The 72,089-nt window shown below is 44.2% G+C and overlaps 2 long non-coding RNA genes across 3 annotated transcripts; one reads left to right on the top strand and one right to left on the bottom strand.

The window, feature by feature from the left end:
- Positions 1 to 23,805: 23,805 nt before the first annotated feature.
- On the bottom strand, positions 23,806 to 48,380 carry LOC307211993. Its single transcript, XR_013836699.1, has 2 exons — positions 48,267 to 48,380; positions 23,806 to 23,981 (listed from the first exon to the last, which is right to left on the bottom strand). It is a non-coding gene; the product is annotated as an uncharacterized lncRNA (long non-coding RNA).
- A 1,597-nt stretch (positions 48,381 to 49,977) lies between these two features.
- LOC307212023 lies at positions 49,978 to 55,484 on the top strand. 2 transcript variants are annotated; one of them, XR_013836735.1, is made up of 3 exons: positions 49,978 to 50,021; positions 52,461 to 52,590; positions 55,263 to 55,484. It is a non-coding gene; the product is annotated as an uncharacterized lncRNA (long non-coding RNA). The 2 variants fall into 2 exon arrangements; XR_013836736.1 differs by lacking the exon at positions 49,978 to 50,021 and adding an exon at positions 50,784 to 51,208.
- The last annotated feature ends 16,605 nt before the right edge of the window (positions 55,485 to 72,089 follow it).

The following is a 72,089-nucleotide window of genomic DNA, read 5'->3' as shown; positions in this document are numbered from 1 at the left end:
CTTTTTCAATTTTAAACTCTTCTGTAACCACATTGTTAACTATCAATTTAGCCTTTTGTTCTGAATATATTGCATCAATCCCATTCTCAAAACCCTGTCCCACTCCCATTTCTTTTAAATTTCCCTTCATAAATTTCCAAGAGATATTATCAAAGGCCTTCTCCGCATCTATAAAGATTAACACTGCTTTTGTATTTATGTCTGTTTGCAAAAGTTCCAAAATGTCAATAATGTTCCTTGTATTCGCAAACATGTGTCTACCTGGGAGAAAGCCTGCCTGATCTTTATGGATTACTTCATTTAGAACTTTTTTAAGTCTACTTGCCAAAACTTCTGCAAATATTTTGTAATCCACATTTAAAAGGGAGATGGGACGATAGTTCTTGAGTTGTGTCTTTTCGGTTTCCGATTTTGGTATCAATGTGATGAAAGCTTCCTTCCACGATTCCGGCGCCCTCTTCCCCTCCATAATTTCATTGCTGACCTCCATCAGTGGTTGTATCAAATAGTCCTTTAATGTCTTGTAGTACTTGGAGGTCAGCCCATCTGGCCCTGGAGATTTGCCCAATTGCATGTTCTGAATGGCTTGTTCAATCTCTTGTCGTGTTATTTTGCTGTTCAGGATTGATCTGTTTTCTTGTGACAATTTTGTTAATCCATTTTCTTCCAAAAATTGTTTAATCTCAGCCTCGTCTTGCGGCCCTTGAGTATATAATTTTTTAAAATATTTCTGGAAGCACTTTCTAATCTCCGCGGGGTTCTGAATGTTTCTTCCTTCAATCATCCTGCTCCCTTTTAAGGTGGAACGGAAATATCCCAACAGTGGCCATGAGCTTCGTTTTTTTGATGTTGAGCTTCAGACCATATTTTGCGCTCTCCTCTTTCACCCTCATTAAAAGCTTATTTAATTCCTCCTCACTTTCTGCCATCAAGGTTGTGTCATCTGCATATCTGAGGTTGTTGATATTTCTTCCGGCAATCTTAATTCCGGTTTGGGATTCATCCAGCCCAGCCTTTCGCATGATGAATTCTGCATATAAGTTAAATAAGCAGGGAGACAATATACAGCCTTGTCGTACTCCTTTCCCAATTTTGAACCAATCAGTTGTTCCATATCGAGTTCTAGCTGTAGCTTCTTGTCCCACATAGAGATTTCTCAGGAGACAGATGAGGTGACCAGGCACTCCCATTTCTTTAAGAACTTGCCATAGTTTGCTGTGGTCAACACTGTCAAAGGCTTTTGCATAGTCAATGAAGCAGAAGTAGATGTCTTTCTGGAACTTCTAGCTTTCTCCATAATCCAGCGCATGTTTGCAATTTGGTCTCTGGTTCCTCTGCCCCTTTGAAATCCAGCTTGAACTTCTGGGAGTTCTCGGTCCTGCCTGCCTTGTAGAATTTTAAGCATAACCTTGCTAGCGTGTGAAATGAGTGCAATTGTGCGGTAATTGGAGCATTCTTTGGCACTTCCCTTCTTTGGGATTGGGATGTAGACTGATCTTCTCCAATCCTGTGGCCACTGCTGAGTTTTCCAAATTTGCTGGCATATTGAGTGTAGCACTTTAACAGCATCATCTTTTAAAATTTTAAATAGTTCAGCTGGAATACCATCACTTCCCCTGGCCTTGTTATTAGCAGTGCCTTCTAAGGCCCATTTGACTTCACTCTCCAGGATATCTGGCTCAAGGTCAGCAACCACACTATCTGGGGTATACAAGACATCCATTTCTTTCTGCTTTAGTTCCTCTGTGTATTCTTGCCACCTCTTCTTGATGTCTTCTGCTTCTGGACCTGGAGCAGGAACCGTCAAGCCACTCCAGTATCCCTGCCAAGAATACTCCATGGACAAAGACAACAGAATATTAAAATGCAATAACCTATTAAACATTAAAAACTTCCCTAATCAAGGCTGCCTTCAGATGTCTTCTAAAGGTTTGGTAGTTGTTTTTCTCTTTGACATCTGGTGGGATGGCGTTCCACAGGGCAGGTGCCACAACCGAGAAGGCCCTCTGCCTGTTTCCCTGTAACTTGGCTTCTCGCAATGAGGGAACCACGAGAAGGCCCTCAGCACTGGACCTCAGTGTCCGGGCAGAACGATGGGGGTGGAGATGCTCCTTTAGGTATATTGGACCAAGGCTGTTTAGGGCGTTAAAGGTCAACACCAACACTTTGAATTGTGCTTGGAAATGTACTGGGAGCCAGTGTAGGTCTTTCAAGACCGGTGTTAAATGGTTTCGGCAGCCGCTTCCAGTCACCAGTCTAGCTGCCGCATTCTGGATTAGTTTTAGTTTCAAGATCACCTTCAAAGGTAGCCCCACACAGAACGCATTGCAGTAGTCCAAGCAAGAGATAAGTAGAGCATGCACCACTCTGGTGAGACAGTCTATGGCCAGCTAGGGTCTCAGGCTGCGTACCAGATGGAGCTGGTAAACAGCTGCCCTGGACACAGAATTGACCTGCTTCTCCATGGACAGCTGTGAGTCCAGAATGACTCCCAGGCTGCACACCTGGTCCTTCAGGGGCACGGTTACCCCATTCAGGACCAGCAAGTCATCCAAACCTGCCCGCCTCCTGTCCCCCCAAAACAGTACTTCTGTCTTGTCAGGATTCAACCTCAATCTGTTAGCCGCCATCCATCCTCCAACTGGCTCCAGACACTCACACAGGACCTTCACCACCTTCACTGGTCTGATTTGAAAGAGAGCTAGAGCTGGGTATCATCCACATACTGATGAACACCCAGCCGAAACAACCCTGATGATCTCTCCCAGCTGCTGCATGTAGATGTTGAAAACATCTGCCCTCAGATCTGTGTACCAGACCCGGAGGCAGGGATAGTCCTCAAAGAATGACTAAACCTGCCTCTTCGGTAATGACGTAGTCTGGTCTTAGCATAACTTCTCCTCCTACCCCTAATCACTGAGATCGGTTCTCCCAGTGCATCCTCCCCCCATGGAACCTGCCCCAGCCATTTTGTTGGATGGTCTGCCCCCGCCACTTAATGGATCCAGATGGTTTCCAGAGATTGGCAGGGAATGCTTTATCTCATGTTGATGGCCTTTCAGCTGATTCCCTGGTGGCCCACTGGAATGTGGCGTTAACCAGGGCTATTAACTCATTCTGAAGCTCATTCTAACATGGGTTAGAGCTCAATGTCGAGCCTACCAAGTGGTGGTAGAGATGGCAAAGAGGACTTTCTTTACCGCCTCTCTTTTATCTGCAGAAAACAGCAGCAGGAGACTCTTTCAGGTGGTTTGCAATTCAGTGGAACAACCTGCTACATCAGGGCCCAGTACGGGCCACATGATCTCCTGCAATGATTTTGCAGTTTTTTGCAGATAAAGTCACTCAGATTCAGGAAGAGGTAGACTCCACCGTGGGAGCAGGGCCAGGGCGGGAGAGTGCTAGAGTCCTGTCTAGTCAAGTTGCGGGGGATCAATTCCAATCTGTTACCTCTGAGGATGTGGACAGGCTGGACTTCCAGGTTAGCGCCATCGGTAATGGCGGAATCCTTCTGACTAGGAGGGATTTGCTTCGGGGGAATCGGGTCTCACCGCTACGGCGAAAGGGGAGACCCTTCAAAAATCACAGGCAGGTGAAGCCTGTGAGCGTGGGATTCGGCAGGCACCCTTTGCGCCCCCCCCCAATTTGTGGGGAATCCCGATTACGGGTTCCAGAGCGAAGTGGGGTGAGCGGCGCGGTGCTGTGAATCGACTGCTTCTTCCTTGGAGCAAAGCCGCACAGCCGTTACCGGAGAGCGCTGACTTCTTCTTGTGACTATTCGACCCTAAAAGCAACTACCCGTGAGTAGGGGAAAATTGGAAGTACAAAAGAGACTCAATTTGATACCGAAGCGGGGAAGGTTTAAACAGGAAGTCCACCTTCCGCTTTTGTAAATAGATCAAAGCAAAGAGAATACAAGCTAAAGTCTAGGAAAATTGACTTGAAAGGACTAAATTCCTAACACCAAAAGTATCGACCCCCCCCCCCCCCCCGGAAGCAGAGGAAGAAGGAGGAAGGTTTTGGACTGTATATACCTGCAAGAGAGAGGGAAAGAAGTTAAAATCCACCACACAAAACTTGGGAACGGGCTGCCAATAGACAAAGACTGCCGTGCTTTGAACTGCGTATTAACTGTGAACAGACGACTTGCTGACAGCTAGTTCAGCAAGAGTGATACATTGTGGTCGGTTTTCCTCTTCTGCTCTTAAAAAGGAGGGAAAGTAACTGGAAAGTAACAAAAATTGGAACTGTTTATTTTTCTTATTGTTGGAGTTTAAAAGGTTTCTTTTTGGACTATTGCAACTGTTCCCCCCTAGAGGAAGACTCTGAAACTGTCAAATTGTTACTAGGGGAATTTTCCACTTGCAAAGACAAACTGTGTAGCTGGGATTGACCTTGGCTCTTCTATTGTTTAAGTGTTATGGCAGATGGGAAAGAAAAAGTAGATTTGTCACTCCCAGACAAAACAACAAGGTCTGGGAAGAATTGGGTGCGAAGACCATCAGCTGTTGGTCTTTCTACTTCATCTGCGACTGTACCATCACAATCTAAGCCTAGTGGAATGTCATCAGAAGATGTTTTAGCGATTGCACTGGCTAAGATTAATGAATCTTTGGAGCAACTTAATAAGAGGGTTGAAGAGACAAATAAGAGGGTCGAAGAGACAAAGACGACAGTGGATGAGACAAAAGTGAAAGTAGATGCAGCAACCACTAAAATTGACTTAAATACTGAAAGCCTAAATAGTTTGGGACAAAAGGTGAACACTAATACAGAATCTATTCAGAAATTGTTGCAGGAATCTACTTTGACCCGACAGACCGCAGATGAAGCCAAGGAAAAAGCTGCTGCTGTGGAATTCAAGATAACACAACTGGAAACAGAGAAAGTCCCAGATTTACAGAGGCAAATTGAGGACCATAAATTGACGCTTTATATGATTGAACTCAAGGAAAAACAGATGAACCTAAGGATTAGAGCGGTACCTGAATTGGAGAAGGGCAGTTTGATAGATTTCTTGACACAGGAATTTGCAGAGTCCTGGAAGTTGGATTTGAAACAAGAAGAATTTAAAATCGTGAGGGCCTTCAGACTTGGAAGAGGAGGAAAGAAGATTAAAATAAGGGATTGTTTGATTACCCTCCGATCCAAAGAAGAGAGAGACAAAATTCTGGGTTTGCACTTCCAGAATCCTTTGACAATTCTGCAGTCAAGAGTGGAATTTTTTTACCGAAACACCTTTTGGATCTTAGGTCCAATTTTGGAGATTTGGTTGCCCTGATGAGAAGGAATAAAATCATCTTTAGGTGGGAATTCCCCCAAGGCCTATCCTTTAGTTTTAAAGGAAGAAAGATAAAAATAAGATCAGTTGAGGAAAAGGACAAGTTTTTGGGAGATCACGGAGAAGATCTGCAGAAAGAACTTGGAAAAGAGCCAGGAGCTTTGGACAGAAGTTCACCAAAAAGAGGGAAACCAACACCACTGACAGAACTAGAACAAGCACTGGGTGCTGTTGGAAGAGAAACAGAGTAATTACATTATGGCACTGCAAGTATTAAGCTGGAATGTTAATGGATTCAACTCCCCGGAAAAGAGATGGAGAGTCTTTCATTTATTAAAAAAAGAACAATTGGACTTGATTTGTTTACAAGAAACGCATGTGATAAGGCTACACAGGAAGATTTTGAGCAATAAAAGATTAGGACATGAATTTATTTCATCAGATAAAGTAAAGAAAACAGGAGTAGTACTCTATGCAAAGGAGAGCCTATCACCGAAATTTTTATTTAAAGATGATCAAGGAAGATTTGTTGCAATTGAAATTCAATCACAAGGAGAGAAATTTTTGATACTAGGTATTTATGCACCAAATGAGGGGAAATCGGAATTTTTCAAGAAGCTACACGAGACTTTGATGGACTATTTGGACTTAATATGATTTTGATGGGAGATATGAATGGAGTAGTGTCTACTAATATGGATAAGGCACAGAGACAGGTAGTTACAAAAGATGGCAGACTACCAAAAACACTCTTTGACATGACTGACAATATGGACTTGGTTGACATTTGGAGAACTAAGAACCCCATGGGAAGAGAAGGAACTTTCTTCTCTGAGGCTAAAATGTCATGGACAAGAATTGACCAAATTTGGGTAACTAGGGGGCTGGCCCCGAAGATTAGAAAAGTGGAAATTTGTCCTAAAACCTGCTCCGACCATAATGCGGTGAAGATGGAAATGAAACTAACGCCAATTGGTTCCTTTAGATGGAGGATGAATGACACTTTGCTTAGGAATGAAGAAGTGACTAAAAAGGCCCCAAAAAACTTGAGAGACTATTTTGAGATAAATATGAATACAACTGTTGAAAAAAGAGTAATCTGGGACGCAAGTAAAGCAGTCATGAGAGGGTTTTTGATACAACAGAATGCAATTAAGAAGAGAATTCAAAATGAAAAAAAGGATAAAATTTTGGAGAAAATAAAGGAAGGAGAAAAGAGACTGAGAGCAAAACCAAAATCACAGGAGATCCTGAAAGAAATAAAGTTATATCAAGTACAATATACGAAATTGATGAACCAGGAAATAGAATGGAAGATCAAATAGATGAGACAAAAGACATTTGAATCGGCATACAAATGTGGGAAATTCCTGACTTGGCAAATGAAAAAAAGACAAAAGCTTAATACTATTACCAATTTGGAAGTGGAGGGAAAGAATATACAGAACCCAGTGGAGATCAGGAAGTGCTTTCGGAGGTATTTTAAACATCTATATACACAGGAGACTCAGAAAGAAATGGACATTGATCGATTTTTGAAAACAAATGGATTACAAAAAATCTCTCAAGAAAATAAGCTAATGTTGAATTATAAAATAACAGACCAGGAGGTAGAAGGAGCCATTCAGAACATGCAATTGGGCAAATCCCCAGGGCCGGATGGTTTGACTTCAAGATATTATAGATCTTTGAAAGAATGGCTAGTACAGCCTCTAAAGGATGTTTGCAATGAAATACTGGAAGGGAAAAAGGCACCAGAGTCGTGGAAGGAAGCATATATTACACTTATACAGAAAACAGAGTCTGAAAAGACACAGCTTAAGAACTACCGCCCCATATCTTTGCTCAATGGGGATTACAAAATTTTTGCTGATATTATGGCTAAAAGACTAAAAAAGGTATTAGTAGAAGAAATTCATAAAGATCAAGCGGGCTTTCTCCCAGGGAGACACTTGTCTGATAATACAAGGAATATAATTAACATTTTAGAAAAATTACAAGTGAATATTAACACCAAAGCAGTTTTGATATTTGTGGACGCGTAGAAAGCCTCTGATAATATTTCTTGGAGTTTCATGAAGAAAAATTTACAGGGAATGGGGGTAGGCCAAGGTTTTGAAAACGGTATAGGTGCAATTTATTCAGAACAAAAAGCTAAATTAATTGTGAATAATGTAGTTACAGAAGAGTTTAAGATTGAGAAAGGAACATGACAAGGTTGCACAATCTCTCCATTGCTTTTTATTTCGGTCCTGGAGGTTTTGCTTAATATGATTAGAAAGGACCAATTGGTTAAAGGTATACAAGTCGGAGCTAAACAGTACAAATTGAAAGCATTTGCCGATGACCTGGTATTGACATTACAGGAGCCAGAATCTAGTACTAAAAGAGTATTGGAACTGATTCAAGAATTTGGTCAGGTAGCGGGATTTAAGTTAAATAAGATGAAAACTAAGGTTCTAGAGAAAAATCTAACAGTGATTGAGAGAGGTTTCAGAAGGAGACAGGATTAACATTGGTTAAGAAAGTGAAATATCTAGGGGTTAATATGACTGCCAAGAATGTGAATTTATTTAAAGATAACTATGAAAAATGTTGGATGGAAGTGAAAAGGGACTTAGAAATATGGTCAAATTTGAAGTTATCATTGCTAGGCCGAATTGCTGTGATAAAAATGAATGTATTGCCAAGGATGCTGTTTTTGTTCCAAACTTTGCAAATTTTGGATAAAATGGATTGTTTCAAGAAGTGGCAGAAAGTGGCAGAAAGAAGTGACAGGGCAAGAAGCCCCAAATAAAATTTAAGATATTAACCAATGCCAAAGAAAGAGGTGGAGTTTGGAACTGACAGGGTTAAAACTCTGTGGTGTCCTGTATCTGGGAGGAGTTTGACGCAGAGAAGTGCATCACAGTCTGTGTGCAGACTTGCTTTTGCTTCTGTCTGAGACACAGCTCAGCTCCGAGGCTGCAGGCTGTGTGTGTGCTTTTGGAGCACGATGCCGGAAAGCTCCGATGGAATGAGACTGATTTATTGCTTGTAAATAAACGCTTCTAGAGATAAGAACCGAACTGTCTTTGGACTTGATTTATCCCTTATCTCACACGGACGGCAGGACCGCTGCTGCAACTCTGTTTTCCTGCCCAGATCAGCCTCCAGCAGAGCCGGCAGGGAAGCGCTGACTGGACGCAGGATTTGTTTACACGAAAAGGTTATGGAAGTTCCGCGTTTCCTGACAAGTGTGAAAAGGGAAGAAGGCTGCCAGCTTTGAGCTGCTTTGAGCTCCTGCCAGGAAGGGCAGTGGGAGACGATGCTGGAGAGCAGAGCCAAAAGCCAAGGAAGACGGCTGCTTCGGACGTCCAGCCTGCTGGCAAATGTGTGAGTACGCTTCAAGCCCCGGTGGGTGGAAGATGGCTGCTGCCCAGGCACAGCAGGGCCATGAGAGCTACAATATCCCCGGTGAAAGACTGAAGGGGGCCAGCGTTGATGCTTGGCTGTTGCCAAAGCTCCAAGGGAAGAAGCCCTGGGTCACGTGGCAGGCACTGAAGACGGCATGTCAGGCCGCAGTGGGAGCCAGACCAGAGGGGGCTAAGAGATGCCCAGAAAGAGCACCAAGCCCAGAGGGAGTTGGGACAGTTCCTGGAAGCTGTTTCTATGCTTCAACACATCTGTGTGATGGACTGTGTGCTGGAAAGAGGCTGGGAGCTGGGAAGAGGAAGGCAGTAGCAGTTTGTTCCTCAGGCAGCTGGGCACCCAGGAGTGGGGGTGCAGGCCGTGCAAGCCGATCCAAGAGCTCTAAGAAAGCAAAAGTCTCGAAGAGTTGTTTGTGCTCTGAGGTGAAGTCCAACAGCGAAGGGCATTGTCCGCTAGAGGTGCAGGATGCTGGCAAGGAGAGCGGCCGGCGTGGAATGTCAACAAAGCAGTTTCCCAAGGCCAGTTCTCAGGAGAGGCGTGAGAAAGCAGCAGGCCAGGAGAAAAACAAAGACAAGGCGTCTTATCACCTCACAGCTGCGATGGTGTCTCTGAGAAAAGGCAAAAGCCTTAGTCGGGGGAGGCTGTGGCCATGGCAACTGGTGGGGGTTGCCATGGCAACTTTGGAAAACATGGCAAAGTTGCCATGGCAACTTTGGAAAACAGCCAGAGAAACGCTTTATCTCTCGTTGTGGATTCCGGAGCTTCTCATTGTCTCGTAAATTCTCGAGAGCTCCTGAGGGACTGCAAGACAGTTAAAACTGGACGCTATGTCACATTAGCAGATGGGTCTCAGAGACCATTGACTGAATCTGGGTTTTTATATTGTTCTTTTATAGATCATGCTGTGCAAGCTTTTGTAGTCCCAGAGCTTGCGCATTCTCTTCTAAGCGTGTCAGCGCTTACTGCTGCTGGCTTCGATGTTCTGTTTTCTAACAATTTGTGTTCCTTCTACAGGGATGGAAATAAGATCTACAGTGTTGAGAAAAAAGACAGGCTCTTTCTGGTGCAGATGCCTATTGAAAATGGGGCTGGTGGAAAAATGGGACTGGTGGAAAATGGGGCTAGTGGAGAGTCCATTAAAGATGCCCAAGTGCAGTGTGCAAATGTCCCACCACACGATGATTGTGTGCACTTGTGGCACAGGAGGTTTGGGCACATTGGGTGGTCATATGTGAGGAAGGCCACTGACAACACAATTGGGTGTAGGTTCAAGGCATGTGACAGATACCTAGATTGTCAAGCCTGTAAGCAATCGAAGGTCGCAACATGCACATACCCCAGGTTAGAGAGGAGAACCAGCAAACCCTTTGAACTTGTGCATGCGGATTTATCAGGTCCCATGCCAACACCTTCTTTAGCTGGGTCTAAGTGGGTTCTGGTTCTGATTGACGATTTTTCGAGACATTCTTGGGTTTTCTCGCTTAAATATAAGTCAGAAGCAGCTGCACTGATCAGGGATTGGATCACAGCGGTAGAGCTCCGGTTCTCTACCAGGGTAATTTCCTTTCAATCTGATCGTGGGGGGGGGAGTTCACAGGTTCTGCGCTGCAATCGTTTTTCAGGCAGAAGGGTATCAATCATCGATTGTCTGCCCCCTACTCTCCGCAACAGAACGGGGTTGCAGAGAGAAAATTTCGCATGCTACAGGAAGCAGCAAACGCTATGTTGGCAGACTCAGGTTTGCCACAGCGCTTTTGGGCTGAGAGTTATAAGACAGCATGTTTTCTGCAGAACAGGATGTACAATTCCAGTGTAGGCAACACACCGTTTTTCTTACTGCATCAGAAGAAACCGAAAGTCCACTACTTTCGCATTTTTGGCTCTGAGGCTTGGGTCCTCATTCCAAAGGCCATGCGCAGAAAGGGTGAGCCAAGATCTAGGAAGATGATCTTCGTAGGCTATGAGCCGGGTTCAAAGGTGTGGCGTTTCGCATACCCTACTGGCAACCAGTCTAAGCTGCTTATTAGCGGCAGTGCTGAGTTTTGCGAGCAGAGTGGGTGGAAACGTCTTCACGGGAACCCAGATGTTCTATCAGACTCAGATGAGGAAGAGGAGGAGGAGGAGGCTGAACCTGTTGCTGAGGTGCACAGTCCCCAGCCACAGAGTCCAGAGCCGGGGTCTCCAAGGGAGAGGCTCCGTATCTCTCTAAAAGGGAGTCCCAGGACCCCTCCACAGGTCTCTGTCAAGTCTGAGCTAAGGAGTCAACCATCCTCACCAGTAGAACCAGCTGTACGCCCGAAACGGCACAGCAGGTCAGAGGGGGGTGTTTCAGAAACAGGTGATGGTGTAGCTGACCCAGGTGAATCAGGCGCAGTTCCAGAATTCACACTGAGGAGGTCAGCAAGATCAACCAAGGGAAAGCCACCTGAAAGGTATGAAGCCACAAGTGTCTGGGTTGGTGTGGCTAGATGTGAACCTGAATCCTTTGAGGATGTTCAGAAGTTGCCTCAGGAAGAAGCTAGCAAATGGCGTGAGGCGATGCAGAAGGAGATGAACTCAATGGAGTCTCTTGGTGTGTTGTCACTCACTCAGCTGCCGGCTAACAAGCAAGCCGTGAGCTGCAGATGGGTTTACCGCTTGAAACCCACAGAAGCAGGAGAACCACAGTATAAAGCGAGGTCAGTGGCCCGAGGATTCACACAGAGAAAGGGTGTCCACTTCACAGAGGTATATTCGCCAACCTCGAGAGTGGAGACTTTGAGAACGCTTTTGGCGATAGCAGCACAGAGAGGTTGGTTGGTGAACCATTTTGATGTAGATGTCGCCTACCTGAACTCAGATCTCAAGGAGGAGTTGTACATGCTTCCTCCTCCAGGGTTTGAAGTCAGTGAGCCAGGTGTCGTGTGGCGGTTGCACAAATCCATCTATGGATTACGCCAATCTGCCAGAAATTGGAATATGTGCCTACATGAAGCCTTAGAAGAGCTAGGTTTTAAGAGATCTCTTGCAGACAGTTGTCTTTACATTAGAGATTCAGGCTTGAAACAGCAAGTGGTACAGGTGTTCATAGATGACATTTTGATCATGGCACAGACAGGTAAACAGGTAGAGAAGTTTGCTAGAGAGCTTGGAAAGTGGTTCAAGCTAAAGCAGCTTGGAGATGTCAAGTCCTATCTAGGCGTAGAGATCACAAGAGCAAGTGATGGAAGCTTCTTGCTTCGCCAGAAAGGTAAGATTGAACAGTTGCTTGAGAAGTTCAGGATGTCTGGTTGTGCAGGTGCCAGATCACCCATGGAGGCTGGATACGTGAAGGAGTGTCAGCAAGTAGAACGTGTGGTGTTCGAAAATACTGAACTCTTTCAGTCAGCTCTGGGTAGTCTATTGTATCTGTCACAGTGGAGCAGACCAGATATAGCGTTTGCTGTCAATCTGCTCAGTAGAGAGGCTTCAAGTCCTAGTATGCAAGCCTGGAATGGCATCAAGAGAGTTCTGAGGTATCTGCAAGATACCAAAGACTTTTGTCTGAGGTTACCAGCACAAGAAGTCAAATTGACTTTCTTTGTGGACTCAGATTGGGCTAATCTTGAGGATCGCAAGTCAGTATCAGGCCTAGTGGTGAAGTTTGGGGATTCAGTAGTTGGGTGGAGATCCCGGAAGCAAAGTCTCATAGCGCTTTCATCTACTGAAGCTGAGTTCAGTGCGCTATCAGAGGTTTGTAGAGAGCTGGAGTTCTATGTGTGTTTGGTCGAAGAAAGCTGTGGAGAGAATTGTCTGCCCGTTGTGGTGCATGAAGACAATCAACCGTGTCTCAAATTGGCTGAGACAGGGCAGTTCAAGGCAAGGACCAAACATTTGGACATACGTTTCCGGAATGTATGTCAGAGCGTTCATGAGGGGCTAGTTGCTCTGAAATACTGTCCCTCAACCAAGAACCTCGCTGATGGTTTCACAAAACAATTAACCTTCCAGAAGCACGAGGAGTTCTGTGAGGGTCTGTGTATGGGGAAAGCATTGTTGGCTATTGTCCCCAGATGCAGGACAAGAGGGGGTGTGGAGTTTGGAACTGACATGGTTAAAACTCTGTGGTGTCCTGTATCTGGGAGGAGTTTGATGCAGAGAAGTGTGTCACAGTCTGTGTGCAGACTTGCTTTCGCTTCTGTCTGAGACACAGCTCAGCTCCGAGGCTGCAGGCTGTGTGTGTGCTTTTGGAGCACGATGCCGGAAAGCTCCGATGGAATGAGACTGATTTACTGCTTGTAAATAAACACTTCTAGAGATAAGAACTGAACTGTCTTTGGACTTGATTTATCCCTTATCTCACACGGACGGCAGGACCGCTGCTGCAACTCTGTTTTCCTGCCCAGGTCAGCCTCCAGCAGAGCCGGCAGGGAAGCGCTGACTGGACGCAGGATTTGTTTACACGAAAAGATTTCCCCTGCCAGACCTTAAGCTTTATTATGAATCAGCTGCATTTTGTTGGCTGAGAGAATGGCTGCTTCTTGAAAACACTGACATTTTGGATTTAGAAAGTTTTAATAATGTATTTGGGCGGCATGCAAATTTGTGGTATGATAAGGCCAAAACACATAAAGCGTTTAAAAACCATAATGTCAGGAAAGCACTGTTTAATGTCTGGATAAGATAGAAGGACTTGCTTGAAAACAAAACTCCAAGGTGGCTGTCACCAATGGAAGCAAAGGCTCTGAAAAAGCTCAATATGGAGGCCAAATGGCCGAAATATTGGGAAATTTTGGGACAAGAAGGAGATAGATTAAAACTGCAGAGTTTTGAAAAACTAAAAAACAAAGTGCGAGACAGGCTTCATTATTATCAAATAATGGAGGCTTACAAATTGGACAAGAAAATTGGCTTCCAGGTGGAAAAATGAAAATTGGAAACAGAACTGTTAGATCCTAAAACTAAGAATTTGTCAAGAATGTATAACTTGCTGTTGAAATGGAACACCGAGGATGAAACGGTGAAATCAGCTATGATTAAATGGGCACAAGATGTTGGACATAATATTATGATGGCTGACTGGGAACAGTTATGGACCACAGGTATGAGGTTCATGGCATGTAATGCCTTAAGAGAGACTATAATGAAAATGGTATACAGGTGGTATATGACACCAGTCAAGCTTGCAAAAATTTATCATTTGCCCGATAATAAATGTTGGAAATGTAAAGAGTCTGAAGGTACATTCTTTCACCTTTGGTGGACATGCCCAAGGATTAAGACTTTCTGGGAGATGATCTATAATGAAATGAAAAAGGTATTTAAATATACCTTTCAGAAGAAACCAGAGGCCTTTCTTCTGGGCATGGTCGGCCAATTGGTGCCAAAGAAGGACAGAATTTTTTTTATGTATGCAACAACAGCAGCAAGAATACTCATCGCGAAGTATTGGAAGACACAAGATTTACCCACCCGGGAAGAATGGCAGATGAAAGTGATGGACTATATGGAACTGGCGGAAATGACTGGCAGAATCTGAGACCAAGGTGAAGAGTTGGTGGAAGAAGAATGGGAAAAAATTAAAGTTTATTTACAGAAACATTGTAAAATTAAGGAATGTTAGAAGGATGTTGGAATGAAGTAGTGTGGTTTTAGCAGAAATGATATAAAGGATTAGGTAAAAATTGATTTTTTTAATTGGTGAAAGACGAGAATGTAAAATTACAGTATATTAAGATAAATTATTAGGATAAAAACAAAACTAGAAAGGATTTGCTGAAATATCTAATTGAACTAGAATACAAAAAAGGGAGGTGTGAGGAGGTCAAGGAAATAAGCAAAGGAAAGAAAGTTATGTAAAGGTTTGAGCTGGTTTTTTTTAATTGTTTGTATTTTTTCTGTCTTTTTTTCATTTTTCATTTTTTTGTTTTTTCTATTTTCTCTTTGTAATTTTTAAAATTTGAATAAATATTATTTTTTAAAAAATGAGGATGTGGACAGGCTGCCTGGATGAGTGAAACCAACCACCTGTCTCATTGATCCTTGCCCATCCTGGCTTATAAAAGCTAGCCGGGAAGGGCTGGGCGATGGACTTCGTGGGGTGGTGAATGCTTCTCTCTGTGAGGGAACCTTCCCAGACTGGCTGAAAGAGGCAGTTAGGAAATGACTTCTTAAAAAACCATCTTTAGATGCTGCCAATATGGCCAACTATCACTCAGTCTGAAATCTTCCATTCTTGGGCAAGGTGGTTGAGAGAGTGGTTGCTAAACAACTCCAGGCATGCCATTTGGATCCCTTCCAGTCAGGATTCAGGCCTCATCATGGGACTGAAACTGCCTTGGTCACACTGGTCTATGATCTCCGGCGGGCTAGGGACAAAGGTGAGAGCTGTTTCCTAGTTCTCCTGGATCTCTCAGTGGCTTTTGACACCATCAACCATAACATCCTTCTGGACCGTCTAGAGGGGCTGGGAGCTGGGGGCACTGTTTAATGATTAATGACTTCAATGTCTGTACAATAATGCGCAAAGCATGGGTAATAAACAAGATGAGCTTGAGCTCTTGGTACAGCAAACTAAATATGACATAATAGGCATCACTGAAACCTGGTGGGATAAGTCCCACGACTGGAATGTAATAATGGAGGGATACAATCTATTTCTCTGAAACAGACCAGACAAGAAAGGAGGAGGAGTGGCGAAGTCCCGGCAGACTGGAGGAGGGCAAATGTTGTCCCTATTTTCAAAAAGGGGAAAAGAGAGGACCCAAATAATTACTGCCCAGTCTGACATCAATACCAGGGAAGATTCTGGAGCAGATCATTAAGCAAACAGTCTGTGAGCACCTAGAAAGGAATACTGTGATCACCAATAGTCAGCATGGATTTCTGAAAAATAAGTCATGTCAGACTAACCTGATCTCATTTTTTGACAGAATTACAAGCCTGGTAGATGAAGGGAACGCAGTGGATGTAGTCTACCTTGATTTCAGCAAGGCATTTGACAAGGTGCCCCATGATATTCTTGTAAAGAAGCTGGTAAAATGCGGACTTGACTATGCTACCACTCAGTGGATTTGTAACTGGCTGACTGACCAAACCCAAAGGGTGCTCATCAATGGTTCCTCTTCATCCTGGAGAAGAGTGACTAGTGGGGTGCCACAGGGTTCTGTCTTGGGCCCGGTCTTATTCAACATTTTTATCAACGACTTGGATGATGGACTCAAGGGCATCCTGATCAAATTTGCAGATGACACCAAACTGGGAGGGGTGGCTAACAACCCAGAGGACAGGATCACACTTCAAAATGACCTTGACAGATTAGAGAACTGGGCCAAAACAAACAAGATGAATTTTAACAGGGAGAAATGTAAAGTATTGCACTTGGGCAAAAAAAAATGAGAGGCACAAGTACAAGATGGGTGACACCTGGCTTGAGAGCAGTACATGTGAAAAGGATCTAGGAGTCTTGGTTGACCACAAACTTGACATGAGCCAACAGTGTGACATGGCAGCTAAAAAAGCCAATGCAATTCTGGGCTGCATCAATAGGAGTATAGCATCTAGATCAAGGGAAGTAATAGTGCCGCTGTATTCTGCTCTGGTCAGACCTCACCTGGAGTACTGTGTCCAGTTCTGGGCACCACACAGTTGAAGAAGGACACTGACAAACTGGAACGTGTCCAGAGGAGGGCAACCAAAATGGTCAAAGGCCTGGAAACGATGCCTTATGAGGAACGGCTAAGGGAGCTGGGCATGTTTAGCCTGGAGAAGAGGAGATTAAGGGGTGATATGATAGCCATGTTCAAATATATAAAAGGATGTCACATAGAGGAGGGAGAAAGGTTGTTTTCTGCTGCTCCAGAGAAGCGGACACGGAGCAATGGTTCCAAACTACAAGAAAAAAGATTCCACCTAAACATTAGGAGGAACTTCCTGACAGTGAGAGCTGTTCGACAGTGGAATTTGCTGCCAAGGAGTGTGGTGGAGTCTCCTTCTTTGGAGGTCTTTAAGCAGAGGCTTGACAACCATATGTCAGGAGTGCTCTGATGGTGTTTCCTGCTTGGCAGGGGGTTGGACTCGATGGCCCTTGTGGTCTCTTCCAACTCTATGATTCTATGATTCTATGATTCTATGAATGTTTGCGATCTGTAATTGGGATCTTACTTCTGTGGAAACTGCTATGACTACCAGATTTCAGCAATATCTTCCCACAAGCATGTGATTTTGGCAAAATTCTCTTCCATGTCAGCCTAAGTCAAAAGGTCCCAAATGAATTAAAATGATGGGAAGCATGGCTGCAGACAAGATTTATTTTAGGGGGGGCCATTTCTTCCTCTTCTGAATGAACTTTCCTTTTACTTGTGGACTATGGTATTTGTTCTTCCTCTACACAGGATTTGGCCTGTCACAAACTGATTGTATCTGCCTCCCGTTCGTTTGTCCTGCTGTCTTCACTGACATTGGGATCAGTCCACCACTGTATAATTGTTGCAGAAGGGAACTTCAGCTTAGCAAATGAGATTCAAACAAATGTCCAGAGGAAAGTATCATTTCTCCTCCCCACGCCCTGCCCCTCTTGTAGCATTTTTTGGATCAATCATTTTGAGGAGCTTCTGATCTGAGTAGCTTTAGGCTACCACCCTAAATGGACATCCCTTCTCGGATTTAGGCAAAGGGAGCCAGTGAACTGAGAAAATAGTTTCATTATGTAAAACTTGGAAAACTAACATGAGCAACAGGTTTCTTTACAAGTTGATGATCATTTATTTGATTCCAGTTTAACCTCCTTTAATATAGCATTTGTCTACTATATCCATTTGAGTTTTCCATTAAAACTTTATTATTTCATCCATTATGTAAAAACTGCATCGATGCAAACTCATCTCTTCTCCCTCCCTCTTCCTTCCCTTCTGTGTATTAGAGCCATTCTGTTACTTCAGAAACAGAATTAACCAAAACAAAACTCATTATAGTCATTATGTAGGTTGATTATACAGCCTGCAAGATTTACAGTTGTCTTAATTGGGTTTTTCATTAATTAAACAACCACTGGTAGTACAACGTATCTCTAATGCAACCTTTTTATTGCACAGAATGTCATTTTGATAGAGCAGCGAGTACCAGCTACCTGTTCCATTAGTTACACAAGGCATCAATTACTTAAGTGGTCCCTGAATACATCGTCCTTTGATTGCAAGCTTAATTGGTTGTGCAGCCAGTTGTTCTCATACCTTGTCAATTGCAAAAGACATCTATGGCAGAATCAGCCTAGGTGGGTACATTCCGTACTGCCCCAAATGGCCGTGATCCTTTCCAAAATCAGTGCTGATGATGCTGGTGCTTCTCCACCACTTCTCCGCCACTGATTCTATGATTCTATGATTCTTCCTCCTGGGCAGTGTTCAGAAAGTGGTGGGGGGGATGAGTGTTCAGACCCCTGAGCTCTCACTTGTGGGGTGTCTCAGGGTTCCGTCCTCTCCCCCATGCTTTTCAACATCTACATGCAGCCGCTGGGAGAGATCATCAGGGGGTTTGGGCTGGGTGTTCATCAGTATGCAGATGATACCCAGCTCTAGCTCTCTTTCAAATCAGAACCAGTGAAGGCAGTGAAGGTCCTGTGTGAGTGTCTGGAGGCGGTTGGAGGATGGATGGCAGCTAACAGATTGAGGTTGAATCCTGACAAGACAGAAGTACTGTTTTTGGGGGACAGGAGGCGAGCAGGTGTGGATGACTCCCTGGTCCTGAATGGGGTAACCGTGCCCCTGAAGGACCAGGTGTGCAGCCTGGGAGTCATTCTGGACTCACATTTGTCCATGGAGGAGCAGGTCAATTCTGTGTCCAGGGCAGCTGTATATCAGCTCCATCTGGTACGCAGGCTGAGACCATAGCTGGCCATAGACTGTCTCTCCAGAGTGGTGCATGCTCTAGTTATCTCTTGCTTGGACTACTACAATGCGCTCTATGTGGGGCTACCTTTGAAGGTGATCTGGGAACTACAACTAATCCAGAATGCGGCAGCTAGACTGGTGAATGGGAGCGGCCGCCGAAACCACATAACACCGGTCTTGAAAGACCTACACTGGCTCCCAGTACGTTTCCAAACACAATTCATACTGTTGCTGCTGACCTTTAAAGCCCTAAATGGCCTCAGTGAAGTATACCCAAAGGAGCGTCTCCACCCCATCGTTCTGCCTGGACACTGAGGTCCAGTGCCGAGGGCCTTCTGGCAGTTCCCTCGCTATGAGAAGCCAAGTTACAAGAAACCAGGCAGAGGTCCTTCTCGGTAGTGGCACCTGCACTGTGGAACGCCCTCCCACCAGATGTCAAAGAGAAAAACAACTACCAGACTTTTAGAAGACATCTGAAGGCAGCCTTGTTTAGGGAAGTTTTTAATGTTTAATAGGTTGTTGTAGTTTAATATTCTGTTGGAAGCCACCCAGAGTAGCTGTGGAAACCCAGTCAGATGGGTGGGGTATAAATAATAAATTATTGTTATTGTTTTATTGTTATTGTTATTATTGTTATTCTAAAGCAGCAATGCAGCAGCAAGCAAAGGCTATAGCAGCCAAGTCAGCTGCTTGTGGCTGGAAAGCCAAACAGGAGGTGTGTGACTGTTGCCATGGAAACAAAGGGGCAGTCCATTCTGTACTGAGCACCGGATGTTAGCTCAGTGTGTGTCATATGACCTGTACAGGATGTACATGGGTGGAGTTTGGTGTCTCTCTCTGTTTGTTGAACAGAGCAGACATGTTTTCTCTATGTGACTGCTGAAGACAGGAATAAAACATGTAGATACATTTCTGTCCGTGTCTGATTCCCCTCCCTGGGGATATGCTGGAGAGCAGGGAGGAGGGGGAGAGCAGTTGGTGTGTTTTTCTCACAGCCTGAGGAAAATCGCCGGAACGGACCTCGTGTGTTTTTCCTACCGGGAGTCGCCGGAGGGAGGTCGAAAGAATTCAGCCGGTGCCTGGAGAGATAGGCACATACCTCTGACCGGCCCTGAATTCTGACATTGGTAGCAGAGGACGGTTGCTACGATCCATGGGAGTCTGCATCAAGGAGTAGCATAGCTACTGTTTTCATCCCTCTCCATGGAAGCCTGAGATGGAAGCTGATTCTCTGCAGCTAGAAGCTGACCAGAGGAAGCTGAAAGCCAAGCTACGGAGCCCAGGTATGAGATTTTCGGGCTTAAGAGTGTGAATGCAGATTGATTAATTCTCTGCTTCATGGGAGCAACGTTTGGGAAAAACAGCTCCGAGAGAGAAGAGTCTGCATTCCAAACATTCCTGTGGTTTTTCCTGTCCAAGGAAAGGAATGTGGTTGCTTAGCAACGCAGGCCAGTTTCAAGATAAGGGCTGGATGTCAGGCTGTGCTCGGAGAAGCAAAAACAGCTTGTGTTTTGACTAGGAACTGTGAAAGGGACTTTCCAAGCGGCTAGTGTTATTGCTGCCAGGTGCACAGAGTGTAAACAAGCCAGCTATTGGATTTTAGAGGCTTGTGTTTGAGAGTCAATGCAAGGACTCAAAATGGATGCCAAGAAGGGAGTCCTGCCTTCTCCAACCCTTTTGACCAGTGACAATTATGCATCTTGGTCTATTAAGATGAAGGCCTTGCTGCAGAATCAGAGACTGTTTGGGGTGATTGAGAACCCCATCCCTGCAGCACCAACGCCTGTTTGGGAGTCACAGGATATGAAGGCCAGAACCGCTATAATTCTGTGCGTGTCAGACTCTCAGCTTGTTCATATACAAGATTTACAGCACGCGAAAGATGTTTGGGACACGCTGAGAAGGACACATCAGAGAGATGCAGGTTCTTCAGCATTGCTGTATTTTGAGAAGCTGACTAACCTGAGGCTTGCGCCTGATGGAGATGTTCAAGCGCACCTGACGGAAATGAAATTTCTGCGTCAGCAGATGGTGGAACGCAATTTCCGTCTGCAGGAGGAAGTGTTTTGCTTCATGGTGATCAACAGCCTGAATCGGACTTACAAAACGGTTGCCAGTCAGCTGGGGTCTCTCCCAGCGCAAGATCTAACGTCGGACAGGGTCTTTGCCGTGGTCCTGAACGAACATGACAGGCTTGCCGCCCTGGAAGTCAAGGACAGGGGGAGGGAAGAACGGAGTTCTAACACCCCCACTGCTGTAGCTACTGGAGGAGACGCTGTAGCTATGAACGTTGTCCGATGCCACAATTGTGGACAGACTGGGCATCTTCAGCGGTACTGCAAGGAGCCACGTCAGAACAAAGGAGCCAAGGGAAGCTCCACGAAGTCTGAGGCGTCAGGCAGAAGTCATGCCAAGTCACAGGCGAAGCCTGCAAAGGCTTTGATGTCCCTAAAAGCCACACCACAAGTGGGGAATTCCTTCGTTTTAGACACGGGAGCGACGGTTCACATGACCCATCGCAGGGATTTGTTTTCGTCGTTTAAGAAGCAAAGCTTCGTTGTACAACAAGCCAACGGTCGAGAGCTGGAAGCCACCGGAATTGGGACTGTGTATCTTAAAAGTCTGAACTTGACTATAAACGATGTTTATTTGGTTCCAGAGTTGAAGTACAATCTGCTCAGCGTTTCGCAGATTGCCAAGAAGGGACTAAAACTGTCCTATGATGATCAACACTGCGAGATCTACAAAGATGGAGAGTTGTATCTTTCTGCCGAAGAGAAAGATGGACTGTATTTGTTGACTTTTGATCAAAGTGATTACATGGAATGTAATTCTTGTGATTCTAACATGATTTCTTTTGCAGGTGTAGCTGAAAAGAACGCCAAGCAGGTCACCTCGAGGGTTGACAAGGCATTTCAGCGGGTGTATGCTGATGTGATTGGTCCTTTAGCACCATCTAGAGGCAATGCAAAGTATTACCTAATATGTGTTGATTCTTTTACAGGTTTTGTCTGGATTTATCTTTTGGAGAGACCGAAAGAAGCCTTAGAAAGGTTTAAAGAGTTTTGTGACAAGGTTAAAAATATGCATGATGCTGACATAGATTGTCTTTGCACAGATGAGAAGCCAATTTTTCTTTTACAGGATTTCCAGAGGTTCCTGAAGAAGAAAGGGATAAGACACAAAATTGCAGCTTCCGAAGAAGCTTGGAACAGATGTGTTTGTGTTAGGGTGAACAAAGAATTGCAAAAGGGAATGGAAGCGCAATTGCTTAGTTCACATCTGCCACATGAGTACTGGGCTGAGTCGCTAATGTCGTATTGTTACACGTGGTTGAGAAAGTTTTCAAAAGAGTTGGGATGTTCTCCTTTTGAGAAACTGTTCCACAGAAAACCTTCTGTTGCCCATTTCAAGGTTTTTGGGTCTCATGTGAGGACAGAAGCTCCGGGTGGAGTAAAGAATGCCAGAGGCATTTTTGTGGGTTATGAAAAGGGTCTCTACAGAGTAATTTTGTCTGAATCTGGTAAGGTGATTCTCACAAAATTTCTAGAGAGTGCTCCTGAACAGGAGCGAGTGATTGTTCACACGTTTCCCACAGGTGATGATGATGATTCTGATGATGATGATGAGTTTGATCTTATTGAGTTCAGTAGTACTGATGATGACAGCGATAGCTCAGACAGCTCAGTTGTCACAGTCATTGAGAGGAAATCTCACACGATGACTAGACCCTCAGAAGAGGAGGATGAACCACTGATTAAGCTTAGTACTGGTTCTCCAAAGAGTCCAAAGGCTGAACCAGAAAGCAGAGAAGAGCAGCACCTCTTACGTAGGTCTGAGAGAGCAACGAAGGGTGTACCACCCAAGAGGTATTCAAAAGAGTTTGCCAACCAAGCTATTGCATGTGTTGCTGTTGTAAACGACCAAGGTCAAATTGAAGCTGTGTCTGAGTCAGAGACAAAGGCACAACAGAGAGTTGCTAACCAAGGTAATGCAGAAGCACTCATTCCTTGGAAGTCACACAACCAGAGAGGTACATTGGTAAAACCAGTGGCGGGTAGTTCCAAGGGTGGAACTGAAACAACAGGGGAGTGTTATAAGTATAACAACTGTTTGTTTTCTTCTCTGGATGACGCTTTGCTCGCAGCACGCATTGATACTTTAGGGGGAGTATGTTATTCTAAAGCAGCAATGCAGCAGCAAGCAAAGGCTATAGCAGCCAAGTCAGCTGCTTGTGGCTGGAAAGCCAAACAGGAGGTGTGTGACTGTTGCCATGGAAACAAAGGGGCAGTCCATTCTGTACTGAGCACCGGATGTTAGCTCAGTGTGTGTCATATGACCTGTACAGGATGTACATGGGTGGAGTTTGGTGTCTCTCTCTGTTTGTTGAACAGAGCAGACATGTTTTCTCTATGTGACTGCTGAAGACAGGAATAAAACATGTAGATACATTTCTGTCCGTGTCTGATTCCCCTCCCTGGGGATATGCTGGAGAGCAGGGAGGAGGGGGAGAGCAGTTGGTGTGTTTTTCTCACAGCCTGAGGAAAATCGCCGGAACGGACCTCGTGTGTTTTTCCTACCGGGAGTCGCCGGAGGGAGGTCGAAAGAATTCAGCCGGTGCCTGGAGAGATAGGCACATACCTCTGACCGGCCCTGAATTCTGACAATTATTTGTATTCTCTTATCTCACCAGACTGGATGCCATGTGATGCTAGGATGAAGAATTCTTCTTGGTAGGCACATGTGCATGCAATTACGCGTAATAATAATAATAATAATAATAAGTGGGCTTGGTGGAGCTAGTTTCTGTAAAAGCCTGGACTACTTCCCATCCTGTAATCCAGTAGCTGGAGGGGCCTAGAATCTATAAGAAGAAGCTTCCAGATCTGGTCTTGTCAGTTCAATAATCCCAAAATTCAGACACCTGTGGGTTTTGAAGGATGACTATATTTCAATTGGAATACTTTTTAAAAGAGTGCCACTCAGGTTGGTTACCATTTAAATGGAAGCAGAACTGAACTTCTTCTCCCTCTCATTCCACCCCCCATATTTTGTCACTCTTCATTTTCCACATTGTGGCCCAGTTCTCCTCACTAGACTGTTTTGGGGGATCCTCACCCCCTTTTAGTCTTCCTTTCTAATGACGTTTTGGGCCTCTCCACAAACCATGCCTGCTGACACCTCCTTCTCATGGACGTAAGGTGCCATTTTGGGTTCTTACTAGCAATAACACTCATGCTTAGAAATGAAAAACAGAGGAGAAAAGGCTTTATGGATATGCTTTTATTGCAAGGCACAAGCTCATGTGAGCCTTGAAACTGTTGCTTTTTTCAATCTGGATGCTTTGGAGAAGAAGTCCCTAGCAGGGGATCAAGCGGGATCCAGCGGCTCTCAAAGAGAGGGAGCATCTTCCACTTTTCAAAGGCATCTATCACTCCTCCTGTCTAAAACATAGAAACCAGCAACAAAAAGACAACAGTTAACACAGTTTCATAGCAAAGTGACCATATTTGAGACATCAAAACACAAAGCAAGGCATGTTGGACCACAAGAAACATTTCATGATAATAAACCATTGGGTAGGGATAGGTCTGTTTCAGTTTTTCATTTCCAGAAACTATGAATTACATAGATTCACCTTTCAGTGAAAATTAAATGCAGTCTCTGAGACACCCCTACCCCTGGGGGACTTTCTTTTTTAGGTACAATTAAATATGTCACAGAATAGTGAGTGAGCTTGCAAGGTCTCCAATATTCTCCTGCAGACTGGATGTTATGCACAGCAGGGATTTGTTGTCTTTGTGGCCCCGAGGAAGAGTTCTGGGGAAACAGGAAGCTTGCACCCCATTTTGTGAGAGTGTTTTGAGAAACACGGGAGGTACTGGCACCCTGGGGTTCATTCAGTCCAGTTGCTAATTTCTTTGTATGCACCCACAACAAAAGTCTACTTCCTGAGGTTCTTTCTTTAAAAGATAAAATAAGAATGAAGCTGCTTGGAATTGAAAGTGGGAGATTTGCCTGGAATGTATGGGATGTGAAACTGAGGTAATCTTAAATGGTGGAGGGAAGGACACCACACAGAGTAAGTGCCCAGCATCTGTTAAAGCTGCAGAATAGACATCCCTTAGGCACTGAGATAAACAATGGATGAAGCTGCACAACAAATTAAATGTGCCCATACGGTGTGGTTTAGGGATTTGGCAAAGGAGGTCTGGCATAAGCTCACAGGGCAAAGGGGCCAAAGACAGCTGGGCCAGCCATGAGGCAGGTGAGGACCCTGCTTCTGGTGGCAGAAGCCCCTCAGACAACAAACCCATTGGTGCCCCTCCTACCCCGCTGGTTCTGCCTGTGGGGAAAGAACTCAGCACCATCTTGCTTAAAATGGGCAACAATGGTAGTGCCGCTTCTGTGCCTGCAACCAGCAGGGTATGGTGTGTGTCTGGGGCAGATCAGGCCATGGCAGGAGGAGCAGGTAGATGGGCTTAGGAGCCGTGCCGGCAGAATGGCCAAGCAGCAATTAGCATTTTGCATCAAGCAGCAAAATGGGATGTGCCACGCTTGGCTGATTCTGGCATAGGTATTTTTATTTTTATTTTTGCAATGGAGCAATTGTGCTTGCAGGCAAAGAATGATCAGTTTAGGGGACTCTGCACTGGGTACTTAAAATGATCAATCCAGAGGGTTATGGGAGAGGGGCGGGAGGTGTAATTCTCATTTGGCAAGAAGAAATTACCTTCTGCAACACGGAAAACTAGGAAAACATTCTCCAATCTTTTCATGATTATCAGGACAACTCATAGGGTGGCAAACACCACCTTTGGTGTTAAGGCATTGCCTAGCATTGTTAATTTTCTTGGCCTGTGCAGATCCTGTGCAAAGAGAGAAACAAACATATGTGGGGAGAAGGAAGTTAATTCACAACTGGATGAAAGAGAGAAACAACTCCACAGCCCTTTGAACAAGAGAGGCTCTGTGACACTCTGGGTGCTGTGGCATCCCAACTCCTACCCCCCACCCCACCCCCTGCCAGTGGCCACTGGTGTTTACCACCCTTGCTATATTCACAAGAAGAAATGGTCAATCTGCTTATCCAGATATTTGCTCATGAGTGGAGGGTGTCAGTCTACGAAACACGACAGCAAGAAGTGAGGCACACATGGCTTATACGTTATAGAGAAACTAAAGCCTGTAACTGAAGCCATCAGAGCCCCAAGAACTACCCAGAATAAAAGGCTCTATATTACATCAAGAAAACTTCCCCACTAATTAGACACGACATATGCCAAATTTAGTGAAAGACTCGTGGAAGAGAGAAATCAAAATTTTATTTTGTAAAACATATTCCATAAATTTGCATAGAATTCCATAAAATCTAACCAAACTGAGAAAAGAAGAGGCTACTTTTATTTTTCCTTACCAGTTTTACATGCGATGCCATTATCCATATATTAAAAAAAAAGGTAAAGGACTCTTTTGACAGTTAAGTCCAGTTGCAGACAACTCTGGGAGCCGGCGTTTGACCACAGACAGCTTCCAGGTCATGTGGTCAGCATGACTAAGCTGCTCCTGGCAAACCAGAGCAGCACACAGAAACGCGGTTTACCTTCCCACCAGAGCGGTACCTATTTATCTACTTGCACTTTGATGTGTTTTCGAATTGCTAGGTTGGCAGGAGCAGGGACCGAGCAATGGGAGCTCACCCTGTCACGGGGACTCAAACCACCGACTTTCTGATCACCAAGCCCAAGAAGCTCAGTGGTTTAAACCACAGGGCCACTCACGTCCCCTTTTCCTTATATTACTCTGCCATAATGAAGTCAACATGTGAACATCAAAGCACAGCCGTCCTCTGAAAGGCAGCTCTCCCACCAAGTAATGTGTTTAAAAAATGTACCTGAAAAAGTGTATTTTCATGACAATAGCATGAAAATATAGGTTATAAAAGGGGAAATTGCATAGCAATTATGGGCATAATGGGGAAAATTCAGCAACACAGTGCATATATCCCCTAATAGATGCACCTTTGTAGGCAATTTTGTCTGATATATACATTTTTATATAAAAATTTACCACTAAAGAAATGTCTCTAGCAAGAAAAGTTAGCTTCCTTTGCAAGGCCACAGAACAGCAACTGTACTCCTCTCCCTCTTCAACCCCACAATCGGCTGGCAGGTGTCCCTCTTCCTCTCCATCCCTTACCTGGGCAAGCCAGGAGCAGCAAACAGAGAACTGCCAAGCAGAGGTGAAGGATCTTCATGGCTCAGGATGAATTGTGGTGGCAAAGCCAGGCAAAGCCAGCTTTTAAGCCAAATGGAGCCCCAAAAGCTTGCCAAGAGAGGGCTGGGCTTCCCATAATTGTAATTCCTTTGGGACGTTGTGACTTAGGCTGACGTGGAAGAGAACGTTGCCAAAATCACGTGCCTCTGGAATGGCATTCCTGCATTCTGTCAGTCATAGCACTTTCCACAGAAGTAAGATCACAAACTTTCAGATGGGCTGTATTCATGTTTCAGAGGGAGATAGCTTGAATCAAATGAAAAATTTATGATGAGGATTCAATGCCCCACATAGGCAGTGCTAGGGGGATCTATCCCTCAGGGAAATGACTCACCCCTCACCTGTCCCCACCGCACTGCTAGACCTTTGTGGTTACCTGAAAGAAGGGCACTTTTCACATGCTCACTTCCCACAGTGATTATTCTTAGTAGTTGTCAGTGCTCCCCCATCCTCCCCGCTAAAAATATGCTTAGGGTTACTCTCATTTTCCTTCTCATAGTGAAATACTGCTCCTCAATCTGGCCAAACTTAGATTCACAAAATGTTTAGGGGTATGCGGACCCCTGCATCCCCCCAGGAAATAGCACTGGTAGTAGTAATAGCTTCAAACATTTTTTCCAAAAGAAAGAAAGAAAGAAAGAAAATTCAAGTCCACTGATTGAAGAGGTTGAGTGGGACGTGCAGGGCAAGGAGATTTCAAAGGTGAAATGATGGACTCTTTGCTTACTTGAAGGAAGGGCAATCTTCACATGCTCTCCTGTCCTTTTTCTCATTCTTGCAATCATCATAATCATCCTATTTCTCAAAAAACCTTTTTCTAACTAGACTCAAAGCCACTTACAAAAATATTTTCAAACATTTGGGGCTCTTCTTCTCTGCTTGCTACACCTGCCATGTCCACTCTGCACCCCATAATAATTGGCCAACCTGTCCTTTCCTTTCTCCTTTCCACCCAAGAAGATGACTAAACCTCCTTTCCCCCTTCCCAACCCTGTTTCTGAAGCCGCTTCACTCTTCCGTCCTGTGCTCCATGGAGTCGCTGTCAATGTGGCTCAAGATCAGGGGTGATGGGATCCCCAGAACAGAAACATCCAAAGGCCAATGAGTTAACCTTCTCTGCTTTGACGTTTCATTTGAGCTTTCATGCTCAGGCCTGGTGCTTTCATGTGGGACTGAACGTGGGACACTTTGCATGGACCTAATACTCAGCTAAGGGACACAGTTGGCACTGTGGTCTAAAACACTGAGCCTTGGGCTTGCCGATCAAAACGTTGGTGGTTCAAATTCCCGTGACGGGGTGAGCTCCCGTTGTTCAGTCTCAGCTCCTGGCAACCTAGCAGTTCGAAAGCACTTCCGGGTTAGCGCCATCGGCTGTGGGAGTCATAAAGCCAAGGCAGAGGCTTGTAAATACCGCAGGGTGCCCCCTGACCTCGGCTGACCAGCACTCTGTGCCTTACAATGTATTAGGATGTATTGACCTTAAATGGAGTTGTGTTTCCTCTGGGCAGTGATGACCCTATATGGTGATGGGTGTAATAAAAGTCTTGACCGGATGAGGTAACGTGAGACATTGGCAAATGGCCTTGCGGCTGAGGAGAACAAAGGAGAATAAATCGGGAGAGGGCAGAGAAAGGAGCTGCTCTTACCACCATGAAAATATAGCTGACTCTTTGTGTCTTTTTTCTATGCTAAACACCATCTCATGACGGCAGGACTCCGTCAGGTGGTGCCCCATGTGACGCTAACTTAAAAGAAGAGGCAAACTTAAAAGAAAAGAGGCTGACTAAAGAAAACAGCGTGAGGCTGACTTCAAAGGATACCCTGTGAGGCTTCTTGATCCAAATTACGGATATCATCGACCCCGGCAAGGGTTTCAAAGCGCTATTCATCTTAGGATCCCCGGTGAGTCGATCCCTTTTATATTGATTTTAGAAAAATGGGCAGCTCTTTGTCTATTCCCCAAAAGAAATTTTTAAAAGACTTAAAATTTCTCCTCTCCTCCAACAAATTGGAAGTTCCTGAGGGTGATTTGATACAGCTTATTCAGGCCATCGATGAACATTGCCCCTGGTTTCCTGAGGATGGAACTTGGGAATTAAAACATTGGGATAAGATTGGGGCACATTTTCATGGACACCCCAGCTTTGGTGTTCGGATTCTAAATGCATGGTACAAGGTTCGTTATGCCATGGGCACTTTATCACCAAAAAATATCTCCATGGCTGTATTGCCAACATCACCCCCGGCTTCTTTAGTCCAGCCTGCTGTGATGCCGCCTGTTCCAGCACTCGCCTTGCCCGCACCCCCAGACCCCAAGCCTCCGGACAGTTCCTCACCAGAGGACTCAATCCTGCAAAAATACTGTGGTCTGGCTGGCAATGATCCTACTCTCTCACCAACAGAACCAGCCACCCCTTTTCAACGTGCAGTCCTTGCCTGTTCCTTAATTCAGGATACTCTGGCATTTCCCATTATAGTGCCACCTGCTGGTGCCCCAGCAGGAACTCAAGCCCAGCACCAACCTTTTGACTTTAAAATCTTGAAAGAGCTGCAATTGCCAGTAAGGACAAATGGACTCCAAGCCCCATACACGCAGGCTCTTTTGGAAGCCACATTAGCCCAGCTTTTGGTTCCAGATGACATAAAGCTTTTGGCACGTACAGTTTTACCCCCATCAGCAGGTGTATTGTTTGCCCACGAATGGGAAACTGCCTGTCATGCATATGCTCCGGCTTTATTACAACAAATCAGGGGAAATAATCCAAATATTACCCTCGCAGACATCCTAGACGCCATGATGGGGCGTGGTCCCTTTACTCAGGCTTCAGTGCAAGCCACACTGCTGCAAATCCTATTGAGGGATACTGCCCTTGCTGCTAAACAAGCAATGAGAAAAGTCAAGGAACAAATACAGCCAATGGGAACTTTACAACCTGGCGTACCAAATCCAAATATGCTCCCACGAGAATTTCAGTTGGCGGTGATTGATTTAAAGGACTGTTTCTTTTCTATCCCACTGGCCCCAGCAGACAGGGAACGGTTTGCTTTTACACTGCCAGTATATAACAATTCACAGCCCACCCAGCGATATCAGTGGGTTGTCCTGCCTCAGGGCATGTGGAACTCCCCTACACTTTGTCAACATTTTGTGGGTGAAGCATTGAAACCTTTCCGCATGCGCCACCTAGAGGACAAGCCTTTGTGGGTTCCAGGTCGATGCGTGCAGCCATGGCGAGTCCCTTCAATTGCGGAAGTGCCTTCCCCACCATCTGCCTCGCCATCCTTTGTTGCACCGTTATACAAGGAAGAGAAGCAGACGACCTAGTCCAGTTGAAACCACCATATTTCACCTTATCAGCTGGCAAGCCGCTGTCGTCAGAATCCTACTCTGGCTGGCAGCATCCACGGCTCAGCCACTCTCGAACTAGAAGAACTGCGTTGTTGAATAAGACTTTTAGGGGAGAAAATTATCATAAGATATGGAGGGATAATGTTTTTGTATGATTATGTTTACCAGTTTATTGCATGCTTCTAGATGCTGGCTGTGTATGCATATGCCCCCTTTTGCCTGTCATTCAGGCATAATGCTTCATGGTGTGCCTATTAATGGATCCTTTCAATTTACAAATGTTATATCACCTAACCAAACTTTTTGGCCTCCAGTACAATTGACCCTCCATGAGCCTGCCCCCATTTGTTTTCAAATTAAAGAGGGGAAAGAATCATGGGGCATATATCCAAACTGTCAATATACATTGAATTTCACTTTAATAGCTCTTGTTCTCTTACAGGAACATACAGTGACCAATCTCAGTGCTATAGGAAAAATACCAGTGCATGGCTAAAAACTAGGAAAGAAACCTACCATGCAAATTGGAGTCTGAATTCTTCTATCCCTGGCTTAGCAAATGCCACAGATGAGCAATTTTATATCAGTTCTTTATTTACTGCAGCCTTTACTTGGTCCCAACAGAGTAGTAATATCAGCTATTTACTCCAAAGAGAGTTATGGTTGCTTTGTGGCAGATCCATGGGCATGGTTATATTCTTGGCTTCCGGATGGAAGTTGGCTTCGACATTTATTGATTTTAGTGATCCTTATAGTAGTTATTTGCGTTATTTTGTGTTGCTGTATACAATGTATTCCTTCTTTAATCTCTGTATGTAATGTATGGTTCTCCCGTCAACGGCCTGCTTCCGGCCTTACAAGAGTTGCCTATCGCACTCGATATCACCGTATTGGTAATGAAATATATGCCTCTGATTAATAAAATAAAGAAAGAGGGCATGTGGGAGTCATAAAGCCAAGGCAGAGGCTTGTAAATACCACAGGGTGCCCCTGACCTCGGCTGACCAGCACTCTGTGCCTTACAATGTATTAGGATGTATTGACCTTAAATGGAGTTGTGTTTCCTCTGGGCAGTGATGACCCTATATGGTGATGGGTGTAATAAAAGCCTTGACCAGATGAGGTAACGTGAGACATTGGCAAACGGCCATGCGGCTGAGGAGAACAAAGGAGAATAAATCGGGAGAGGGCAGAGAAAGGAGCTGCTCTTACCACCATGAAAATATAGCTGACTCTTTGTGTCTTTTTTCTATGCTAAACACCATCTCATGATGGCAGGACTCCGTCAATCGGCAATGGCGGAATTCCTCTGACCGGGAGGAATTTGCCCTGTGGAAATTCGGGTCTGGCCGTCACGGCGAAGGCAGAGACCCTTCAAAAATCACAGGCGGGTGAAGCCTGTGAATGTGGGATTCGGTGGGCACCTTTAGTGCCCCCCCACTCAGTTTTGGGGATCCAGAGCGAGGTGGGGTGAGCGGCGCGGTGCTTCAAATCGACTGCTTTTTCCATGGAGCGAAGCCGCACGGCCGTTGCCGGAGAGCGCTGACTTTTTCCTGTGGACAATTTGATCCAAAAGTAACTACCCGTGAGTAAAGTAGTAAAGAAGAATTGGACCTTTAAAAAGTTTTAATTTGGTACCGAATTTGGAAGTGGAAGGAAAGAATATACTGAATCCAGTGGAGATTAGAAAGTGCTTCCAGAGGTACTTTAAACAATTATACACACAGGAGAAGCAGAAAGAAATGGACATTGATCAATTTTTGAAAATAAATGGATTACAGAAAATCTCTCAGGAAAACAAGTTAATGCTGAATTATAAAATAACGGAGCAGGAAGTGGAAGGGGCCATACAGAATATGCAATTGGGTAAATCTCCAGGACCAGATGGTTTGACTTCAAGATACTGCAGATCCCTGAAAGAATGGTTAATACAACCATTGAAGGAAGTCTGTAATGAAATTTTGGAAGGGAAAAAGTCACCTGAGTCGTGGAAAGAAGCTTACATTACACTTATACCGAAAACAGAGATTGAAAAGACACAACTTAAGAACTACTGCCCCATATCACTGCTAATGTGGATTACAAAATTTTTGCAGATATTTTGGCTAAGAGATTAAAAAAGGTGCTTGTAGAAGAAATCCACAAAGATCAAGCGGGCTTTCTCCCGGGCAGACATCTGTCTGACAATACGAGGAACATAATTAATATTTTAGAAAAATTACAAGTGAATATTAATACCAACACAGTTTTGATATTTGTGGGTGTGGAGAAAGCCTTTGATAATATTTCCTGGAGTTTTATGAAGAAGAACTTACAGGGAATGGTGGTAGGTCAAGGTTTTCAAAATGGTATAGGTGCAATTTACTCAGAACAAAAGGCAAAATTAATTGTGAACAATGTAGTGACAGAAGAATTTAAGATTGAGAAAGGAACACAGCAAGGTTGCCCAATCTCTCCATTACTTTTTATATCGGTCCTGGAGGTTTTGCTAAATATGATTGAAAGGACCAATTGGTTAAAGGTATACAAGTGGGAGCTAAACAGTACAAACTGAAAGCTTTTGCTGACGATTTGGTATTGACTTTACAGGAGCCAGAATCTAGTACTAAAAGGGTATTGGAATTGATGCAAGAATTTGGTCAGGTAGCAGGTTTTAAGTTGAAGAAGACGAAAACTAAGGTCTTAGAGAAAAATCTAACTGTGATTGAGAGAGATAAGTTTCAGAAGGAGACAGGATTAACATTGGTTAAGAAGGTGAAATACCTAGGGATAAATATGACCGCCAAGAATGTGAATTTATTTAAGGACAATTATGAAAAATGTTGGATTGAAGTGAAAAAGGATCTAGAAATATGGTCAAATTTGAAGCTATCATTGTTAGGCCAAATTGCAGTGATAAAAATGAATGTATTGCCAAGGATGCTGTTTTTGTTTCAAACATTGCAAATTCTAGATAAAATGGACTGTTTCAAGAGGTGGCAGAGAGATATTTCTAGATTTGTCTGGCAGGGCAGGAAGCCTCGAATAAAATTTAAGATATTAACTGATGCTAAAGAAAGAGGTGGATTTGCCCTGCCAGACCTTAAACTTTATTATGAATCAGCTGCATTTTGCTGGCTGAAGGAATGGCTGCTTCTTGAAAACACTGATGTGCTGGATTTGGAAGGTTTTAACAATGTATTTGGTTGGCATGCATATTTGTGGTATGATAAGGTTAAAGCACATAAAGCGTTTAAAAACCATATTGTTAGAAAAGCACTGTTTAATGTTTGGATGAGATACAAGGATTTGTTAGAAAATAAAACCCCAAGATGGTTGTCACCAATGGAAGCGAAGGCTCAGAAAAAACTCAATATGGAAGCCAAATGGCCGAAATATTGGGAAATTTTGGAACAAGATGGAGACAGAATAAAATTGCAGAGTTTTGAAAAATTAAAAAATAAAGTGTGAGACTGGCTCCATTACTACCAAGTAATGGAGGCATATAATATGGATAAAAAACTTGGCTTCCAGGTGTAAAAATCAAAATTGGAAATAGAATTGTTAGATCCCAAAACTAAGAATTTGTCAAGAATGTATAACTTGCTGTTGAAATGGAACACTCAGGAGGAAACGGTGAAATCAGCTATGATTAAATGGGCACAAGATGTTGGACATAACATTATGATGGCTGACTGGGAACAGTTATGGACCACAGGTATGAAGTTCACGGCATTCAATGTCCTAAGAGAGAATTTAATGAAAATGATTTATAGGTGGTACATGACACCAGTCAAGCTTGCAAAAATTTACCATTTGCCCGAAAATAAATGTTGGAAATGTAATGAAACTGAAGGTACATTCTTTCACCTTTGGTGGACATGCCCAGGGATTAAGACATTCTGGGAGATGATCTATAATGAAATGAAAAAGGTATTTAAATATACCTTCTTAAAGAAACCAGAGGCCTTTCTTTTGGGCATGGTCAGCCAAGTGGTGCCAAAGAAGGACAGAACTTTCTTTATGTATGCAACAACAGCAGCAAGAATACTTATCACAAAGTATTGGAAGACACAAGATTTACCCACCCGGGAAGAGTGGCAGTTGAAGTTGATGGACTACATGGAACTGGCGGGAATGACTGGCAGAATCCGAGAGCAGGGAGAAGAGTCGGTGGAAGAAGATTGGAAGAAATTTAAAGACTATCTACAGAAACATTGTAAAATTAAGGAATGTTAGAAAGATGTTGGAATGAAGCTACATGGTTTTAGCAGAAATGCTATAAAGAATTAAGTGCAATAAATTGTAAAGGGATTAAAGGGAAAATAAGGTTAGAACCTGTTAAGATAAATTATAGGACAAAGAATTGAGGAAGATGGAAAGGATTTGCTGAAACAATTAATTGAAGTGGGATACAAAAAAGGGAGGTGCGAGGAAGTCACTGAAACAAGTTAAGGAAAGATAATCATATTGAAAGTATTGAATGTGTTTTTAATTGTTTTTCTTTTTGATTTGTTATATCTATGTAGTGTTTTTGTTTTTGTGCTGTATTGTATTGTATTGTTGTGTTTGACTTTTCTCTTTTTTTTCTCTTTGTAATTTCCAAATTCTTAATAAATATCATTTTTTAAAAAAATGAAAGCACGTCAAAGTGCAAGTAGATGAATAGGTACCACTCTGGTGGGAAGGTAAATGGTGTTTCTGTGCACTGCTCTGGTTTCGCCAGAAGCAGCTTAGTCATGCTGGCCACATGACCCGGAAAAACTGTCTGCGGACAAACGTCGGCTCCCTCGACCAGTATAGTGAGATGACCGCCGCAATCCCAGAGTCGTTCGCAACTGGACTTAACTGTCAGGGTCCCTTTAGGTTTACCTTTTAATTCTCAGCTATTCAAACAAGATGGAGGGGAGAAAATCACAGTGAGCAAATGCCCAGCAGCTATTGAAGTTTTAGGATGGACAGTTATGGTGATCCCTTTCCACTGAGATAAACAATAGATGAAACTGCATATTAAAGTAAACAATCAAATACCATGTGATTGAAGGATTCGACCAAGAGGAATTGGCAAAACCTCCCAGAGCAAAGCAATCAAAGACAGGGCTGATCCCAGAGCCTTGAGGCAGGTGAGGACGCTGCTTCAGGTGGCAGAAGCCCCCAACCAGGCAGAATGCCCATGGGTGCCCCTCCTGCCCTGCTGCTTCTGCCAGTGGAAGAGAAGCACCAGCATCATCAGCACTGATTTTGGACAAGATCTCTGCCATTTGGGGCAATACGGGAAGTGCCACCCTAGGCTGATTCTGCCAAAGGTGTCTTTTGCAATGGACAAGGTATGAAAACAACTGGCTGCGCAACATATTAAGTTTGCAATCACAGGGCGATGTATTCAAGGACCACTCAAGTAATTGATGCCTTGTGTAACAAATGGAACAGGTAGCTGGTACTCGCTGCTCTATCAAAATGACATTCTGTGTAATAAAAAGGTTGCATTAGAGATACTTTGTACTGCCAGTGGTTGTTTAATTAATGAAAAACATAATTAAGACAACTGTAAATGTTGCAGGCTGTATAACCCACCTATATGATGACTATAATGAGTTTTGTTTTGGTTATTTCTGTTTCTGAAGGAATAGAATGGCTCTAAGACACAGAAGGGAGGGAAGAGGGAGGGAGAAGAGATGAGTTTGTATCGATGCAGTTTTTACATAATGGAGGAAATAATAAAGTTTTAATGGAAAAGTCAAATGGATTTAAAGGAGGTTAAACTGGAATCAGATAAATGATCATCAACTTGTAAAGAAACCTATTGTTCAAGTTACAGTATACAGTAATACCACAAAATACCTAATAAGAATAAAAAGGAACTGAAGAGCCCCCCCCCAAAAAAACACATAGTTAAATCTTTTAAGAAGAAGATGGCTCATTTCTTCTCAATCAGAGAAAAAAGATCCGCAGATGCAAGATGCACACCCGGCTGCAATACCCATGACCACGAACTTCTAGAAGAATCAGCAGGATTCAAAGCTGTTGCCAGACAACAGTGAATACAGGTCAGCAATTGGTAAACTCTTGTATCTAGTTACCACATGTAGACCTGATTTAGCAAATGCTGTGGGGATTTTTAGTAGAAAAGTGAATTCTCCCACTGAGCATGATTGGGCAGGTGTAAAAAGGGTGGTGCGGTATTTGAAGGGTACCATGAATTGTGGGAGTCATAAAGCCAAGGCAGAGGCTTGTAAATACTGCAGGGTGCCCCCTGACATTCCTCTGGGCAATGATTACCTTATATGGTAAAGGGGCAATAAAAGCTTGACCGGATGAGGTAACATGAGATTGGCAAACGGCCATGCGGCTGGACAGAACAAAGGAGAATAAATCGGAGAAGGGCAGACAGAGGGGCTGCTCTCTCTTATCATGGAAATATTGCTGGCTTTCTGTGTCTTTATTTTATACTAAACAAATGCCACTTGTGACGGCTGGCTCCAACAAGTGGTGCCCTCTCTGAGGCTCAATTAAAAGAAGAGGAAAACTTAAAAGAAAGGAGGCTGACTAAAGAAAGCAGTGTGAGACTGACTTCAAAGGCTAAAGGAAGCAGTGTGAGACTGACTTCAGACTTCAAAGGAAACCGTGAGAGGCTTCTCGATCATCGACTCACTACGTCCGGTGAGGGTTGCACAGCGCTGATTTCATCTAAGGATCCCTGGTGAGTCGATCCCTTTTATATTGATTTTAGAAATATGGGCAGCTCCCTGTCATCTCCGCAACAGAAATTTTTAAAGGACTTAAAATTTCTCCTCTCCTCCAACAAATTGGAAGTTCCTGAGGGTGATTTGATACAGCTCATTCTGGCCATCGATGAGCATTGCCCCTGGTTTCCAGCAGATGGGACATGGGAACTAAAACAATGGGATAAGATTGGAGCACATTTTCATGGACATCCCAGTTTCGGTGTTCGAATTTTAAATGCGTGGTGCAAGATTCGTTATGCTATGGGCTCTTTATCACCAAAAAATATCTCCATGGCTGCATTGCCAACACAACCTTCAGCTTCTTTAATTCAGCCTGCTGTTCTGCCATGTGTTCCAGCACTTGTTTTGCCAGCAGCCCCAGACCCCAAACCTCCAGATTACAGTTCCTCACCAGAGGACCCAATCCTGCAAAAATACAGTGGTCTGGCTGGAAATGACCCTACTCTTTCAGCGGCAGAACAAGCTACCCCTTTTCAAGGTGCAGTACTTGCCTGTTCCTTATCACAGGATACCATGGCATTCCCTGTTATTGTGCCCCCTGCTGGTGCTCCAGCAGGAACTCAAGCCCAGCACCAACCTTTTGACTTTAAAATCTTGAAAGAGCTTCAATTGTCAGTTAGGACAAATGGACTGCAAGCTCCATTTACACAAGCTCTTTTGGAAGCTACATTAGCCCAGCTGTTGGTGCCAGATGACATCAAGCTTTTGGCACGTACAGTTTTACCCCCATCAGCTGGTGTATTGTTTGCCCATGAATGGGAAATCGCCTGTCGTGCTTATGCTCCTGCTTTACTGCAACAAGCAAGAGGGAATAATCCTAATCTTACCCTCGCAGATGTGATGGATGCTATGATGGGGCGTGGGCCCTTTGCTCAGGCTTCAGTGCAAGCCACACTGCTGCAGATCTTATTGAGGGATACTGCTCTTGCTGCTCAACAAGCAATGAGAAAAATTCCAGAACCCACCAGTGTTCAGTCTAGGTGGGGTTCAATCAGACAAGAACCTAGAGAATCATTCCTCCTTCATGGACAGGCTGCTTACAGCAGTGAGTAGACAAATTGAAAATCCTGAAGCCAAACAAATAATTATCAAACAATTGGCCTTTGAAAATGCAAATGAGGATTGTAAGGTTGCGTTACAACCGATAATACACAATCCTGCCACAGACACAGCAGCCATGCTTCGCATTTGTCAGTCTGTAGGTACAGCAGCTCATCTGCTGGTGGCAGCGCAAAATAAAAACCAGCCTGTAGCCACCGATACAACGTTTCCAGCGTGGCAAACCAAGATCACCGATACCTCAGTGTGGGTAGAACAGTGGCCTCCACCAAAAGAAAAATCCGCAGCAATGGCACCATCTCGTTTCTGAACAGCTTATTTCTGAACAATTGACTTTTAGCCACATTGAACCACTTTCATCCCATTGGATCCAGCAGACAGGGAACGGTTCGCTTTTACATTGCCAATATATAACAATTTGCAGCCCACCCAGCGATATCAGTGGGTTGTCCTGCCTCACAGAATGCGGAACTCCCCTACACTTTGTCAGCATTTTGTGGATGAAGCATCGAAACCTTTCCGCATGCGCCACCTAGAGGTGCTGCACATGAACTGCATCTGGCAGTGTTTGCCTTCCTCACCAATTGCCTTGTCATCCTTTCCTGCACCGTTATACAAGGAAGAGTTGAAACCACCATATTTCACCTTATCGGCTGGCAAGCAGCTGTCATCAGAATCCTATTCTGGCTGGCAGCATCCACAGCTCAGCCACTCTCGAACTATAAGAACTGTGTTGTTGAATAAGACTTTTAGGGGAGAAAATTATCATAAGATATGGAGGAATAATATTTTTGTGCAAGATATGATTAAGTTTACCAGTTTATTGCATGCTTCTAGATGCTGGTTGTGTAAAATATGCCCCCTTTTGCCCGTCATTCAGGCATAAAGCTTCATAGTGTGCCTATTAATGGATCCTTTCAATTTATAAATGTTATATCATCTAACCAAACTTATTGGCCTCCAGTACAATTGACCCTCCATGAGCCTGCCCCAATTTGTTTTCAAATTAGAGAGGGGAAAGAATCATGGGGCATATATCCAAACTGTCAATATACATTGAAATTCACTTTTAATAGCTCTTGTTCTCTTACAGGAACATACAGTGACCAATCTCAGTGCTGTAGGAGTGACACGAGTGCATGGTTAAAAATTAGGAAAGAAACCTACCATGCAAATTGGAGTCAGAATTCTTCTATCCCTGGCTTAGCAAATACTGCTGATGAGCAATTTCATATCAATTTCTTATTTACTGCAGCCTTTACTTGTTCCCAACAGAGTAGTAATAGTGGCTATTTACTCCAAAGAGAGTTATGGTTGCCTTGTGGCAGATCCATGGGCATGGTTCTATTCTTGGCTTCCGGATGGAAGTTGGCTTCGACATTTATTGATTTTAGTGATCATTATAGTAGTTATTTGCATTGTTTTGTGTTGTTGTATACAATGTATTCCTTCTTTAATTTCTATGTGTACTGCATGGTTCTCCAGTCCATGGCCCGCTTCCGGTTTCACAAGAGTCGCTTATCGCACTCGATATAATCGTATTGGAATGGACATTTATGCCTCTGATTAATAAAATAAAGAAAGAGGGCATGTGGGAGTCATAAAGCCAAGGCAGAGGCTTGTAAATACTGCAGGGTGCCCCCTGACATTCCTCTGGGCAATGATTACCTTATATGGTAAAGGGGCAATAAAAGCTTGACTGGATGAGGTAACATGAGATTGGCAAACGGCCATGCGGCTGGACAGAACAAAGGAGAATAAATCGGAGAAGGGCAGACAGAGTGGCTGCTCTCTCTTATCATGGAAATATTGCTGGCTTTCTGTGTCTTTATTTTATACTAAACAAATGCCACTTGTGACAGCTGGCTCCAACAATGAATTGTAAGTTAAGGTTACCAGCTGTCAGAAGTTGGTTGGGTATACTGATGCGGATTGGGCTGGGGACAATGCTCAGTATAAATCCACAGGTGGATTTGTTTTTATGTTTGGGGATGGACCTGTTGCATGGGGTAGTTATAAACAGAGCTGTGTAGCATTGTCTTCCACAGAATCAGAGTACAGAATCAGAGCGACAGATGCATGCAGAGAGGTTGCCTGGCTTGATCGACTCATCAAGGACTTTGGGTTGGTGAGAAAGGAACCTGTCAGCTTGCTAGAGGACAATCAGAGTTGCCTGAAGCTGACACAGAGTGAGAAGTTCTATGTGAGGAAAAAAACATATTGGCGTGAAGTAGCATGATGTACGTGAGATGATCCAGGACGGACTTTTGGAACTGTCTTACTGCCGCACCAAGGAGATGACTGCTGACATCCTGACGAAACCCCTGCCAAGAGAGTTTCCAGAACCTACATGTCAAGCTGGGACTCTGGGTGGTTGAATAAAGTTATTTATGTTTGTGCATGTTGTGTTGCCTGAGAAGGGGTATGTGGGGTGTGAAACACAAAGCAGTCAAATACAACATTCCTAGAGTGGACATGTTTACACATGAGAAGGGATGTTTGTCCAGCCAGTAAATAAACTTCCTGTTTTCTCCTGGGCTGGGACAAACTCCCATTCTTGTGTCCTGCTGGTTTCACTGACATTGGGAGCTTTCCGCCATTGTATAATTTTTACAGAAGGGAAATTCAGCTTGGCAAATGAGATTCAAACAAGTGGCCAGAGCAGGTGATCATTTCTCCTCCGCATGCCCTGCCCCTCTCACAGCATTTTCTGGACAGATCATTTTGAGGAGCCTCTGATCTGAGTAGCTTTAGGCTACCTCCCTGAATGGACATCCCTTCTTGGGTTTAGGCTAAGGGACCCAGTGAACTGAGAAAATAGCTTAATTACATATAACTTGGAAAAGGTTTGTGATGATCAATAGGTTTCTTTACAAGTTGATGATAATTTATCTGATTCCAGTTTAACCTCTTTAATACAACATTTATCCACTGTTAAAATCCATTTGACTTTTCCATTAAACCTTTCTTATATCCTCCATTATGAAAAAACCTCATCAGTACAAACTCATTTCTCCTCTCTTTCTCCCTCCCTCCCTCCCTCTCTCCCTCCCTCTTCCCTCCCTTCTGTGTCTTAGAGCCATTCTATTCCTTCAGAAACAGAAATAACCAAAACAAAACTCATTATAGTCATCATATAGGTGGGTTATACAGCCTGCAACATTTACAGTTGTCTTAATTATGTTTTTCATTAATTAAACAACCACTGGCAGTACAAAGTATCTCTAATGCAACCTTTTTATTACACAGAATGTCATTTTGATAGAGCAGCGAGTACCAGCTACCTGTTCCATTTGTTACACAAGGCATCAATTACTTGAGTGGTCCTTGAATACATCGCCCTGTGATTGCAAACTTAATATGTTGCGCAGCCAGTTGTTTTCATACCTTGTCCATTGCAAAAGACACCTTTGGCAGAATCAGCCTAGGGCGGCACTTCCCGTATTGCCCCAAATGGCAGAGATCTTGTCCAAAATCAGTGCTGATGATGCAGATACTTCTCTTCCACTGGCAGAAGCAGCAGGGCAGGAGGGGCACCCATGGGCATTCTGCCTGGTTGGGGGCTTCTGCCACCTGAAGCAGCGTCCTCACCTGCCTCAAGGCTTGTCCGGCTCAGGGATCAGCCTTCTCTCTGATTGCTTTGCTCTGTGAGGTTTTGCCAATTCCTCTTGGTCCAATCCTTAAACCACACTTTATTTGCATGCTTAGATTAATATGCAGTTTCATCCATTGTTTTTCTCATTGGACAAAGGATCAATATAATTGTCCATCCTGAAGCTTTAATAGCTGCTGGGCATTTGCTCACTGCGATTTTCTTTACCCCACCTTGCTTGAATAGCTGAGGATTCGGTCCCATATATTCCATGCAAAGTGTCCCACATTCAGTTCCAAATGCCTTCACTAAAATAAATAAAAAAAGAATCTGAAGTTGCAGACTTTTGCTCTGGGACTTTGCAGAGTAACAAGCAGCTGGGCTGAATGAACCCAGGTGGGAAAAGGCCTGTGAGCAAGCAGCAGAGCTTCCAGGACTCACAGTCAAGAAGGTCTCCCAAGATGTTTAAGGTTGTTGCCTTGACTGGCTGCACATCCCTGGCCCTCTCCTCCTGGTGGCCTTGCTGCCTTCCCTGGGACCCTGCTTGGCTTACGTGACTTAAGGAAAGTATTTGTATGGACTGTGCTTTAGGCAGGAGTGCCATCTCTGGTTGTGGCATCATAAAGTGCAGTTCCTTGAGTGTTGCTGGACGGGAAGGGGAAACGGCTTCAGAAACAGGGGTGGGAAGGAGAAAGAGGACTTGGTCATCTTCTACGTTGAAAATGTTTGTGATCAGTAACTGGGATCTCACTTCGGTGAAAACTGCTATGACTGCCAGAATGAAGGGAGAGGCATGTGATTTTGGCCATGTTCTCTTCCACGTCAGCCTAAGACACAACGTCCCAAAGAAATTACAATTATTTAATCTCCCTCTCCCTCCCTGCCCTCTCTTGGCAACCTTTGGGGCTCGAATTGGCCTACAAGCTGGCATTCAGCTTTGCCACGTCAGGAAGCCCTGAAGATCTTTCACCTGTGCTTGGCAGTTCTCTCTTTGCTGCTCCTGGCTTGCCCAGGTAAGGGATGGAGAGGAAGAAGACAGAGGGCCACCTGCCAGCCAATTGTGGGGCGGAAGAAGGAGAGGAGTACAGTTGCTCTTCTGTGGCCTTGCAAAGGAAGCTCACTTTTCTCACTAGAGATGTTTCTTTAGTGGAAATCTCTTTAGTGGGAATTCTTTGCATAAAAATGTATATATCGGACAAAATTGCCAACTAAAGTGTGTCTATTAGGGGAAATATGCACTGTGTTGCTGAATTTTCCCCATTACGCCCATCATTGCTATGCAATTCCCCCTAATATAACCCATATTTTCATGCTGTTTTCATGAAGTTATTCTTTTTCCTGTACATTTTATAAACACATTACTTGGAGGGAGAACTGCCTTTCAAAGGATGGCTCTCCTTTGGTTCACATAATGACCATTAAGGTGCAGCAATATATGGAAAACTGCATTGCATGTAAAACTGGTAAGGAAAACCAAAGGTAGCCTCTTTTGTCTCAGTTTCGTTGGATTTTATGGAATTTTAACCTTTAAAGCCCTTTACGGCCCAGGACCCTTGTACCTATGGGACTGCCTTTCCTGGTATGTCCCACGGAGGACCTTAAGGTCTTCAAACAAAAGCACCTTGGTGGTCCTGGGCCACAGGGAGGTTAGGCTGGCCTCAACCAGAGCCAGGGCTTTTTCGGCTGTGGCTCCAATCTGGTGGAACGCTCTGTCACAAGAGAACTGATATCATTCCGCAGGGCCTGCAAGACAGAACTGTTCCACCAGGCCTTTGGCCAAGGCTCAGCCTGACCCCCTCCTTTGGTAATCCTCACAGAGGTCTAGCCCTATGGTTGCCACTAATTTGATTTGAACTGATTTTACAATGAATTGATTTTAGAATGCTGTATAATTTTACTGTTGTTAGCTGCTCTGAGCCCGGCTTCAGCTGGGGAGAATGGGATATAAATAAATTATTATTATTATTATTATTATTATTATTATTATTAATTTTACGGAATACTTTTAAAAAAAATAGATTTGTCTCTTCCACAAGTCTCTCAAGAAATTTGGTGCATGTAGCGTCCAATTAGTGGGAAAGGTTTTTTGATGCAATATAGAGCTTTTTATTCTGGGTGGTCCTTGAGTTTCTGATGAGTACAATTACAGGCTTTAGTTTCTCTATAACTAATTAGTCATGCACGCTTCACTTCTTGTAAGAGAAGGAGGTGTCAGCAGGCATGGTTGTGCAGAGGCACAAAAAATCTCCCCTCTACCTTGTTTAAATAGCTCAGGATTCAGCCCCATATATTCCATGTAAGGTATCCCACATTCAGATCCAAGCACCTTTGGCATGAAAGTACCAAGACTAGACACTAACCCATTGTCCTTTGGATCTTGATGATCTGGAGTTGCCATCACCCCCAATCTACAGCCATACTGACAGCGACTCCAGAGGGTTTTAAACAGAAGAGTGAATGCAAGTCTCCTACATTCAATTCCAAGCAGCTTCAGTATTATTTTATTTTTTAAAAGAAATAACCTGAGGCAGTAGGCTTTTGTCTTGGGTGCATACAGAGAAATTAGCAACTGGACTGAAGGGACCCCAGGGTGCCAGTACCTCCTGTGTTTCTCAAAACACTCTCACAAAATGGTGTGCAAGCTTCCTGCTTCCCCAGAACTCTTCCTCAGGGCCATAAAGACAACAAATTCCTGCCATGCATAACATCCAGTCTGCAGGAGAAGTTTGGAGACCTTGAAAGCTCGCTCACTATTCTGTGGCATTTGTAATTGCTCCTAGAAAACACTGTCCCCCAGGGGTACATTTTCAGTTTCTGAAAATGAAAAACTGAAACTGAGACCTATCTCAACCCAATGGTTATGAGAGCCAAAGCTCTCTTAAAACAACGTGTTGTAGACACTGAGCGCCAACTGGATCTAGCCAGGACCCCAATTGCTATTGCCAGTGCACAGGACAATTCAATAACTCCCTGCTGCCTTCAGATACAAACCCTGCTGCAACGGACATCATTGCCAGATTCTGCACAGCAGTGCTCAAAATTTGTCGGATGATGGCCTGTACCACAAACTAGATATAATGAGGACTCGTATTAGAGTGCTCTGTAGACTGATGGCTGTAGTCCTATATACTACTAACCTTTTCTGCTCTTCCAGGCTTGTCTAATGTTCTCATATCTTCTTTTGGATTCTTATAGAATCTTATAAGACTTAACTTATTTTAGTTTCTTAAAACATTTTTTTAAAAATATTTTAAAGGATTGTATCCCTCCCTCCTTACGCTGGTCCTCAACCGTAATAAAGATTTGTTGTTGTTGTTGTTGTTGTTGTTGTTGTTGTTGTTGTTGAAATGCTTGCTTTGTATTTTCATGTCTCAAACATAGTCACCTTGCTATGAAACTGAGTTAACTGTTGTCTTTTTGTTGCTGGTTTTTATGTTTCAGACGTGGATAAGAAATGGCTGACTTTGAAAAATGGAAGATGCTCCCTCTCTTTTTGAGATCCGCTGGATCCCGCTTCATCCCCAGCTAGAGACATCTTCCCCAAAGCATCCAGATTATAAAAAAGCAACATATTCAAGGCTTACATGAGTTGTGCCTTGCAATAAAAGCAGATCCAAAAGCCCTATTACTTCTCTTGTTTATTTTCAAGCATGAGCGTCATTGCTATTGAAGCCAAAATGGGACCTTACGCCCATGAGAAGGAGGTGTCAGCAGGCACGGTTGTGCAGAGGCATAAAACGTGCCCCCCTCCACCTTGTTTAAATAGCTCAGGATTCAGTCCCATATATTTCATGTACAGTGTCCCACATTCAGTTCCAAACACCTTTGGCATGAAATCACCTGGAATGGACCCTAACCCATTGCCCTTTGGATGTTTCTGATCTGGAGATGCCATCACCCCAAACTACAGCCATACTGACAGTGGTTCCAGGGGGTTTTGAACAGAAGAGTGAAGCGGCTTCAGAAACAGGGTTGGGAAGGAGAAAGGGGGATTTGTCATCTTCTAGGGTGGAAAGGAGAAAGGGAAGGACAGGCTGGCCAATTATTATGGGATGCAGAGCGGGAAACGGCAGGTGGAGGGAGCAGAGAAGCAGAGCCCCTCCAGTATTAAAATGCGAGTCCTGTTTGAAAAGGTGTCTGAGAGATATGGTGGTGATGAGTTAGGAAGAGGAGGAGGAAGAGGAGGAGGAGGAGGAGGAGGAGGAGGAGACATGTGAAGATTGCCCTTTTCATTTGATCCAAGCTATCTCCTTCTGAAACATGAGTGCAGCAGATCTGTATGTTGAAATCCCCCAGGACAACCAAACTAGGTGTCTCCAGGAGCACATCCACCATGACCTGAAGCAGCTCGGGCAGAGAATCCTTGGTGCAGTGGGGAGGTCAGTACACCAAAAGGAATCCTGTACTGCTCCTATTGCCCAACTTCCAGAACATGAACTCAGAAAACTGGATCTTCCCAACAGGGCACCTGGTGTAAACTAGTGACTTCCTAAAAATCACTGCAACCCCCCCTCCCTGCCCACATGACCTGGGTTGCTGTGTGTAAGAGAAACCTGGTGGACAAGCAGCGGCAAGGACAGGCCCGTCTGCTTCATCCAACCAAGTCACTGTTACACATGCCAGGTCAAGTCCTCCATCCACAATCAGGTCGTGGATGGCAGTGGTCTTATTCATCATTGACCTGGCATTGCACAGCAGCACCTTCAGGTCATGTGGGTCTCCCTTATTGATTCCAGTATCCATCCGGTCAAGACCAGACCCAGAGGCAGGAATGACGAAACCTGCCTCCTCGGTAATGACATGGTCTGGTCTTAGCATAACTCCTCCTCCTACCAGTGATCACCAAGATCAGGTGTTCCAGTGTGTGCGCGTATACACACACACACACACACACACACACCCTGTGGAACCTGCCCCAGCCATTCTGTTGGCTGTGGCCCACTCCCCAGTAGCCCTGACCCTCTTCACCCAAGCATCATGAGCTTGCACATTGAGTATATGAGATTGTTCCTTGCAATAAAAACAAATTCAAAAACTCCATTTCCTCAATGTCTGGTTTTCAGGCATGGGTGTCGTTGCTTGAATAATATTACCTTGCCATCATCAGAAGGCGAACCCTGAAGGGAGGGAGGGAGGACCCCCAAAAATAGGCCAATGAGGAGGACTGAGCACCCCTCTCCCATAATATTTTCTCCCTCTCCCATAATATTAGAACCCAATGGGGACTGAATGAACCTGGATGTTGGGGAATGGTGGGGGGTTCAGGACAGACAAAGAGGAGTCCATTTTCATCCAGTGAATAGTCACAGCACTTCATTCATTGCCACAAGTCACTGTGATGACCACCAGCCTGGAAGCCTTTAAAAATGAATTAGACAAATCCACAGGGGATAATCATCCCTTATTGGTGTGATCAAAGTTCCTCACAACATCAAACCATCTTGCAGAAAACACTAACGGCTGCAGGGCATTACAAAATTTAAAGTTCCTTGCAACATCAATCCATTTTGCAGACTACACTAACAGTTACAGGGCATTACAAAATTTGAACGAAACAATGGAAACAGTTCATGTTAACAAATCTCCACAGAAAATTGACAGTAAGTTCTGGCAATAGGGAAAGAAGAATTGAACCCAGATTAAAGACAAAAAAAGCACCTCCTAAGATAAATCTTGCCCCAGCAACAACTCCTGAACAATATCCACTTTTTTATTTTTTGAGTTTTATTAGGACTTTAATGTAATATTTTTATTTATACTTTCCATTACATTTTTTTTTCATTTCAATCAATATAACCATTAATAATTATTGACTTCTCCTCTTCCACGATTTCATTTATTTATGAATTACAACTGCATATTCTAATTACTCTTTATGTTATATTTATATTTTCTCTTTATATTTTCTCCTTGCTCCCTATAACTTCAATACTTACATCTACTGAATTTACTCCAACCCTGATTTAAGATAATTGTTCAGTTATTCTGAAAACATTTTTCATCCTTCCTTAAAGATTCCATCTTCTTGAGCCCTTATTCTGTTAGTTGGCTTCCCTAATTCCATATATTCCATCATTTTCACCTGCCACTCCTCCTCTGTTGGTATTATTTTCTCTCTCTATTTCTGAGTGTAAACCATTTGCGCTGCTATGGTTGTGTAGAGAAATAAAAATGTGGGGACATCCATACCTAACATTCCTAATAAGAAGGTTTCTGGCCTTTTTAAGCATTTTCTTCATTTCATTATATATCAACTCCAAGAAATCCTTTGCTAATTTAGATGTCCATCCAAAATAATACCCTCTTGACATTTTTGTCTTTGCCAACCTGGTGCACTCTCCATAATTTCTTTTGTTGCACTACGGCAACCATTAGGGACATGGGTGGCGCTGTGAGTTAAACCACAGAGCCTAGAACTTGCCGATCAGAAGGTCAGCGGTTCAAATCCCAGCGACGGGGTGAGCTCCTGTTGCTCGGTCCCTGCTCCTGCCAACCTAGCAGTTCGAAAGCACATCAAAGTGCAAGTGGATAAATAGGTACCACTCCGGCGGGAAGGTAAATGGCGTTTCCATGCGCTGCTCTGGTTTGCCAGAAGGGGCTTATTCATGCTGGCCACATGACCTGGAAGCTGTACGCCAGCTCCCACTGCCAATAAAGCGAGATGTGTGCCACAACCCCAGAGTCGGCCACGACTGGACCTAATAGTCAGGGGTCCCTTTACCTTTACCTTACAGCAACCATTATCTCTGACTCCAGGTCATGCTGGTTGGGGCTGAAGGGAGCTGCAGAACAACACAGCTGAAGGCCACCAGGTTGAACCAGCTGGAATTTCCAAGGGATCTCCAACGACACACCCCACCCAGGAACACTGCAATGTTTATTCCATTACATCACAAGGGCATGGTGATCTATGGCCAGGGTGCTTTAGACCGGGAAGGCCTGAGTGCTAATCCACACTTGGCCATGAAACTTACTAGATGACTTTGAACCACATACTGTCTCTACCAGAGCTACTGTGTCATGGTGATGAGAAGTGAGGGCTGCAGAGATCCAGGTTGCAATCTCTGCCCAGCCATGAAGCACATTGGGGTGACCTTGGGACAGTCGCCATCTCTCAACCCAGCCAGCACACTCTGTTGTTGTGAGGATAACAACTGGGGATTAGCCACGTACAGTGCCTTGAGTCCAGTAGGGGAAAGGTGCAATGAATTTGTTGGAAGCTGCCCTGAGAGGCTGGGGCAACCCAGTCAGATGGGTGGGATACAAATAATTAAGTAGTAGTAGTAGAGGGACGTGGGTGGCACTGTGGGTTAAACCACAGAGCCTAGCACTTGCCGATCAGAAGGTTGGCGGTTCGAATCCCCGCAACGGGGTGAGCTCCCGTTGCTCGGTAACTGCTCCTGCCAACCTAGCAGCTCGAAAGCATGTCAAAGTGCAAGTAGATCAATAGGTACCACTCCGGCGGGAAGGTAAACAGCGTTTCCGTGCGCTGCTCTGGTTCACCAGAAGCGGCTTAGTCATGTTGGCCACATGACCCGGAAGCTGTACGCCGGCTCCCTCGGCCAATAAAGCAAGATGAGCACCGCAACCTCAGAGTCGGCCACGACTGGACCTAATGGTCAGGGGTCCCTTTACCTTTACCTAGTAGTTGTAGTAAATAGGTTTATCTCATGAAGTTATTGTGAAGTTAAAATGAGGTCAGCAGGAGAGGGCTTACTTCGTAGGAGGTGCAGTATATCTGTAACTCTTACTATAGAATAAAATTGTAAGTCGGCGTCACTCTGTTTTCATTGGCTCCTTTCTGAAGGTTGTAAAGGCAAGAGTGGGATGGGGATGCTCTGAGAAAACAGTGTGACAATGCGGGATTGGGAGAGAAGCAAATGAGGGCAGGTTGCTACGACCTTTTTTAGCCCTCTGGTGATTGGCAGGAGGAAAAGAGAATGAACTTGGGAGGGCAGGTGGACCTCACTAGGGGGCATTTGGAGGGGGAGAGAGGGAAGGAGGTGTGTGGTAATGTTAGGTCCCCAATGATGGTGACGTAGGGCAGAAGAGGAGGAACTGGGGAGGTAGCAGGTGGAAGGGGCTGGAGGTAAAGGGTGCATTTGCAGTGCTGTGGATGAGCAAGATGAAGCACTGGGATGAAAGAAAGGGGTTGTGGGTCAGAGGGACGGAGATTCTGGAGGGTAGTGATGTCTGTGGTAAGTGGCTGAGGGAGGTTGAAAGGAAAGACTGGAACAGAAGGAGAGTGTTTATGACACTTTTAGGCAATGCTTAGCTATATGGACTCAATATGAGGTAGCTTCCTATCTTCTAAAACACACATCCTACCTCTGGAATCCTTTGGAAAAAGATGGCGGGTCTCAAACACCCAGAGAGGGAAACCCTCCCATAGTAACTTGATATATTTCAGAAGTCATTGCTGGAAAGGATATTGGAGGCAGCCTGGTCCAACCTTAAGCTCAGGGAAGAATCTCCAGCACAGGTTGGAACTGCAGCATCCTTAAGAGATAACTATTCAGCCTCTGCTTATACCTCTTGGGCTTGCCGATCAGGTCGGCGGTTCAAATCCCTGTGACGAGGTGAGGTCCTGTTGCTCTGCCCCAGCTCTTGCCAAGCTAGCAGCTCAAAAGCACACCAGTGCAGGTAGATAAATAGGTACCGCTGCGGCGGGAAGGTAAATGGAGTTTCTGTTCTCTCTGGTTTCAGTCACAGTGTTCCATTGCACCAAAAGCAGTTTAGTTGTGCTGGCCACATGACCTGGAAAGCTGTCTGTGGGCAAACACTGGCTCCCTCAGCCTGAAAGCGAGATGAGAGCTGCAACCCCATAGTCGCCTTTGACTGGACTTAACCATCCAGAGGTCCTTTACCTTTTACCTTTTACCTATACCTCTAGTAGAGAAAGCCTTCCTCATCAGACTGATCCACTGTCAACACAAAACCTCCTTTCATGTAGAATACTATCTTTCAGAAAGGAAGGCTACAGAATGATGGGAACTGCAGCCACAATGGCTACTACAGGTTTTGGAAGTCTTGAAAAACACTAAAGCATTCTGCAGCAGTCAATTATCTGTTTTTCTCTTTGGCTTGATGGTATCCTAATCTCTGGATTAATTTGTAGTTTGAAACCCCCTTTGCTTCATCTTCAGAGTGCCTAATGTACACTGTGAGCCTATTCATTTTTTCAGTTTGTGTTTTAAATCTCCAAACTTTTTTGTTGTTCCTACACTGTACATTCCTGCTCTATTGCTTGTTTTAAATACTTCTATTTAAAAATGAAAAAAACCTCCACATTGTCCTAAGACAGGTAGGCAGTTTTTGTTTTGTAAGAATGAGGAAATGCTGAAAGAGGCAACTTGAAACTGTCCTTAGCGTTTGTGGTCTGTAACTGGGATGTTGTCTTTGTGGACACTGCTCTGACTGACAGACTGTAGCAATACCTTTCCAACGGCCTTTGATTTCGGCAAGATTCCCTTCAACCACTCCCGGTGTCACAACATCCCAAGGATCCTATAAATATTGGAAGCTCCTTCTTGCCCTGGAAACCTTTGAGACTTGGCCTTGCTTGTAACATTGCATCCAGCTTTCCCACATTGCTCCATCCCAGCTGAGTCATGAAGATCCTCCAGTTGTGCCTGGCAGTACTCTCTTTGCTGCTCCTGTCTTCCTCAGGTAAGGGAGAGGGACACTTGTCAGCCAATTGGAAGGGGAAGAGGAATCAAGACGTTGTTCTGTGGCCCCGCAAAGGGAACAAGCGTTTCCATCTAACTTTTATACCATAGAAGGAAACTGCCTTGGTCCTTCCATCAGAAATGGGTTTCCCCAGAAGCTGCACCCTGCACCATGCGCTGCAACTCCCATTGCACACTTGCACAGAAGTGTAGCAGCTTCTGCTCTGTTTTGAGATTTCTAAACCATTAAGCAGCTTGCAAATGCTTTTAAATAAATAAAATAAATAAAAATAGCTAGAGATGTTTCTTTAGTAGACACTGACAGCCAGACGATACTTGCATGATCAAGCACCGGTGGCCTTCTAGCTAAATTTCAGGCAGAAGCATGGCCCAGTCAGTGGTCTACCTGGCTCAATACAGTCTACACAGACTGGCAGTGGCTCTCTGGGGTGCTAGGCAAGAGTCTCCCCAAACCCTCCTTTGAGGTGATGAGTTGATGCTTGGCTGCTCCACTGAAGAGGGAAAATACTTGCTCTCTGCTGCCCCAGGGGGCAGGACTATTTGGATCAAGTTATAGATAGGTTTCAGTTGAACATTAGAAAAACCTTCTTGATGGTAAGAGCAGCTGTGGTGGGCTCTTGCTCACTGAAGAGCCATCTGTTGGGGGATGCTCATGTTCTGGATTGCCTGCATTGTTCACAGGGTGGAGTAGATGACCCAGTCAATGCCCTCCATCTTCTCCTATAAACCAATAGGAAACTCACTCGGAATCCTGGTTTCCATGTGGGCAAAACAACGTCATCCTTGCACAAAAGGGATGCTTGGGGGAGGACCTCAAACACAGCAGATATTCAAAAAATCTTAAGGGTGAGGGACTCAGGAAACCTTCTCCCACCCAAAAAAGCAGCCCACAGACTAATGAGGCCCATTGTCTATTTGTGGGGGTGGGGACTGGAGAGGAGGGTGCATGGAATGGTGTACCACGGATGAGGGCATGGCCAGCTGAGACCATGAAAAGGAGCACTCTGAACTATAAACACTTCGTTGAAGGTCCCATTTTTGATGAAGTGATTCTAAAGCAGGAATGGGGAGCAACTTCAGCTAATGGCTGAGAGGTGCTGGGAGTGGAACGCCCCAACATCCAGAGAGTCCCGGAATCCCCCATTCCTGAACTTATGTCTCCCTTTCTTCCTCTTTTGAATTTCCTCTCCTCTTCCAAGTGTACAGTAACCTATTTTTCTTCCTCTGTGTAGGATCTGCCCAGCTAATACCAGGGAATGGTCAGCAATGCAGAGACAACGGTGGTTTTTGCAGATTTAGAAAGTGTCGCTCACCCTATGTTCAGTGGGGGAAATGTGGATGGCTGAGGAGATGTTGCGTAAGGTAACTTCAGCTTACCAGACAAGAGATCAAATGAGTAGCCAGAATATAAGTGTCATCAAAGTTTTTTTAATTCTTGCTAGACTTAACCAGACGTTTCTTTAGATGTCTGAAGGCAGCCCTGTTTAGGGAAGCTTTGAATGTTTAATAGAATATTTTATTTTAATATTTTGTTGGAAGCTGGCTGCTAGGGAAACCCAGCCAGATGGGTGGGGTATAAATAATATATTCTTATTAATATTCTTATTATTACGGTATTGTGTAAAGTATGCCTGTTTGTATGCATTATTCTATGATTTATAGTTGGCCCATCAAAAAGACTTTCCCCAGGGCAACTTCCAAATGGCAATAAAATTCTATACATAAAGGGATAAAATATTAAAAGTGGTTCGTGGTGCAAGTGCGGCCTCTGGCCGTGATCCTATATAGCTCCATAGTTCCAGCCCATTTGCAAAGCCAAGATAATAACATATATAAAAATAATACAAACATTTAAAAACAATTCCCCAGATAAAAAAAACAGCTAAAAGATTGTGGAGGCCCGTCTATTGGAGGAAATGTCTCCCTGTCCCACTAACCTCAATCTTCCAACCCCACCTGCCCAATTTCTTATCTGCAACCAGTGCGAGGTCCTGGCATAGTTTATTGAGTTTATACCACTAGGAAATCTTGGAAATAACATCCTAAAACTTCCCCTTCTACTTTTTCTTTTAGGCCTATGATCCTAATTCTATTTTACCTACTCGCAATGCCCATATAGCGGGACGCGGGTGGCGCTGTCAGTTAAACCACAGAGCCTAGGATTTGCCAATCAGAAGGTCGGCGGTTTGAATCCCCACAGCGGGGTGAGCTCCCGTTGCTCGGTCCCTGCTCCAGCCAACCTAGCAGTTTGAAAGCACATCAAAGTGCAAGTAGATAAATAGGTACCACTCCGGTGGGAAGGTAAACGGCGTTTCCGTGCGTTGCTCAGGTTCACCAGAAGCAGCTTAGTCATGCTGGCCACATGACCCGGAAGCTGTACGCCGGCTCCCTCGGCCAATAAAGCAAGATGAGCACCGCAACCCCAGAGTCAGCCACGACTGGACCTAATGGTCAGGGGTCCCTTTACCCTTCACCTTTAATTCCCTTATCTTCAATTTTCCACTTTCCATTCAGTTCTGTTTTGCTATTGTGCCAAGTTGAGGTGGGACCTCTACTGCACTATATAAATGACCGCTCCCCACATCAAAACGGGGGGGGGGTGCCTTTTGTGCGGTTGCACACAGTCTCCCCCCCCCCAATCCCATGCGGTTGTAGAGCCTGGATATGCCCTCCCCACAGGCTGGACGCCTGGAGGTAGCTGCCTACCTCTGCCAGTTACCCAATCCCTCCTGGGGGGAGGGGCGTTCCCAGGAGAGAGTTGGCCAGGTAAGGGGAGGGATTGACCAGCCCACACAACAGTGGGCGGAACTTACCTGGGAGTTCTCAGTCGGCTTCAGAGCTTCTCCCACCCTGCCCTCCCTTACTTAAGCCTTCTTTTGCAGGTTAACCTCTTCTTCAAAAGTATGCAGGCGCTGCTACGTTATGGTCACTGTTGAAGGGCCAGAAAGGAACTTTCCAGCATTGGCAGGTTTTGCCTTCCCCGTAGCAAATCGTCACAACTTTGGCCGTTTCAGGCCTTGAGTGGAATCCTTTAGTCTATCTTCCCTAAATGGGGGAGGGGGGCTGAAGCGATGACCCACACCCCCCTTGTGGCAGTGATCCCAGGGCTCCCTGTTAAAGGGGTTGTTTTGAGGGGAGGCATTGGCAATAAGCCAAGTGGTTGTCATTGCTCTCCCCTGTGATGGTGGCAAAATGGGGGGGGGGGCAGGCTCTCTGCTTGAACAGATGTTCTCCAGAGCCAGCGCAATCCCCACATATTCTGGATAACCCTGATATTCCCCAGATCCTCGGCCGGGGACTGGGAGGGATAAACGCCCAATACCTAAGCCAAGGTCTTCCTACATCTGAAGTTTTCATAAAGTTGTGGCCAAATTTTAATCCCATAATACATAGTCTTGAGTCATTGTTCCACGCGGGTGTTGCCCAGGTTCGGGGGGGTCTCCACCTGTCTGCGCAATAGATACATAAAACCAATACAATATCTTCTTGTCTCAAAGTTCGTTGGCTTTACTTTCAGTAAAGTTAAAGGTAAAGGGAACCCTGACCATTAGGTCCAGTCGTGGCCGACTCTGGGGTTGCGGCGCTCATCTCGCTTTACTGGCCGAGGGAGCCGGCGTACAGCTTCTGGGTCATGTGGCCAGCATGACTAAGCCACTTCTGGCGAACCTGAGCAGCGCACGGAAACACCGTTTACCTTCCCACCAGAGTAGTACCTATTTATCTACTTGCACTTTAACGTGCTTTCAAACTGCTAGGTTGGCAGGAACAGGGACCGAGCAACGAGAGCTCACCCCGTTGCGGGGATTCGAACCGCCGACCTTCTGTTCGGCAAGCCCTAGGCTCTGTACTTTAACCCACAGCGCTACCCACGTCCCATTTCCTTTCATTACTTTCCTTTAATTGTTTTGGCTCATTGATTCCCCGTACCATCAGTTCATATTCTTCTGAGTGCTTTGCCTTCCTTTTCTCTCTATTTGATTTCGACATCTGATTCTAGGTGAAATGGGACTAACTCTGGTATTTTTCTTTTCCAGATTTATCAGGAAGGAATGATTGCTGCCTGCTTACCCAGGATCCTTTGAAAAATGGGAGATGTTCCCTCACCTTGAGATCCACTGGATCCTGCTTAATCCCTTGCTGGAGACGCCTTCTGCTTATTCCCCAAAGCATCCAGATAAAAATTAATAAATGAAGACTTCAGAAAAATTCCAACAATTGTATGAGCTTGTTCCTAGCAATAAAAGCAAAATAAAACACTCCATCCCCTCTGTTTCCTATTTTCAGGAATGAGTGCTGTTGCTTTTGAAGCCAAAATGGCACATTTCACCTATGGGCAGGAATCCCCCCAAACAGCTCCAAGAAAAAGGACTGAATGACAAAGAGGAGAAGAAAGGAGGAGGGAATGGGAATTAAGGAGAAGGAATTTTATTCAGTTCACTTTTAAAGGCATTCCAACCTTATTTGCACTTTCTGAAGCAGCAGGTGAACTGAAACAGAATGTGAATACAGTGGTACCTCAGGTTAAGTACTTAATTCATTCTGGAGGTCCCTACTTAACCTGAAACTGTTCTTAACCTGAAGCACTACTTTATCTAATGGGGCCTCCTGCTGCTGCCATACCGCTGGAGCACGATTTCTGTTCTCTTCCTGAAGCAAAGTTCTTAACCTGAAGCACTATTTCTGGGTTAGCGGAGTCTGTAACCTGAAGGGTATGTAACCTGAAGCATATGTAGCCTGAGGTACCACTGTACTTTATGCTCTGAATTTTTCAGTGCAGTTCTCCAACCACACAACTTTTTTTGGGGGGGGGGGAATGCGTGCAATTGGGGAAAGTGTGCCTAAGTATGCATATATTAATGAAAACAAATGTGCAGGGAATATTTTTATATTGGGGAATATTTATTTGCAGAAATATGTATTTTGGGCAAGGTTTCATGCAAACAGGAAATTGCCACTGAAATGTTGATTTATTTATTTTTATTTTAAAAACGCAAATTTATGTGGAAATGCGGAGAACTGGATTTAAGATTGGAAAAATTAGAAGCCAGGAGCAACCACAAGGGAGAGATTCTCCCGTCCCTAGAAGGAAGGGATGAAAGAGAGTGTCCTAGAGATGGGCATGGCTGGCTTGTTGGAGCAGAGAACAAAGGCACTCCCCATAGCGACATTTTATTTTGCATGTTGGTCATGAAATCTCTAACCCACTCTTCTTCTCTTATATACGCTGGAGTATGGAGAAAGTAGGAAGCAGACAGTGGAGTCTCTCCCAATGCTTGGAAAATGTTCTTGCTTTCTGTTTCTTTACACTTCCAAGCCACAGTTTCTGGGTTCTCCAGTAAAGGTAAAGGGACCCCTGACCGTTAGGTCCAGTCGTGGCCGACTCTGGGGTTGCAGCACTCATCTAGCTTTATTGGCTGAGGGAGCCGGTGTACAGCTTCCAGGTCATGTGGCCAGCATGACTAAGCCCCTTCTGGCAAACCAGAGCAGCGCACAGAAACGCCGTTTACCTTCCCGCCAGAGTGGTACCTATTTATCTACTTGCACTTTGACGTGCTTTCGAATTGCTAGCTTGGCAGGAGCTGGGGCCGAGCAACGGGAGCTCACTCTGTCACGGGGATTCGAACCTCCAACCTTCTGTTCGGCAAGTCCTAGGCTCTGTGGTTTAACCCCCAGCACCACCCATGTCCCGGGTTCTCCAGTACGGACTGACAAAGACTTCCTTGGCCCAAGGTAGATGATAGCCAGCTTGCTGATATTTGTAGTTTTGCCTTCCTTCCAAGAGGTGGAGTCAGAGACTCGCTTTCCTTTGCGAAAAAGGCAGAAGCAGAAAGAAAGGAAAGGTTCTCCTTTGGTGGGTGCATTTCAGTAAATAGAAAAAAAGAGAGAAAGAGACACAGGGACAGAGAGAAAGCAGGGAAGCTCTGGCGTCTGGTTTTATTCTCTGTGTTACTCAGAGATGTTTAACTTGAAAAGCAATGATTATTTTAAAGGCTTGAGTTCTTAATATGGCAAAAAACAGCCTTCCCCAAGCTAGTGGCCTGGGTGGGTCTCATCATCCAGGAATTTGTTTGTTTGTTATTAAAAATATTTCTAGACAGTGGTTTGCTTTTTTATTTTTTAAAAAAACCCACCATGACAGTATACAATTTACATTAGAGTCACTTTGATGAAAGCAAACTTGAATTGATTTTAAAAGCATTTATTTTTTTTTAAAAAAAAATAATATTTATTCATTTTTAACAAAGAGAAAAAGGGTTACAAAACAGTACAAAACAGTTATTTCCGCCAATTCCATATAGTCCATTACTTTCATCTGCTATTCTTCCAGGGTGGGTAGATCTTGTGTCTTCCAATACTTCGCGATGAGTATTCTTGCTGCTGTTGTTGCATACATAAAGAAAGTTCTGTCCTTCTTTGGCACCAATTGGCCGACCATGCCCAGGAGAAAGGCCTCTGGTTTCTTCAGAAAGGTATATTTAAACAGCTTTTTCATTTCATTATAGATCATCTCCCAGAAAGCCTTAATCCTTGGGCACATCCACCAAAGGTGAAAGAATGTACCTTCAGTCTCTTTACATTTCCAGCATTTATTATCGGGCAAATGATAGATTTTTGCAAGCTTGACTGGTGTCATGTACCACCTGTATATCATTTTCATAATATTCTCTCTTAGGGCATTACATGCCGTAAATTTCATACCTGTGGTCCACAACTGTTCGCAGTCAGCAAACATAATGTCATGTCCAACATCTTGAGCCTATTTAATCATAGCAGATTTTACCGTTTCATCCTGAGTATTCCATTTCAACAACAAGTTATACTGTAGCACCCTGCTTGTGGTTAACGCTTAGCTGGAATGAAATATTCAACGCAGCAATAGAGAAATTAAAATAATAATTTATTTGTCGGACAAATAAATATGAGGCACAGTGGTATATGGTTACCAAGCTCTGGCCTGGCCTCCTGCCGTTATGGCCAGCACTTCTATTTTCTCAATCCAGCCCCCTTTCTCCTCCTTTGTCCATTCAGCCTGGTTGAAATTCCTATTGGCTGTTTGCTAGAACCAATCATAAAAGATACACTCATTTCCTTTTGCCTTTTATGGGAAATAAAAGCTATATATTCTTCTATCTATAAATGACAAATAAGTAGTCATTTATCTTACATTTGTCTCAACAAGGAACCTTAATTACCAGCTCACCTCTTGCCCTCCTTGCCCTATTGCCCTCCAAAACAGATAGATATTAGTTTTTTAAATTTTTATCTTAAACAGATGTCAAGGATCTTGAGTTCACATCATCATTGAAAGATCTCCTTCTTTTGGAGGTCTTTAAACAAAGGCCTGACAACCATATGTGTGCTCTAATGATGTTTCCTGCTTGGCAGGGGGGCTGGGCTGATGGCCCCTGTGGTCTCTTCCAACTATATGAAATAAGAATCTAGCATAAGGATTTAACATTTCTTAGTTTCTAATTCCTTTGCATAATGACATTTGAGCCAATATATTTCATACATTATCATAGATAGCCTTTTTAGAAGAATAAACCTTCTCAAAGTAAAAAAGAAGGAGCATTTTACAGTCTCAAAATAAAAATAGGAAGAAAACCTCTTCTTCTGTTTATACCCCCCCTCCAGCCAAGCCAGTTGCTTTTCCATTTGCTCTTGACCTTTTAACCTTAGGAAAATATAGCTCAAGTTTAATGGGAGGCACATGGTTTTACTTTACTATTTACCAAGTCTTAATTATGTTTTTTCTCAGCTTTTTTATATTCTGTAATATGTAGGGTCAGTGTAACCTTGGCTCTCAGCCTGTAATTCCCTTTTTACGACTTTGAGAATTGTTTTCTGCTATAAATCAGGGGGCCCCCTTGTCCAGGAGGATAAACATCTTGCCAAAGTACTTAGGCAGCTGGTCTTCTGCCTGGCATGAAACATTTGTGAATTTTAAGCTAATTTTTAGAATACAGGAATCTGATCAAAATATAAGCCTTGATATAGATACAGGCTATGATCAGATGCCTCAATACATTCTTGATAGTATCTTAGTTTTGGGTTCTAAAAGTTCTGTTTCCAATTTTGATTTTTCCACCTGGAAGCCAATTTTTTTATCCAAATTGTAAGCCTCCCTTATTTGAAAATAGTGAAGCCAGTCTCGCACTTTATCTTTAAGCTTCTCAATTTATCACCCTCCTGTTCCAGAATCTCCCAATATTTTAGCCAATTGGCCTCCATATTGAGTTTTTTCAGAGCTTTCGCTTCCATAGGTGATAGCCACCTTGGGGTTTTATTTTCAAGTAAGTCCTTATATCTTATCCAGACATTATACAATGCTCTTCTGACAATATGGTTTTTAAGTGCCTTATGTACTTTAACCTTATCATACCACATATATGCATGCCACCCAAAAGCATTATCAAAACCTTCCAAATCCAAAATGTCTGTGTTCTCAAGAAGCAGCCATTCTTTCAGCCAGCAAAATGCTGCTGATTCATAATACAGTTTAAGGTCTGGCAGGGCAAATCCACCTCTATCCTTTGCATCCGTTAGTATCTTAAATTTTATTCTGGGCTTCTTGCCCTGCCAGACAAATCTAGAAATGTCTCTCTGCCACTTCTTGAAACAATCCATTTTGTCCAAAATTTGCAGTGATTGAAACAAAAATAGCATTCTTGGCAATACATTCATTTTTATAGCAGCAATTCGGCCAAGTAAGGAAAGCTTCAAATTTGACCATATTTCAAGATCCCTTTTCACCTCTGACCAGCATTTCTCATAATTATCTTTAAATAGATTTAAATTCTTAGCAGTCATATTTACCCCCAGGTATTTCACTTTTTTGACCAATGTTAAACCTGTCTCCATCTGAAACCTCTCCTTCTCTAATGGTGTTAGATTTTTCTCTAAAACCTTAGTTTTTTATTTATTCAGTTTAAATCCTGCCACTTGACCAAAATCCTGAATCAGTTCCAATACTCTTTTAGTACTAGATTCTGGCTCCTGTAATGTTAATACTAGATCATGATTTAAAAAGCATTTATAAACCACGTAACATTTTAAACATCTGCAAGCAGCACACCATACTAAAAGCAAATAATGCCATTAAAACAGCAATTTTTTTCCAAAAAATGATTAAGTAACAGTATAAAAAGGTTGGGGGGGGAATCAAACAAAACATCGTGGGATTCCAGGAGATGAAGAAAAGGGTTTTATCAAACAAAAAATGCCTCAAAGCTGAAGTAAAAATATGCCAAAAAACTATACAAAAATGAGGAAAAAAACAGTCAAAGGGGAACCCCCCTCCCATAAAACTTTGTCTTAACATAACCTAGAGGCAAGAAATTAGGTTGGCAAAGCTTTATGTGAACAATTTCAACATATTTTTGCTAATACATAGATTGACTATGCAGGCAACCATTTGATTTAATCTTATGGCATTTTTTTAAAAGCACTTTACTAGAGGGCAACAGTTTATATGACAAACCAGAATTTCTGCATCTTGTCAAAGATATTATTGTTACCTACTGTAAGATGGTTAAACAATGGTACAGTGGTGCCTCGGAAGACGAAAAGAATCCGTTCCGCGAGTCTCTTCGTCTAGCGGTTTTTTCATCTTGCGAAGCAAGCCCATTAGCGGATTAGCGGATTAGCGCTATTAGCGGCTTAGCGGATAAGCGGCTTAGCGGCTTAGAAAAGGGGGGGAGGGGGGAAAGTCGGAAAAACTCGCAAGACATTTTCGTCTTGCGAAGCAAGCCCATAGGGAAATTCGTCTTGCGAAGCACCTCCAAAACGGAAAACCCTTTCGTCTAGCGGGTTTTTCGTCTTGCGAGGCATTCGTCTTGCGGGGCACCACTGTACCATTTTATGATGAAAATGACTTACTACAGAGCATAGGAACAAAGGACACTGATCATGTCAGATGGGTCTATCGGATTCAGTACAGTCATACCTTGTTGTTCAACCGAATCCATTCCAGAAGTCCGTTCTACTTCCCAAAACATTTGGCAACCAAGGCATTGCTTCCGACTGGCTGCAGGAGCTTCCTGCACTCAACCAGAAGCCACGGAAGCCGTGTTAGATCTTCAGGTTACAAAGAACGTTCACAAACCAGAACACTCACTTCCGGGTTTGCAGCGTTTGGGAGCCAAAACATTCAAGTAGCAAGGCATTCGAGATCCAAGGTACGACTTTGCTGTCTAAGCTGACTCTCAGCATCTCTCCAGGGTTTCAGAGAGGGGTCTCTCCAAGCCCTACCTGGAGATGCCAAGGACTGAACCTACAACCTTCGTGTAGGAGAGGGCTAATGGGAGCAGTTATCCCTGATGGCTGTGCTCTGTCTCCACAGTTGGAGAGAGCAATACTTCTGAATACCAGTTTCTGGAAGCCACAGTTGGTGGGGAGTGCTCTTGCGCTCGAATCCTGGCCTCCTGCAGGCATCTGGTTGACCACTGTGAGAATAGAATGCTAGATGGCCAAATCCAGTAGACTCTTCTTGCAGGACCAGGCATCGAACTCCCCATACCCCAACCCGTATAATGTTGTTGTTGTTGTTTAGTCATTTAGTCGTGTCCGACTCTTCGTGACCCCCTGGACCAGAGCACAACAGGCACTTCTGTCTTCCACTGCCTCCCACAGTTTGGTCAAACTCATGCTGGTAGCTTCGAGAACATTGTCCCCCCATCTTGTCCTCTGTCGTCCCCTTCTCTTTGTGCCCTCCATGTTTCTCAACATCAGGGTCTTTTCCAGGGAGTCTTCTCTTCTCATGAGGTGGTCAAAGTCTTGGAGCCTCAGCTTCAGGATCTGTCCTTCCCATGAGCACTCAGGGCTGATTTCCTAAAGAATGGATAGGTTTGATCTTCTTGCAGTCCATGGGACTCTCAAGAGTCTCCTCCAACAAACCCGTATAATAAGAGACCATTAAGAATTTAACATTTAAAAAACCCGAGGCATTTTTGTTGGGGATTGTAGGGAAAGACCTGCCAATAAGTTGAAAAACATCTTCATGTATGCGACAACGGGAGTGAGAATTCTGGTAGCACAAGGATTGAAGAAATCCCAACTAAAGAATCATGGCAAGAAAAATTGATGGACTATGCAGAACTGGCAAAATTGACACATAAGCTACAGGACAAGGATAACTGTGACTTTAAGGATGAATGGGAACCTTTCACAAAGTATTTGAAGACGCAACAAAACGAACTGGACTCCTTGGCAGGTTTTGAATAAACATCCACAATATTTTTTTTTTTTTTTTACTGATAATAATTAGCTAAATAGTTGGAGGATTTATACAACTCTGTAACATGCAGAAAATAGCATTATTGGAGAAACCAAAGACTGGAACTGAGGGAAGTCGGGGGGTGGGGTGGGGTGGGGGGATGGGTTTTGTGGGGGGAGGGGGAGGAAAAATGGGGGGGAATAAGGATATGTTTTTGGAAAATATGTTTTGTTATAACTTTGAATAAAAAAAAATTAAAAACATTAAGAGAATGGGTATGGGGTCAAAACGGGCCACAACTTTACTGAATACAGATGAAAGAGGTTTGGCTTCGGCCGGCCAGAAGTGACGTGTGGTCAATCCAGGCTGAGGTTCCTAAGACTTACATCCAATAGGGCGACCCCTGCAGGGACAGCTGTTTGAGAGAGTGCTTTTGGCCCTGGGCCCCCTGACCACACAGACATGGCCACTCCCCCGGATCCCTTTAACGGAATACCCCAGCATTTGAAGGGGCAGGCGGAGACTACAACCTCCCCGGAAATGACTGGCAGAATCCGAGACCTGGGAGAAGAGTTGGTAGAAGAAGATTGGAAGAAATTTAAAGACTATTTACAGAAATATTGTAAAATTAAGGAATGTTAAAAGGATGCTGGAAGGAACTTATGTGGCTTTAGCAGTAATGTTATAAAGGAGTATTTAAAGATGGATTGTTAACAGGTGAGAATGTAAAGTTATAATATATTAAGATAAACTATTAGGATAAAAGCAAAAATGGAAAGGATTTGCTGAAATAATTAATTGAACTAGAATACAAAAAAGGGAGGTGCTAGGAGGTCAGGGAAACAAGTAAATGAAAGTTAAGATATGGAAAGGTTGATTTGTTTTTAATTGTTTTTTATCTTTTTGTGCTTTGTATTTTTTTTTCTTCTTTTTCTTTTCTTTTTTATTACTGTAACTTTTTTTAAATCTTAATAATTTTTATTTTTTTTAAAAAAAAGAGAGAGACTACAACCTCCCCTCCCCAATGTCCAATCAGTTGTGATGATTGCTATGAGCTAGGCGAAACCACCAGGTCAGCGCCAATTACCCTGGTGGGCAATTTCCTACCCGGACCCTAGAAGGACGGCAACCACCATAGCCATAGCAAAGTCATTGAGTATCAGCTTAAACTGAGGGTGGGCGGATGGGGAATCCTGGTGGAGGAACAAACAGACTGAGCTCCAGGTACTGGCTGCTTAAATGGGCAAGGGTGGATCTGAGGGAAGCCCACTTTCGGCTCCATCAGCGCTGCCCCTGGCACAGCTTGCAGCCCCATTTGCCAAGGCAAGCTAAGATTCGGTTCCTGATGGGCGTGGGGGTTCAAGCCTCCTCTGCCTATCAAGAAGGGCATAGCAGATTGAATTCTCATGTTGAGGACCAAGATAAGCCTTCTCTGTCCCTCAGTGCCGCCTCACACAAAGGGGTGAGTGTGTTAGGTTTCTGTGTGTTGCCACTGTGCAGTGCTTGGAGTCACAAGACTCTGTTTTGCATTCCAGACATCCCAGACTGTTGGAAGTCTCACAGGAGACAGATGTTGATATTACTGGTTTCCTGTTTCTGTGTATCCAGTTGCTCTCTGATTTTCACAGAGAGAGGATGTTTTATTTCTTTTCTGTCTGTGTAGTTTGAAATAAAACCTAGTAATGTAGCTCATATTTCTCGTCTCTTCTGCTGCTTTGATACTTTACTGAATGGGGAACGTGCCTAGAGCCTTATCAAAGGCTCAGGTCATTAATCATCGTCGGAGGAGATTTCGGAGGACTTGACCGGAGGATGAGCTTTTCCAGCTCGGTCGAACGCAAGTCTGACAGAGTGGGCTTGTGTTCTGAATGAATGGGTAGTGGTTGGAGTAGGGCTGTAGAGTAGGGAAGGCCAGGGGGGGCCATAGCCCTGGGTGCATAAATTTGAGGAGCGGAGAGCCAGGCACCCCCATGTAAGGATCCCCAACCTGCCTGCAGCTGGGGGTCTCTAGGCTCCAGAACGCAGTCTGGCCTTCTTGCCTTGACCCTGGGTGCCTCACTGAATGACCGCCTGGCCAGTACTGGAAGGGTGTGTGTGCCAAGGGTCATGTCAGCTGACTGGATTGCCCTCTGCATTGGCAGACATTGCAGAGTGGCCCCATTAAACCTCTGTGCCCCAAGCCCACCCAGCAGAAGTGGCAAGGGTTGGGTTGGCACATCATGTTTTGTTCACCATCTGTGCAGCCCCTGGTCCCCCCCCCAGGTTCCCACAAGCATAACTTTATTTTAGGCATGAGTTTGAGAGTTTTCAAAGCCCATGAGGCCTTTGGTAAAGGCTGTTCTCCCATTGGAGTGCTCACAGCCAAGTGTTTCACAATTTTTGGTGATCACACTGGCTTTAGTTCTAACAGTAGGTGCTCAGTGACTCACCTGGGTGCTTCTTCCGGTCTTAGCGTCCTCCAGGTCTCAAAACAGGTCAAAACCTCTAATCTTTCCATCTCTACATGTCATTCTGGGGAAGACAGTGTGCTGATGGCTGAACCAGCAGCCCCACTTTCCTTCAGGGCATGGTGATGACTTGCTGGACTTTGCAAGGAAGTGGGAGGAAACAGCATCCCAAAGATCCTACAAATATGGATCACTCGGCTCTCCCCTGACAACCTTCTGGCCTGTGGCCCTGCACCCAGTCTCACTGCACCGTCTATCCTAACAGAGCCATGAAGATCCTACTTGGAGTGCTCACAGCCCAGTGTTTCCCATTTTTCGGCGATCGCACTGGTGACCTTTGCCTCTTCCAGTACCCTGGCTTTAGTTCTAATAGTAGGTGCTCAGTGACTCACCTGGGTGCTTCTTCTGGTTTTAGCGTCCTCCAGGTCTCACAATGGGCCCAAACCTCTAATCTTTCCATCTCTACATGTCATTCTGGGGAAGACAGTGTGCTGATTGCTGAACCAGCAGCCCCACTTTCCTTCAGGGCATGGTGACGACTTGCTGGACTTTGCAAGGAAGTGGGAGGAAACTGCTTCCCAAAGATCCTACAAATATGGATCACTCGGCTCTCCCCTGACAACCTTCTGGCCTGTGGCCCTGCACCGAGTCTCACTGCACCGTCTATCCTAACAGAGCCATGAAGATCCTTCAGCTATGTTTGGCTATTCTGTCTTTGCTGCTCCTGGCTACGTCTGGTAAGTGATACAGAAGAAGGCAGTTGTCTTCAGGTCCTGCATAGTGGGGCTGGGAAACAGCACTATTCAAAGGTTTTGAGAACAGCTCAGTATTTTAACCCTTCTGCTTTCTACTAAGTCAAACCACTGGTCCACCTAGCTTAATACTGTGTAAACTAACTGACAGTGTGGTGTGTGTGGGTGTGGGTGTGGGTGTGGGTGTGTGTGAGAGAGAGGGAGAGAGAGAGAGAGACTGGGGTGGGAGAATGGAATGGAGAGGAGAGCACTACTCAGAACTATAAACACTTCCTTATTTTGTTTTATTATTGAATTTGTTAGTTCAAGGTCAAAGGCCTGGTTATAAAGGAAAGTTTTGACTTGCTGCACAAATATATGTAATGATGTCTCCAGGTTATCCTCCTTGGGGAGAGCATTCCACAAACAGGGAGGCACCACAGAAAGGGCGATTCTCGTGTTACCACCCTCCAGACCTCACATGGAGGGGGCAAATGAAGAAGGGCCTTAGATGATGATCACAGTGTCTGGGCTGGTTCATCTGGAGAGAGGCAGACCTTGAAGTCTTGCAGCCCTGAGCCATTTAAGGCTTTATAAGTCAAAACCAGAACATTGAATTGGGCCTGAAAATTAACTGGTAGCCAGTGCAGTTGGCCCAAGAATGGTATAATATGCTTGGGCCGTCTTGGCCAGGTGAGCAACCAGACCAGCAAATTCTGCATCAGTTAGTTTCCAAACTGTCTTTGGAGGCAGCCTACGTATAATGTGTTGCAGTAATCTTGAAGGTCCCATTTCTATGGATTCCAAAGCAGGCATGGAGAACATGTGTCAGGGACTGGCTAGACGAGGAGGAGTGGTGTTGAGGTGCCAGGTGGGAACCCCCAAATGCAAATCCCAGAGGAAGAAGGCTCAGAGCCCAGGGATTGTTGGTGGGACACTGAGGAGAGTTCAGAGGGAGAAGATTGGGAGGAGGTGCAGTGTGCCAAAGGGACAACAGGGTTTAGTGAGCAGGACAAACCTGTGACAGGGAGCAGTTCAGACTCCAAGGCTGAAGCAGACGAGGGGTGGTGGTGAAGAGGCTGCTGAAGAATGCCTGGAGTCTCCCTTTCCGGTTGTGACAAGATCCCCTGACCACTGGTCCCCAAGAATGTGCAGGGCACTGAGAAAAGCAGAACAGAGGTCAGAGGTGGGCAGACGACTTTAGATAAGGCTTGGGAAATGTTTGGAAGAGGAGGAGCCTTAGAAGGAGTGGAAGACAGGGACCTTCAGTCCTGGTAACTGCTCAGTAGGGACAAGAGCTACTGGGACGTGTGACTTGAGTTGTATGCCGATTCCTTGAATAAAAATTAAACTTCACTGTTTCTTTGTGATGACCGGCATCCGACTCCAGCCCAGACAACATATGTGGCCAATGGTTGGAGGTGGGAGCTGGAATGCCACCGTACCCTGAGGTGCCAGTGAACTTGTACCCCTTTTCCTTCCTCTTCTGAATTTTCTTTGCCCCCTGAAAACTCATAACCTTACTTTGCTCTCTGCAGTGAACAGTGATGTTTTCTCTCTCTCTTTGTGCAGGATTTGCCTGGGAGACACCACAGAGTAAGGAAGCATGCAAGGCTGAAGGTGGTAAATGCATACTTGTGACGTGTCTCCATCTTACTGAGATCGGAAGCTGTGAGGGGAAGATGAAGTGTTGCAAAAAGTAATCTCGTTTTGCCAAACAAGAGATCAAACAAGCTATGAGAGATAAGCGTAATTTCACAAATAGCATCCATGGCCCAAACCCTCCAGGCTGAGCATTTCAAGGAGCCTCTGAATTCAGGGTCTTCAGGCCCTTAACTAATGACTCATTTCTGTGAACCACAATGGGAGTTACAGCCAAGGAAACACACTTGGGTTTTGCCCCATCTCCTTTTGCAAATATTACAGCCTCTTCTTATCTTCTAGTGTTGTAGCCCTTGCTCAGATATACTTAACATGTAGGACTAATGGAATTGCCATATGCATTGCATTCCTCAGCTCATTAACATATCATTTAAATCATGGTGCCATTCTTTGCTTCAAGGTCCAACTCAAATTTAGTACTAGGATTTCCCCATATTCCTCACACAACTAACTCTTTTGAACATTTTGAAAACTCATGTTAATATCTCTAAAAGAGTTTGTAGAGTCTCAGAGTTGATTCTGTAATTGGGATCTGCCATCATTTGTTCATTAGACTCTGACAGTAGAGTCCTAGGCTGTGCGGTTTTTTCTTAAAAAATATTTAGGGGTACTCTCATGTTGACTCAAGAAAATCACTAATTTATAGTTCAAATGTTGTTGTATAGTCGTTGAGTCATGTCCGACTCTTCATGACCCCATGGACCAGAGCACGCCAGGCACTCCTGTCTTCCACTGCTTCCCGCAGTTTGGTCAAACTCATGCTGGTAGCTTCAAGAACACTGTCCCACCATCTTGTCCTCTGTCGTCCCCTTCTCCTTGTGCACTCAGTCTTTCCCAACATCAGGGTCTTTTCCAGGGAGTCTTCTCTTCCCATGAGGTGGCCAAAGTATTGGAGCCTCAGCTTCAGGATCTGTCCTTCCAGTGAGCACTCAGGGCTGATTTCCCTAAGAATGGATAGGTTTGATCTTCATGCAGTCCATGGGACTCTCAAGAGTCTCCTCCAGCACCAGAATTCAAAAGCATCCATTCTTTGGCGATCAGCCTTCTTTATGGTCCAGCTCTCACTTCCATAAATCACTACTGGGAAAACCATGGCTTTAACTACACGGACCTTTGTTGGCAAGGTGATGTCTCTGCTTTTTAAGATGCTGTCTAGGTTTGCCATTGCCTTTCTCCCAAGGAGCAGGCGTTTTTTAATTTCGTGACTGCTGTCACCATCTGCAGTGATCATGGAGCCCAAGAAAGTAAAATCTCTCACTGCCTCCATTTCTTCTCCTTCTATTTGCCAGGAGGTGATGGGTCTGTTACGATATAGAAGCACCTTGCCTTTTGTTATGACATTTTGTTGTGTGCGCGGGAGGGGGAAACCGCATGGGAAACTGGTGCTGCATCTTTCAATGTTTCTTTTAAATTTCGTCTATAGCTGCAGCTACACAGTGTTTCCAGGACAGCCCTGCGGAGTTTTACAGGCGCAAATGGGCCTTGGGGGAAGGGGGAAGGAGCTACCGGTGCGCAGCTGGGAAGGCTCTGCTTTGCGATTGGTTCTCGTAGTGGCAAGGAAACCCTGGCTGCGCCTCTCCCCCCTCCTGCCTTTGCTCTTGCTGCTGGAGGAGGCAATGGAAATGGCATAGACGATCGCGCCCAGATCCCAAGAAGCCTCTTCCTTTGGCTGGAAGAGGCTTTGCTTCTTCGCAGAAAGCATGTCAACAAAAATGTTTAGGGGTACCTGTACCCCTGTGGCCCCCCACCCCACAAAAAAGCACTGGTCCTAGGCATGTCTCCATTTTCCTTTAGATCTGTACAGTGGTACCTCGAGTTACGAACTTAATTCGTTCCGGAGGTCCGTTCTTAACCTGAAACTGTTCTCAACTAGAGGCGTTCTTTCGCTAATGGGGCCTCTTGCTGCCGCTGTGCTGCCGGCACACGATTTCCGTTCTCATCCTGGGGCAAAGTTCTCAACTCGAGGTAACTCTTCCAGGTTAGCAGAGTTTGTAAACTGAAGCGTTTGTAACTTGAGGTACCACTGTAATTTCCTCTGCTTTTGGTCCTCTTTTTAACTAAGGAAGATCTCTGTAATCCTCTATTATTATTATTATTATTATTATTATTATTATTATTATTATTAATTCCCTAGCCACTCTGGGTGGCTTCCAATAAAAGATTAAAAATACATTAAAAAATCAGTCATTAAAAACTTCCCAAACAGGGCTGCCTTCAAATGTCTTCTAAATGTCAGATAGTTGTTTATCCCCTTGACATCTGATGGGAGCGTGTTCCACTCATGTTAATATCTCGAAAGAGTTTGTTCAGACTCAGAGTTGATTCTGTAACTGGAATCTGTCCTCATTTGTTCATCAGAATCTGACAGTAGAGTCCTAAGCATGTCTCCCTTTTCTTTTCTTTTCTTTTCTTTTCTTTTCTTTTCTTTTCTTTTCTTTTCTTTTCCTTGTTTATTTTGTCTATATCTTCCATTTTCCTTCATTTGTCATTTGTAGTGTTTTTCAGTTCTCAGACGAGCTGGACATGCACTAGAACAATAGAAATATATACAGAAAACCATGACAAGATCTTTATTCTTGTCCACAGGAGTTTACATTTCCCTTCAATACTTATTGTTGATTGCCTTAACTCATTCATTCCCTGCAATGCTGCAACTTCCTATGTTCATCATTTTGACATCTGATTCCAGGTGAAATGGAAAGAACTGCTGTATATTTTGCTTTGTTTTCAAACAGGCTAGACTGATGGAGGAGTCCTGCTTACCCAGGATCTTTTAAGAGCCACTGGATTGCCGCTTGATCCCCAGTTAGAGACGCCTTCTGCTTCTTCACCAAAACATCTGGATCAAAAGAATAAGCCATCGTAAAATGTTCCATGATTATACCAGCTTGCCCCTTTCAATAAAAGCAAATTAAAAAGTCCTGTTCCCTCTCTTTCCAGTTTTTTTTCTTTTTCAAGTTTTTTAATAGAACTTTAATGTACTATCTTTATTTATACTTTTCCAGAGATCACAAGGGCATGGCGATCTATGGCCAGGGTGCTTTAGACCAGGAAGGCCTGTGTTCTAATCCACACATGGCCATGAAACTTACCAGATGACTTTGGACCACGCACATTCTCTGCAAGAGCTACTGTGTCATGGTGATGAGAAGCGAGGGCTGCAGAGATCCAGATTGCAATCTCTGCCCAGCCATGAAGCACACTGGGGTGACCTTGGGACAGTCGCCATCTCTCAACCCAGCCAGCACATTGTGAGGATATCAGCTGGGGATCAGCCACGTACAGTGCCTTGAGCTCAGTGGGGGGAATGGTGCAATAAATTGGTTGGAAGCCGCCCCAAGAGCCTGGGGCAACCTGGTCGGATGGGTGGGATGCAAGGAATAAAATTATTATTATTATTATTATTATTATTATTATTATTATTATTATTATTATTATTGTTACCCTTGAGGTTGTTGTGAAGATAAGATGGGGTCATGAGGAATGGGCATATTTCACAGGAGGTACAGGATACTGCTATATCTCTTACTATATAATAAAATTGTAAGTCAGCGTCACTCTGTTTTCATAGTTTGCTTTCCCAAGGTTCTAAAGGCAGGAGTGGGATGAGGATGCTCTGAGAAAACAGTGTGACAATGTAGGATTCGGGGAGAAGCAAGTGAGGGTAGGTTGATATGCTTCAGCACCTTGGTTTCCGAATGTTTTGGAAGTCGAATAGACTTCCGGAATGGATTTAGTTTGACAACAAGGAACGACTGTACTGAGTTAAACAGATCGATCCAACAGGATCAGTGTCCTTTGTTCCTATATTCCCAGACAACACAATAGAACTAGTAAGTAATTTTCATCGTAAAAAGGTCACATTGTTTAACCATCTTAGGGTAGGCAACACAGAACAATAATATCTTTGACAAGATGCTGAAATTCAGGTTTATCAGATAAACTGTTGCCTTCTAGTAAAATGCTTTTTAAAAAATACCATTAGATTAAAACAAATGGTTGGCTGCATAGTCAATCCATGGATCACGTTGAAGTAGTTCACATAAGACAACGTTTTATGGGGTTTCCCCCCATTTGACTGTTTTTTCTCATTTTCCCCTTGTTTTTCACATATTTTTAATTCAGCTTTCAGGCGTTTGTGTTTCTAAAAAAACCTTTCTTTCTCTCCTGGAATCCCAGATTTTGTTTTGTTTTGTTTCTGAAATATACTCAGAGTCGCAAAGTGATTTCATGCTCTTTATTCAGCTCATAGTGGTGAGGAGGAATGAATGCAAGTCCCCTCAAAGTATCTGCTTTATATACATTATTTACACAATGGGCTGCACATGATTGGCTAATTCTGGAATTCTACTGTAAGCCAATCAGGTTGTGGATTCACTTATATCTAGAGCATGATTGGGTGGTTCCTGCCAACCAATCATACTGCTGCATTGTTCTAGGACCAATCAGACTGCTGCATTCTGAATCCTATTGTTCTAGGACCAATCAGACTGCTGCATTCTGAATCCTATTGTTCTAGGACCAATCAGACTGCTGCAGTTTGGATCCTATTCAACTCAGTACATAACAGTTTCATTTCAATCCCCACCCTCCAAGATCTTTTTATACTGGTTCTTAATTGGTTTTAGGATGTATTGCTGTTTTAATGGCATTACTTGTTTTGAATATTTTGTGCTGCTTACAGATGTGTCTTCTATCTGAAGAAGTGTGCATGCACACGAAAGCTCATTCCAATGGCAAACTTAGTTGGTCTCCAAGGTGCTATTGGAAAGAATTTTTTTATTTTGTTTTGACTCTGGCAGGCCA

Source organism: Podarcis cretensis (genome assembly GCF_951804945.1).
Source record: "Podarcis cretensis genome assembly, chromosome: 3".
Taxonomy (NCBI): Eukaryota; Metazoa; Chordata; class Lepidosauria; order Squamata; family Lacertidae; genus Podarcis; species Podarcis cretensis.
The sequence above is the reverse complement of the archived record's forward strand: the minus strand, read 5'-3'. Positions and strand labels throughout refer to the sequence as shown.